General features: G+C 49.9%; 1 protein-coding gene across 2 annotated transcripts; it reads left to right on the top strand.

Annotated features, from left to right (window-relative positions):
- The first annotated feature begins 14733 nt into the window (after nucleotides 1-14733).
- Nucleotides 14734-42698, top strand: LOC140192592 (V-type proton ATPase catalytic subunit A-like). 2 transcript variants are annotated; one of them, XM_072250150.1, is made up of 14 exons: nucleotides 14734-14830; nucleotides 15396-15524; nucleotides 17231-17445; nucleotides 17651-17788; nucleotides 18191-18342; nucleotides 19003-19165; nucleotides 19587-19695; nucleotides 20863-20985; nucleotides 21986-22100; nucleotides 26049-26112; nucleotides 38222-38425; nucleotides 40293-40387; nucleotides 41280-41451; nucleotides 41782-42698. In XM_072250150.1, exons 1-14 carry the CDS (start codon nucleotides 14749-14751, stop codon nucleotides 41872-41874), a joined length of 1854 nt encoding a protein of 617 aa, XP_072106251.1. In that variant the 5' UTR covers nucleotides 14734-14748; the 3' UTR covers nucleotides 41875-42698. The 2 variants fall into 2 exon arrangements, with proteins under 2 accessions (XP_072106251.1, XP_072106252.1); XM_072250151.1 differs by lacking the exon at nucleotides 41280-41451.
- The last annotated feature ends 29391 nt before the right edge of the window (nucleotides 42699-72089 follow it).

The following is a 72089-nucleotide window of genomic DNA, read 5'->3' as shown; positions in this document are numbered from 1 at the left end:
GCATTACTACCTCACCAACATCATTTTTCATTGGTCCAATATCAACTCTTACCTCCCTTTTACTCTTTATATAACTGAGAAAAACTTTTGGTGTCCTGCTTTATATTATTGACTAGTTTGCCCTCATATTTAATCTTTTCCTTCTCATAGCTTTTTTAGTTGCTTTTGTTGTGTTACAAAAGCTTCCCAATCATCCAACTTCCCATTCACTTTTGCAGTCCTTAATTTCCCTTGTCAGCCACAGCTGCCTACCCCTGCAATTTGAGAACTACTTCTTCTGTGGGACATACCTTCCTGCACCTTGTGAACTATCCCCTGAAACTTCAACCATCCCTGTTCTGTCGACATCCCCACCAGTATCCCCCCTCCAATCCATCTGGGAAAAGCTCCTCTCTCATGCCTCTGTAATTCCCTGTATTCCATTGCAATACTGAGACATGTGACTTATACTTCTTCCTTTCAAACTGCAGTATGAATTCAGTCATATTATGATCACTACCTCCGAAGGGTTTCTTTACATTAAACTCCCTAATAAAATCTGGGTTATTACACAACACCCAATCTAAAACGGCCTTTCCCCGAGTCGGCTCAAGCACAAGCTGCTCTAAAAAGCCACCTCGTTGGCATTCAACAAATTCCCTCTCATGTGATCTGACACCAACCTGATTTTCCCAATGCCCTTGCATATTGAAGTCCCCAATTACAATTGTGTCATTACCCTTAATACATGCCTTTTCCAGCTCCCTTTGCAATCTCAACCCCACATCCTGGCTACTATTTGGAGGCCTATATATGATTCCCATAATGTTTTTTTTTACCATTGCAATTTTTTAACTCCACCCAGAAAGATTCAACATTCTCGACCCTATGTCAGCTCTTTCTAAAGATGTAATTCCATATCTTACTAACAGAGCCACACCACCGCCTTTGCCTTCCCGCCTGTCCTTTCGATACAAGGTATATTCTTCGATGTTTAGCTCCCAACTATGGCCTTTCAGCCACGACTCAGTGATGCCCACAACATCATACCAACAAATTTCTAATTGTGCCACAAGTCCGTCCATCTTATTCTGACTGCTTTGCACATTTAAAAACAGCACTTCAGTCTTACATTCTTCAGCCTTATGAATTTTGCCTCTGTGGTACAATTTAACTCTTTGCTCTATCTGCATTTCTGCCCAATCATTGGCTTGCCCTTCCTTACATTCATATTACATATTACGTTATCTACTTGTAAACCTGCTGCCTCATCCTCAGCTCTATCGTCCCCATCCCCATCCCCCTGCCATATTAGCTTAAACCACTCCCCAATAGCTCAAGTAAACCTGCCCACAAGAATATTGGTCCCTCTCGGATTCAAGTGCAATCAGTCCCTTTTGTACAGATCACACCTGCCCTATAAGAGGTCCCAATTATCCAGAAATCTGAATCCCTGCCCCATGCTCCAATTCTGCAGCCATGCATTTATCTGTCGTCTCATTCTATTCCTATCCTCACTGTCGCGTGGCACAGGCAGCAATCCCGAGATTACTACTCTTGAGATCCTGCTTCTCAGCTTCCTTCCTAACCCCCTGCATTCTCTTTCAGGACCTCCTCCATTTCCTACCGCTGTCGTTGGTACCAATATGTACCGCAACTTCTGGTTGCTCACTGGATATTGTGGACACGTTCAGAAACGTTGCGGACCCTGTCACCTGGGAGGCAAACTACCATCCACGTTTCCTTTTCGCGTCCACAGAATCACCTATCTGTACCCTGACTATAGAGCCCCCTATTACTGCTGCTACCCTCTTGTGTTCCCTACCCTTCTGAGCAACAGGGCCAGACTCAGTGCCAGAGGCACGGCCACTGTTGCTTCCCCAGGTAGGTCTCCCCCCACCCCCCGCCTCCAACTGTTGAGCAACTCTATTGGGTCTTTAGCTGCACTCTCCTCATCCTTGTCTGTGCTTTGTGACAGCCTATCAGGATTACAATGCTACTGGCACTAAACCTCAGAACTGGTCAATGATGTGAAGACATCACACTCCTTGCTCCAGTTTATTAGGTCTATGGCTATTGTTTCACATGCTAGTGGTTTGGCCTGAGGGTCTCAATTGTGTTCAGAAGCCTAAGATCTCGGAGCTCTGGAGACGAGCGGATTGAGGGTTGGTGTCACGGCCGGAGACTCATGTGTCATCAGGGAGGCTGGAAAATCTTGCACTGTGAGCCCGAAGACCTGAGGTCTTTGCGATCTTCAGACACAGAGCTTGAAAAAAGCAATGAAACAGATTTTTAAGATCGTAAACCAGCAGGTTGTTGTTATGTCTCCAGCTCGCTGTGCAAATGGGGGACACCTCCCTCTCCCTCGCCAGGAAGGGAGAGAACCTGTGGTTTGTTGAATGTCGGATGAAATGTGAAGCCTTTGGAGTAACTTTGGTTTGTGCCTTTGCTACCGTTTAGCACACGCTTGGGCTTGGTGATTGTACCGATGCGAGCTTTTTTTTTGCTGGTGGGGGGAGGGGGATAATTGCTTACTGCTGCTTACATGGGGGAGGGGGAGCTGGGGGGGGACTTTGGGGTTCTCATGTTTAATTGTCGTTCATTCTTTAGGGCACTTCTCTGTTTTCGTGGATGTTTGCGAAGAAAAAGCATTTCAGGATGTATATTGTATACATTGCTCTGACATTAAATTTGACCTTTGAACTTTTGACTTGGGCTTTCCAAGCTTTTGGCATGTCTCACAGCTGTCAATTATGTGCTTTAGAATGGAAAAATAATCTGCATCTTTGTTTCCGGAACTCCTGAGCAGTTTCTGAAATCGATCAATTGAAGTGTGTCCAAACTGCTTGTGAAGTTTGAGCAACACTTTGCGTTTCTCATCTGGGATCATGTTCTCTGTGACAGTTGGTGCTTCATTCTCTCATTGGTTCTCAGTAATGTCTTTATCTAGAATGTTCTCACAGTAACGTCCAGAGCTGGGATCATCTGGGATCATGTTCTCTGTGACAGCTGGTGCTTCATTCCCTCATTGGTTTTCAGTAATGTCTTTATCTAGAATGTTCTCAACAGTAACGTCCGGAGCCGGCGAGCTCATGATGCACCGGCTGATGAAACATCATTGCTTGGTCAATCTCCGTATCCAGTACTGCTCCTGCTTTCTTCAGGGAAGTTTTATTTAAGAAAAATAGAAAGTTCACTGCTATCACCTGCATTTCAATGTAACATTTTGTCTATCCTATTTTTGTAGGAATTTTCACTCTTTTGGTTGAATGTACAATCTTTCCATCTCCAAATTTGAATGCTTTGTTACTAGGTGTATCTGTGTTCACCAGTTTCTGCACGTCATTCTAGCTTTGGTCACTTACATAGCTTTCAAGCTGTTTTTCTCCACACACTGTGTGTATGCATGCTGTATCAATAATGTTAGATCCTACGGATTCTATCATCAAAATCTCTGCCTCTTCATTAGTAGGTATTTAACTTTACAAACAATGTTATATGGTACTCTTCTACATCTTCAGATTTGTTATTTTTTCAGTTAGCTTAATTTGTTTGGTGAATTAGAGAGATTTTTTCTCAGTGGGACGTACTCTGACAAACAGCATTTCAGTCTCTGACCTACTGTACTTGTCTAGTGGATTTGTGCCAGGTAATGGTGCCCTCGTCTGGTCACTCTAGGGCTTACGCTTGTTAGTCTCTCGTTTTTGCTCAGTGAAGTGCTGTATGCCGTTAGCTGACTCAAACTAATTCCAACTATTATCTTGGAGGCCTTTTCTCCAAAAATCCCCCTCAGTGCCGATTTCATAGATGCAATTCTAAGTTAATGCTACAATGTGCAGTATCCAACAATTTGAAAGCTAATATTGCATCAGAAAGTTCAATTTTGTATTTATGTGTGTGACTCTACTTTTGTTCAAAATCAGTAATATAATCAGCCAAATTTGTAGAACTATCTGTAATTTTTATCAAAGTCTCAATATCCCTCATAAATCCGATCTTTATCTTCCTTCAGAAAAACTGAGTCAAGTGAATTTATTAGTGTTTTCATACCATCATCTTTGTTAAAGTCTTCCACTGATACTCCTATTGGGATCTCTCTCACTCATCCCAAAAGCGACAGTACAACCAGAAGGGCCTGCTTCTTCTTCTCAAACTCTGCAACCTGAGTCCAGAATCGGGTTCATTATCACCGCCATGTGTCGTGAAACGTGTTAACAGCAGCAATTCAATGTAATACATGGTAACACAGAAAGGAAACATAAAGTAAATCAATTACAGTAAGTAAATACAGTGCCTATAAAAAGTATTACCCCCCACCCTGGAAGTTTTCATGTTTTATAGCATTGAATCACAATGGATTTAATTTGGCTTCTTTTGACACTAATCAACAAAAAAATACTTTTTCGCATCAAAATGAAAACAGATCTCTGCGAAATAATCTAAATTAATTACCTATATAAAACACATTAGATTAGATTCAACTTTATTGTCATTGTGCTGAGTACAGATCTGTTGTTCGTCCATCGCTGGCGTCGATGAGGACCTCGACACCATAATGATGGTGTTGAGACTAGCACGTGATTTGGATTTAAGTGAGGGAGAGTTGCGCAGCGTCAGCTTCACTCTCTCTTCCCAATTCCCATCTGGGTCCAGTAGCAAGACAGAGTCGTGACGGCTGGAAATGGGACTAGGCGCAGTGGATGACCAGGACGTCTTCTGTGTCTTGTCCTGCTCTACACGTTCCACGACGCTTGCAGAGACCACCTTCTTGACCGTTGGACCTTCCATTGGTCTGGTCCACTCAATCCGCCGGAGTCTGCCTTCACATGCTGGGATAGACAACTCCCTATCTCACCGAGGGTTTGAGACCCGTCGGCTACCTTCACCTGGTTTAGCCGGCTAGTCGAAGCCGTTGCCCGGGGTGTGGCCGCTGTCGCATGCAAACAGCTACGGGGAGCCACAGGTGAGAGCTGAGTGCCAGGGTGGGGACCAAAGGTGGACTAACCGCCCTGAAAAGGACGCGACATGTTTCCCCCAGCAGAGGTGCTACCCCTCCCTGACACCTCATATACCCCCCTTTGTACAGATACAAAGTCAATGAAATGCAGTTAGCATCTGACCAGAAATGCAAGCAGAGCTCGTTGACTTTATTAACTTTGCCTCCAACTGTCACCCTGCCCTCAAGTTTACCTGGTCCATTTCCGACACCTCCCTCCCCTTTCTAGATCTTTCTGTCTCTACCTCTGGAGACAGCTCATCTACTGATGTCTACTATTAGCCCTACTGACTCTCACAGCTATCTGAACTACTCCTCTTCTCACCCTGTCTCTTGCAAAAACGCCATCCCCTTCTCACAATTCCTCTGGCTCCGCCGCCTCTGCTCTCAGGATGAAGCTTTTCATTCCAGGACGAGGGAGATGTCTTCCTTTTTTAAGAAAGGGGCTTCCCTTCCTCCACTATCAACTCTGCTCTCAAACGCATCTCCCCATTTCACGCACATCTGCTCTCACTCCATCCTCCTGCCACCCCACTAGGAATAGGGTTCCCCTGGTCCTCACCTACCATCCCACCAGCCTCCAGGTCCAACATATTATTCTCCGTAACTTCTGCCACCTCCAACGGGATCCCACCACTAAGCACATCTTTCCCTCCCCCCCCCCCCCCAGGTTTCTGTAAGGATCACTCCTACGCGACTCCCTTGTCCATTCGTCCCCCCCCCCCGTCCCTCCCCTCCTGGCACTTATCCTTGTAAGCGGAACAAGTGCTACACATGCCCTTACACTTCCTCCCTTACCACCATTCAGGGCCCCAGACCCAACGCAAACCTGGAGATCGTTTTGCTGAACACCTATGCTCTGTCCGCCAGAGAAAGCAGGATCTCCCAGTAGCCACACATTTTAATTCCACATCCCGTTCCCATTCTGACATGTCTATCCATGGCCCCCTCTACTGTAAAGATGAAGCCACATTCAAGTTGGAGGAACAACACCTTATATTCCGTCTGGGTAACCTTCAACCTGATGGCATGAACATTGACTTCTCTAACTTCCGCTAATGCCCCACATCCCCCTCGTACCCCAGCCGTTATTTATTTATATGCACACATTCTTTCTCTCTCTCTCTCCTTTTTCTCCCTCTGTCCCTCTGACTATACCCCTTGCCCATCCTCTGGGCTTTCCCCCCACCTCCCCCTTTTCCTTCTTCCTGGGCCTGCTGTCCCATGATCCCCTCATAACCCTTTTGCCAATCACCTGTCCAGCTCTTGGCTCCATCCCCTCCCCCTCCTGTCTTCTCCTATCATTTTGGATCTCCCCCTCCCCCTCCCACTTTCAAATCTCTTACTAGCTCTTCTTTCAGTTAGTCCTGATGAAGGGTCTTGGCCCGAAACGTCGACTGTACCTCTTCCTAGAGATGCTGCCTGGCCTGCTGCGTTGACCAGCAACTTTGATGTGTGTTGAATGCAAAGAATAGTGTTATTTATAAAATAACTGTGAATAAAAAGTAAGTGCTACAGCACACAAATATAAAAGTACTGAGACAGTCCAATATGAATGCAATACTGCTTAGCACTGTGATGTGAGGTTCAGCAGAAGCTCTTCCTGTGCCTGTTGGTGCGGAGAGGAGGCTCCTGCAGCGCCTACTGGATGGGAGGAGAGTAAAAAGTCCATGGTTAGGGTGAGATGCATCCTTTTCGCCCTGCCCAGGCAGCGTTTATGGTAGATGTTCTCAATGGTGGGCAATTGGGTGCCGATAATCTGCTGGGCAGTTTTCACCACACGCTGGAGTGCTTTGACTACATATTTGAACACATATTGATTGATTGCATAAGTATTCACCCTCCCCCCCCCCACCTTCAATACAACACACCAAATCATCCCTGGTGCAGCCAATTAGTTTTAGAAGTCACATAATTAGTTAAATGGAGATCTGTTTTTTGGAGACCTGTGTACAGTCAAGGTGTTTCAATTAATTGTAGTAAAAATACACCTATATCTGGAAGGTTTAACTGCTGGTGAGGCAGTCTTCTGTAAAAAACTACAACATGAAGGCAAAAGAACACAAGCAACTCTGTGAAAATGTTATTGAAAGGCACAAGTCAGGAGATGGATACAACAAAATTTCCAAGTCACTCAATATCTCTTGGGGTACAGTTAAGTCAATCATCAAGAAATGGAAAATATATGGCACAGCTGTAAATTATGCCTAGGGCAGGCTGTCCTCGAAAACTGAGTGAAGTCGTGCAAGAAGGGGGACACCTCGAGACCTATGACAACTCAGGAGGAATTACAAGCTTCAGTGGCAGCATACATCAACTGTTACCCCGGGAGCTTCACCAGTTGCGGCTTTGTGGGAGAATGGCAAAGAGAAAGCCACTGTTGAAAGAAGCTCACATGAAATCTCGGCTAGAGTTTGCCAGAAGGGGGAGACTCTGAAGTCAGCTGGAAGAAGATTCTATGGTCTGATGAAACCAAAATTGAGCTTTTTGGCCATCAGTCTAAACACTATGTTTGGCATAATCCAAACACCGCACATCACCAAAAACACACCATCATTACCGCGAAGCATGGTGGTGCTGCATCATGCTGTGGGGATGCTTCACTGCAGCAGGGCCCTGGAAGGCTTGCGAAGGTAGAGGGTGAAATGAATGCAGCAAAATACAGGGAAATCCTGGAGGAAAACCTGATGCAGTCTGCAAGAGAACTGCCATTTGGGAGAAGATTCGTTTTCCAGCAAGACAAGGACCCAAGCATAAAGTCACAGCTACCAGGAATGGCTTATCAACAACAAAGTTAATGTCCTGGAGTGGCCGAGTCCGAATCCAGATGTCAAGCCAATTGAGAATTTGTGGCTGGACTGGAAAAGAGCTGATCCCCATGCATTCTGACAGAGCTTGATCAATTGTGTGAAGAAGAAGAATAGGGAAAAATTGATGTCCAGATGTGCAAAGTTGATAGAGACCTAGCCACACAAACTCAAGGCTGTAATTGCTACCGAAGGCGCATCTACTAAATACTGACTTGAAGGGGTGAGTAATTATACAATCAATTATTTTTGTTTCATAATTGTAATAAATTTAGACCAATTTGTAGAAATTTATTTTCACAAAAGAATCTTTCTATTGATCAGTGTCAAAAAAGTAAATTAAATCTATTCTGATTCAATGTCGTAAAACAATAAAACATGAAAACTTCTAAGGGTGGGGTGAATACTTTTTATAAGTATATTGAATAGATTAAAAATAGTGAAAAAACAGAGATAATATAAGTGAGTTGGTGTTCATGGGTTCAATGTCCATTCAGGAATCTGATGGCAGAGGGGAAGAAGCTGTTCCTGAATCGCTGAGTGTGTGCCTTCAGGCTTCTGTACCTCCTACCTGATGGTAACAGTGAGACGAGGACATGCCCTGGGTGATGGGGGTCCTCAATAATGGACGTAGCCTTCCTGAGGCAACCGCTCCTTGAAGGTGTCTTGGGTACTATGGAGGCTAATACCCAAGATGGAGCTGAGTAGTTTTACAATTCTCTATAGGTTCTTTCAGTCCTGTGCAGTAGCTGCCCCCGCCCACACACCAGATAGTGATGCAGCCTGTCAGAATGCTACCTATAGAAGTTTTCAAGTGTTTTATTTGACATTCTAGTCATGACTAACCTTTCAAAGCATTTCATCACCGTGATGTGAGTGCTACTGGGTGATAGTCATTAAGGCAGCTATCACTACTCTTCTTAGACACTGGTACAATTGTTGCCAGGCCATATTCCAATTTCATTTTTCCAGCGTTCGTAATGCTTGCTCTCATCAAATGCTGGCAGGATCCGTTAATTGAGAGCCATCCTCTGCTACTACTCATAACGGTCAAACAACAAAGATTTTCTTTCATTTTAACAACTTTACTTTCTCCATTCACATTTAATACACCAGCTGCTATCTTCTTCCCCAGCCTCTCTCATGTACATATCTATAACAGGGAAAATGCACAAGCCCAAATGAACAGAACTCAACAGAGCGCATCTGCCAGCTGGTTGGCACAGTTTTTCAGAGCCCTACCAACTGCTCCAGCAGGGCCTGTCACCCTCTTGAAAGACAGCCTGACGTAGGCCTCCAAGACAGAGATCACAGGGTCACTGTGTGCTGCAGGAATAATCATTGCTGTGGTTTTGTTCTCCCTTTCAAAGCACGCATAAAAGGTGTGGAGTTCATCTGGCAGTAAAGCATTATTGCCATTCGTAAGGTTAGGTTTCACTTTATAGAAAACCTACAGCGCAGTACATACAGCAAACTTTATAGGAAGTAAATAAAACTGCAAACCCTGCCAGAGGATGTGCATCCTATTCCTCCTCCAACCTCGTTCAAATATGTTCCTCTGCTCTTGAGATAGCCCTCCGTAAGTCAGAGCTGGTTCACCAGATTTGAATTCCACATATCTATCCCTCAGCAGACTACAAACCTCTTGGTCCATTAATGGCTTTTGATTTGGGTATATACAGAATGTTCTCAAAGGCACACGCTCACATAGGTTTTAATGAAGTCAGTGATGACTGTGGCATACTCATTCAGACTGAAAGGCAAATCCCTGAATGCAGACTAGTTCACCAATTCAAAACAGTCCTGTAAGTGCTCCTGTGTTTCCCTTGTCCAAACTTTCTTGGACCTCACTCCAATGTTGCGGTCTTCAGTCCCTGCCTATACTCAGGGATTAGAAGTACAACCAGGTGATCAGACTTTCCAAAGTGCGGGTGTAGGATAACATGGTAAGCACTCTTGATGGTGGTGTTACAGTGGTCTGGTGTGTTGATTCCTCTAGTGATATGTTGGTAATAATTATTGAGAGACTTTTTCAAGCTGGCCTAGTTAATAGTGTGGAATGCATCAGGGTGTGCTGTTTCATGCCTGTTCGTTACATCGCTCAGCTCGTCCAAAGCCTGTTTGACACTAGGCTGAGGTGGGACGTACACCATTAACAAGATGATGTCTGAAAACATGACAGATAAAACGGACGACACTTAATCACAAGATGTTTCAGGTCAGGTGGGCAGGACTGTGACAGCACCACCAGGTTTGCACACGACAGCAGCCATGATCACAAAACGTTCTCCACCTCCTCTACCTTTGAAAGACTCAGCTGTCCTATCTTGCCATTTCTATTATGATTTCTATTGGCGCTTCTTGGATTTACTAAGGTATGCCAGCAAGAAAATGAATGTCAGGGTTGTATATGGTGACATATGGAGAGCATACTCACCAACTGCATCTCAGTGTGGTACGGCAATTGTCCCGTATCGGACCACAAAACACTCCAGCGTGTGGTGAAAACTGCCCAGCGGATTATCGGCACCCAATTGCCCACCATTGAGAACATCTACCATAAACGCTGCCTGGGCAGGACGAAAGACATTATCAAGGATGCATCTCACCCTAACCATGGACTTTTTACTCTCCTCCCATCCGGTAGGCGCTACAGGAGCCTCCACTCCTGGACCAGCAGGCGCAGGAAGAGCTTCTTCCCTGAGGTGCCACAGGAGCCTCCACTCCTGGACCAGCAGGCGCAGGAAGAGCTTCTTCCCTGAGGCTGTGACCCTGCTGAATCTCACATCACAGCGCTAAGCAGTATTGCACCCATATTGTACTGTCTCAGTACTTTTATATTTGTGTGCTGTAGCACTTTCTTTTTATTCACAGTTATATTGTAAATAATACTATTCTTTTGCATTTCTGGTCAGATGCTAATTGCATTTCATTGGCTTTGTATCTGTACTCAGCACAATGACAATAAAGTTGAATCTAATCTAATCTAAACTGTGTATTTTGTTAATAAATTTACTTTGAACTCTGAACTGATTCTACAACCTACACACCTGCATTCAAGGACTCTACACTCATGTTCTCGGTATTTTTCTTTTGTTTGAACAATTTGTCATCTTTTGCACATTGGTTGTTTGTCAGACTTATGTGTAGTTTTTAAAATTCTATTGTATTTTTAAAAATTTTTTCTACAAATGCCTGCAAGAAAATGAATCTCAAGGTCATATATGGTAACATATATGTATTTTAATAATAAAATTGACTTTGAGGTAGTGCAGAATGTTTTAAGATGTATGCTGGCCTATAATTTCCTTTCTTCTGCTTATTTTCTTTGAAGAGTGGAGTAACATTTTCAATTTTCCAGTCTTCCTACCATTTCAGAATCTCGTGATTCTTGAAAGATCATTTCTAATGCCTCCACAATCTCTTCAGCCACCTCTTTCAGCTCACTGGGGTGTACACCATCTGATCTAGGTGATTTATCTACCTTCAGACCTGTCAATTTCCCAATAACCTTCTCTCTAGTAATGGTAACTTCACTCACTTCAGACCACTGGCACCTGGAGCTTCCACCATACTGCTAGTGTCTTCCACAATGAAGACTGATGCAAAATGCTTACTCAGTTTGTCCGCCATTACTACCTCTCCAGTATCATTTTCCAGCCGTCCAATATCTATCTCACCTCTCATTTACACTTTATGCATCTGAAGAAATTTTTGGTATCCTTTTTAATATTATTGGTTAGCTTACTTTCGTATTCTGGTAGCCCCCCCCCCGCAGCTGTAATAGCGTGGCGCTAACCATTACACGCCACCGTGGTACCATGTATAGAGTTTGAGAGATTAGATTAGATTAGATTATGAGGACACGCAGTCCTCTTTTATTGTCATTTAGTAATGCATGCATTAAGAAATGATACAGTATTCCTCCGGTGTGATATCACAGAAACACAGGACAGACCAAGACTGAAAAACTAACAAAAACCACACAATTATAACATATAGTTACAACAGTGCAAACAATACCGCAACTTGATGAAGAACAGGCCATGGCACAGTAAAAAAGTTCAAAGTCTCTCGAAAGTTCCACATCTCACGCAGACGGGAGACGGAAGAAAACTCTCCCTGCCATGCCCGACCACAGTCCGACTCTGAGTTGTCCGAAAACTTTGAGCCTCCGATCAGCTCTCTGACACTGAGCACCGAGCACCGTCTCTATCTGAACGCTTCGACCTCAGCAGCAGGCAAAGCCGGGGATTTTGGGGCCTACCCTCTGGAGATTCTCGATCGCACAGTAGCAGCGGGCAGCGAACCGGGCATTTCAGAAATTTCTCCAGATGTTCCTCTGTGCTTTCACGTCTGTCTCCATCAAATCAGAATTGTCCACGGCCCCTATTTAACAGATACGATACCATTTCACCGGAGAGCTGCGCGCGCTGCCATCTTCTCCACGTACACGACATTGGTGAAGCTTCACTTGGAGCATTGTTTAGTTTTGGTCAGCCTATTATGAGAAAAGTAGAAAAGTACAACACAGTGTCTGTGCTGAGCATGATGCCAAATTAAGCATCTTCTTCCTGCACTAGATCCATATCTCTCTATTCCCTGTGCATCCATGTGTCTGTCTAAAAGCCTCTGGAATGTTGCTGTTGTTGTATCCACCAGTCCAGGCAGCCATTCCAAGCCCCCACTACTCTGTGTAGATAAAAAAATCTTGCCCCACGCATGACTTTTAAACCTCTCATCAATAATGGATGTCCTCCCGCGTTTAAATTTCTACACTGGGATAAATATTCTGTCAACTGTAGCATTGTCTTTCATAATTTTACAAACCTCTCTTGGGTCTTCCACTCACCACCAGCATCCAGCACTCCAGAGAAAACAACCCAGGTTTGTCCAACCTTGTTAAAGATACTGATGGTCCATGATTAGCGGCTGCCCGAGGAGGAAGGCCACACTCTCACTCCAATGTTTCTCATGATTCACTTGGATTCTCAGTGAATAATGCCCCCACATTTTGATCAGCTGTCACCATCTCCTCAATGCCCACTCACTCAATAAACAAAAAGATTTTCAATCACCTCAGTCTTATCCTCTCCTCTCCAGAGTCAATAGTTTCAGCCTGCTCTCTGTGTTATTAAACTGGGAAAAAAGGCAGAAAAGATTTACACAGATGTTGAGGGATTCGAGAGGAGAGGTTTGAATGGTCCTATCCTTGGAAGGTAGGAGAGTGAGACATGTATAAAGTCACAAGGGATGTAGATAGGGTGAATGCATGCCATCCTTGTTCCAGGACTGAGGAATCAAAGAGATTCAATCTGAGTTTCAAACATTCTGTAAAAACGTTTTCTTTTACAGAAGCTGGGCCTATACAAGATGAGTTGCCTAAGGAAGTATTAGATGGGTAAACATGGTTCATGGATAGTACATGTTTGCAGGGATATGGGTTCATAAGACGAGCTTAGATGGAAATATTAGTCAGCATGGACCAGATGAACTGAAGAGCAGAGCCTGTATGACTTCCTGTTAGTGAGCAGGTGCCTGGTGTGTGTCGATGGGGAAGGGGCTGAGAGGGTTAATCCCCACTGATAGGGGATGGGTTGTCTTGTATGTGTGTTGTGAGATAAACTCTCCTTTCAGTTTGAACCTGTTTGTAATGTTGGTTTAAGCTGCCCAGCTCGGTGATCTCCACCAGTTGCTGGTTGAAACTAGCTGGGAGGTGTGTATAGTCCTTTGTCAGGGTGTGAGGTCTTTATTCGGACACTGGTCTCCAGAGAGAGTGACTGTTACAGGTAAGGTGAGTGTGTGGGGTGAGGGTGTCAGATCTACTGAGAGCCAAGGACAAGGGAGAGAGTGAGAGAGGAGATGCAGAGAGATGAGAGGAGAGAGGATTAGAGGCAGGGAGAGACTAGATTTAGGAGAGAGCTGAGACAGATTAGAGATAATTAGGGAGAGCTCAACACCAGCAAAATCAGGCAGTCAGACGGAGCATTAACAGGGGAAAGGACCCAATTTAGACAGAAGTAAAAGGGAGACAAATAATTGAATTGACTTTATTTCTTACATCCTTCACATACATGAGGAGTAAAAATTCTTACGTTACGTCTCCGTCTTAAAGTGCAATGTGCAATTTATAGTAATTTGTGATAAATAGTATGTACAACAGTACAGGCAATATTGCATAGAAATACAATTGTATCTGCATGAATTAATCAGTCTGATGGCCTGGTGGAAGAAGCTGTCCCGGAGCCTGTTGGCCCAGGCTTTTATGCTGCGGTACCGTCTCCCAGACGGTAGTAACTAGAACAGTTTGTGGTTGAGGTAGCTCAAGTCCCCAATCATCCTTCGGGCCCTTTTTACACACCTGTCTTTGTAAATGTCCTGAATCGTGGGAAGTTCACAAGCTGGGCTGTCCACACCACTCTGTGCAGAGTCCTGCGATTGAGGGAAGTACAGTTCCCACACCGGGCAGTGATGCAGCCAAAGTCAGACAAGCAGGAAGAGAGGGATATGTTGTGGCTCATTTGGAGATGGTGAATGATAACTTCAGGCAGCTCACGGGTGAGGCAGTCTTTCATCCGGATCGGTTCCAGACTCACTCCCAACCCAATACCCTCCTCCGCCACTCCAACCCCTGGTTCCCTCCTCAACCACCCTCCCCCCACCTCCGGTTCCCTCCACAGTCGCCCTCCCCAGTTCCTTCCTCAGACATCCTCCCCCCACCCCTAACAGTTCCCACCTCAGCCATTGGGAATAGGCTGTGGAGAAGTAACCGGGCATTGAGATGGACAGTGAGCCCTTGTAGATGGGGTGAGGGTCAGTAACCAGGCACCGGAGGTACAGGGAGTGACTCCTTTATTTGTCGGATGTGCCTAACAGCTTTCATTATTCAACCCACTTGTCTCTGACTCCTACATCCTCCCAACCCATCTCCAACCCTTCATCAACCACAGGACATCAGCAGACACCATGGACTTTCAAACACTTCCGAAGATCAGGGACGAAGAGCGTGAGAGCAGCGTGGGATATGTCCATGGAGTCTCAGGTCCAGGTAACTGTGTGAGGGTGGTTTGTGTGGGGCAGAGACACCAGTTAGTGTACAGATATCCCCTGAGAGAGAGGGACTGAGAGACACTGGTCAGTGTACAGATATCCCCTGAGAGAGAGGGACTGAGAGACACCGGTCAGTGTACAGATATCCCCTGAGAGAGAGGGACTGAGAGACACCAGTCAGTGTACAGATATCCCCTGAGAGGGAGGAACTGAGAGACACCGGTCAGTGTACAGATATCCCCTGAGAGGGAGGGACTGAGAGACACCGGTCAGTGTACAGATATCCCCTGAGAGAGAGGGACTGAGAGACACCGGTCAGTGTACAGATATCCCCCTGAGAGAGAGACTGAGAGACACCGGTCAGTGTACAGATATCCCCTGAGAGGGAGGGACTGAGAGACACCGGTCAGTGTACAGATATCCCCTGAGAGAGAGGGACTGAGAGACACCGGTCAGTGTACAGATATCCCCTGAGAGGGAGGGACTGAGAGACACCGGTCAGTGTACAGATATCCCCTGAGAGGGACACTGTCAGTGAACTCTGTTTCTCTGTTCGGTCTCAGTTGTTGTGGCTTCCAACATGTCGGGTGCAGCAATGTACGAGCTGGTACGTGTCGGCCATGATGAACTGGTGGGGGAGATTATCCGTTTAGAGGGGGAGTTGGCCACGGTTCAAGTCTACGAAGAAACATGTATCCTTCTGCCATGCACTTTGGATCAGGGTTTCCCCCTCCACTTGGTGCTGAGGCCCACCAAGGAGCCAGGGCAGACCTTGCAGGCCACCTGGGACCTCTGACCTTGGCTTTGACCTGAGAGGGCTCCCCATGGCGGGGGGGGGGGGGGTCGATGTTTCAGTAGAGCAGTGGGAGGGTGCTGCTGGATGGGTTAGTCCACCTCCGGGACACCACTGGTTGGTTCCATTGTGCATATATCCTGTAACAACTCTGGGATCTTCCCCTGCCTGTCAATGTGCTGTCTCTGGCCTTCACCAACTCTTGAGGGGGGCAGACATTGCCTCCTGTCCTCCTGCATCCACCTCAGTGTGCAGGAGCTCGGTACATCTCACTGGGATCGTTCAACCCCTGGGTCATCCATGTTTTGTTTTATTAGTGTCAAATGTACCACTATATATTGAAAGCTTGGTCTTGCACACTGATCAAAGAGATCAGATCGTTACAGAGTGCATGGAGGTAGAACAAGGCAAAGCAGTAACTGCAGAATAAAGTGTAACAGCTACAGAGAGAGTGCAGTGCAGGTAATACGGTGCAAGATCAAAATGAGGTAGATTGTGAGGCCGAGAGTCTATCTTATTGTACAAGGAAGCCTTGAATTAATCAATTAATTTATTTATCGATCGTCATTATCATCATTATGTGTTGTGTTGTATGACGTCAGCGATCGTGGTCTTTCCGGGACCGTGACTGTCCTTGTCAAATTTTTTCTACAGAAGTGGACTGCCATTGCTTTTTCTGGGCAGTGTCTTTACAAGATGGGTGAGCCCAGCCATTATCAATTTTGTTCAGAGATTGTCTGCCTGGCGTCAATGGTCGCGTAACCAGGACTTGTGACATGGACCGGCTTCTCATACGACCATCCACCGCCTGCTCCCATGGCTTCCCTTGACCCTGACCGGGGGGGGGCTAAGCGGAACTACACTTTGCTGAGGGGGAGGAGCACCTTACACCTCCCTTCAGCCCTTCGAGCTGTGACGCCCCAGCAATCCCCCACAGCCCCAGTTTAACCACAGGATGATTTACAGTAACCAATGTACCCGGTACATCGGTGGATTGTGGGAGGAAACTGTAGTCCCTGGGGAAAAGCGTAGCATTTCACGGGGAGGACGTGCAGAGAGTGCCGGATTGAACTCCAAACTCTGACGCCCCGAGCTGTAATAGCATCATGCTAACTGTTACCCTACTGTGAATAATCTGATAACGGTGGAGTGGAAACTGTCCTTTGGTTTGGTCGTACGTGATTCCAGGCTTTTGTGTCTCTTACCCTACCCAATGGAGAGGGGAGAATAAGACCATGTGATAGAGGAGCAGAATTAGGCCATTTGGCCCATCGAGTCTGCTCCAACATTCCATCATGGTTGATCCATCCAATCTCCTGCTTTCTCTCCATATTCCTTCATGCCCATTCTAATCAAGAATTCATCAACCTCTGCCTTAAATACATCCAAAGACTTGGCAAAGAATTCCACAGATTCGGCACTCTCTGCCTAAAGAAATTCCACTTTATCCGGGGATGTGCCTGTGATCTTGCTCAGCAAAAGGGTTGGGCTCCAGGCTTTGGGGTGGGATTCTAGCGATTGGCAAGCTCTGTGTAGGCCCAGTGCGAGGCCTGGGGCGGGTGAAGACTGAACCTGCTTGCAGCCATGCTCCTGAGCAAGACCCAGCTGGCGTGTCTGTTGGAGATCCAGTCCTGAGGACGGGTAAGCCCCTCTCGGTGGAACTGGGCCCCGGCATCATGGGTGCCATCTTTGACGGCATCCAGCGGCCCCTGAGTGACATCAGCCTGGAAACAGGAAGCATCTACATCCCCAGGGGCATAAACGTCCGGGCCCTCAGCACAGAGAAGATGTGGGAGTTCACCCCTGCACACGGACTCCGGGTTAGTGCGGGAGAGAATGGGAGGGGGGAGTGGGGGCAGTAATGGGTAGGATGGTGATGGGACAGAGAGGGAGGGGGAGAGGTGTGGGGAGGGTGGGTAAATGGGAAGGGAGGGTGATGATCTGGGTGGGTGGGATGAATGGACCAGCTAGGGTTGAGGGCTGGTTTCGAGGTGCCGACTCACTGAAGCCCCCCCCCCCCCGTAGGTGGGCAGTCATGTCACCGGGGGAGACGTCTTTGGCACTGTTGTGGAGAACTCCTTGATTCAGCATCGCATCCTGGTCCCCCCACCCACCCGAGGCACCGTCAGCTTCATCGCCCCACCTGGAAACTACTCCGCCAAGGTGAGGGGGGGCAGGTGGGCAGGGGGAGGGGGAGTGGGAGGTGGAAAGGTGAGAGGGGTGTTAGAGAGTGAGGTGGTTGGAGAGGGTACTGGGAAAGGGGAGAGGGTAGGCTGGTGAGGTGAGGGGGGAAGCGTGAGGGTGAATGGGTGAAGGGTGAGGTGGAATGGGGAGGGTATTAGAGAGTGAGGTGGTTAGAGGGGGTAGTGGGAAAGGGGAGAGGGTTGGGGATGAGGTGAGGGGGAAGCGTGAGGGTGAATGGATGAAGGGCGAGGTGGAATGGGGAGGGTTGCGTGTTGGGACACGTGCTGGGTTGGTGTGTTTTGGGGACCCAGAGGAAGGGCGCTGACCCCCCCCTGTCTCACCCCCCGCCCTGCCCCGTCCTGTCCCATCCCGTCTCCTCAGGACGTGGTGATGGAGCTGGAGTTCGAGGGGCAGAAGGAGCCGCTGACTTTGGTCCACCTGTGGCCCGTGCGCCAGGTCCGGCCCGCCGCTGAGAAGCTGCCCAGTTCACAGCCTCTGCTGACTGGGCAGAGGGTGCTGGACGCCCTCTTCCCGTGAGTCTGCAAACCGTTCTGGCACAGTGGCTGGGGCAGATGGGCAGGGGGGGCTGGGAGAGGGTAAAGGGGAAGGGGGAGTTGGACAGGGAGGGAGAGGGGGTGGTGTCTAGGGGAGTGGGAGGTGGGAGGTGTAGGTAGGAGAGAGGGACCAGAGGAGAGAGAGTCCGGGAGGAAAGGGCTGAGGTGGGGAGACGGGACATTGAGGTGGGGGGAGGACAGGGTTCTGGGGCTCGGGGTGGGTGGGGTTGGAGGGGGAACAAGGACCCTGGAAGTCATAGAGAACACAACGACATAGAAACAGACTGTAAGGACCATCGGATCCATGAAGGGAGGTGAGGGAGAACAGTGACCTGGGAAGGGAGGGGGAGAATAGGGATCCGGGAAGGGAGGGGGGGAGAACAGGGAGCAGGGATGGGAGGGGATCGAACGGGGGACAGGGGCCCAGGAAGGGAGGGGATCGAACAGGGATCCGGGAAGGGAGGGGGGAGACCATGGACTGGGAAGGGGGAGTGGTAGAGGACAGGGACCTGGAGGAATGGGGAGGACGCAGGCCGGGTTGGTAGAGCAGGATTCGGTTGCGGGAGATGCCGTACAAATAGCCAGAGTCTGTGATGGTGACCTTCCTGCCCCCGTTTGGCACCCACTTCCCTCCTGCAGGTGTGTGCTCGGGGGCACCACAGCCATCCCTGGCGCCTTTGGCTGTGGGAAGACGGTCATTGCCCAGTCCCTCTCCAAGTTCTCCAACAGTGACATCATCGTCTACGTGGGCTGTGGGGAGCGCGGCAATGAGATGGCTGAGGTCCTGCGTGACTTCCCCGAGGTACGCCCTCTGTAATCGGAGATGGGCAGGGGGCAAGGGTCAGGGGTCAGGGGTGCTCAGTGCCTGTGACTTGGGGTGGGGGCAGTCCAACTTGGACAGGGGTATCTGGGTCAAGTCGGGTGGTGGGAAGTGGCAGGCAGCCAGAGCTCGCGTCTGTGTTGGGCGATCTCGGATGGCACCCTAGGGTGCGGGACGGGGTGTGGGGGAGACGGGCTTGTGGGTGGGAGGTTCTACATTCGCATGGTGTGTCTTCACAGACAGAGGCCGATGTACCGCGATTGCAGGTCAGGGGCGATTTCGCACCATGGTCTTTTCGAAGGGGTGGGGGTTGTCTGGGGGGTGAAGGTGAAGGGATGAGTCTCTGGCCCCATGGTCTCCCTGCTTACCCTCTCTTCTCCCCACCCCCCACACCTCCCTGAAGCTGACTCTGGAGGTGGAGGGGAAGTTGGAGACCATCATGAAGAGGACCACACTCATTGCCAACACCTCCAACATGCCCGTGGCTGCCCGTGAGGCCTCTATCTACACCGGTCAGTGTCTTCCTCACCCCCTCTCTCCCCACCCTGATCTTCCCACCGTCTGACACCCCACCACTTCTTTCCGTCACCCCTCCCCAGCACTGATCCCCCCTTCACCTCACCTCCCACCTTCACTCCTGATCACCCCGACCTCTACCCCCACCCCGACTGCATGACCACCTCACCCATCATCCCATCATCACCACTGTCTGACACCCACTCTCCACCCCATCACCCCCACTGGCTGACCCTCATCCCCACTGTCTGACCCCCACCCCCACACCATCATCCCCACTGTCTGACCCCCACCCCATCACACCCACTGTCTGACCCCCACCCCGAACCCCATCATCCCCACCGTCTGACCCTCACCCTCCTCCCCATCATCCCCACTGTCTGACCCTCAACCCCACCCCATCACCCCCCCTTTCTCCGGCTGCCCACCTACTCCCTCCCCCTCCCCTGGCTGCCCCCCTACCCCTGCCCCTTCCCCCGGCTACCCCCCTACCCCTGACCCTTCCCCCGGCTGCCCACCTACTCCTGCCCCTTCCTCCGGCTGCCCCCCTACCCCTGCCCCTTCCCCCGGCTGCCCACCTACCCCTGCCCCTTCCCCCGGCTGCCCACCTACTCCTGCCCCTTCCTCCGGCTGCCCCCCTACCCCTGCCCCTGGCTACCCACCTACCCCTGCCCCTTCGCCCCGGCTGCCCACCTACCCCTGCCCCTTCCCCCGGCTGCCAACCTACTTCTGCCCCTTCCCCCGGCTGTATGACCCCAAAACTCTACCTTGTCCCACAACCCTCCAACTTGGCCCCTCCTGCCCTCCCCTCCAATGTCCCTTGCCTCCTGTCCTCCCATGCTCTCTCACACTGTCCCAACGAGCCTGATGCCAAATGCCTGCTGATCTCCCCCTCCCTCATTCTGTGCTCCCCACACCTCTATATCTATACCCCTTCTCATCTCTCTCACCCATCTTGAGTCTTGCCCATCCCCTGCCCCACAATCTCTCTACTTCCCCTGCTCTAATTGTCCCGATTCCATCACTCCCCAATCCCCACCCTCTCCACATGCAAAACCCCCTCTCACTTCACATCCTCCCCACTCACTCCTCTCTCACCCCCTCCCACCCTATGCTCTCCCCACTGCCTCTGCCCGATGCCCCCTTCACCCCTCCGTCTGCAGGTATAACCATCTCGGAGTATTTCCGTGACATGGGTTACAACGTCAGTATGATGGCGGACTCCACCTCCCGCTGGGCTGAAGCTCTCCGTGAAATCTCTGGTCGCCTCGCTGAGATGCCTGCAGGTAAGTAACGAAGGTTAGGAGGGGCCAGACCAAAACCATCTAATCTTCCCAGGGCACGGGTCAGACACAGAGTGAGACTCCCACTACACTATCCCATCACACACTCCCAGGACACGGGTCAGACACAGAGTGAAGCTCCCTCTACACTGTCCCATCACACACTCCCAGGACACGGGTCAGAGTGAAGCTCCCTCTACACTGTCCCATCACACACTCCCATGACACAGGTCAGACACAGAGTGAAGCTCCCTCTACACTGTCCCATCACACACTCCCAGGGCCCGGGTCAGACACAGAGTGAAGCTCCCTCTACACTATCCCATCACACACTCCCAGGACACGGGTCAGACACAGAGTGAAGCTCCCTCTACACTGTCCCATCACACACTCCCAGGACACGGGTCAGAGTGAAGCTCCCTCTACACTATCCCATCACACACTCCCATGACACAGGTCAGACACAGAGTGAAGCTCCCTCTACACTGTCCCATCACACGCTCCCAGGGCCCGGGTCAGACACAGAGTGAAGCACCCTCTACACTGTCCCATCACACACTCCCAGGACTTGGGTCAGACACAGAGTGAAGCTCCCTCTACACTGTCCCATCACACACTCCCAGGACACGGGTCAGACACAGAGTGAAGCTCTCTCTACACTGTCCCATCACACACTCCCAGGACACAGGTCAGACACAGAGTGAAGCTCCCTCTACACTGTCCCATCACACACTCACAGGTCAGACACAGAGTGAACTTCCTTCTACACTGTTTTTTAATCCCCCTCTCCCTCCCTCTCTGACGCACTCTGGGTTAAGGATAGACGCAGAGGAAAGCTGCTCTACACATTCCCAGGACAGGGGAAGCTCCTTTTACACTGCACTCTCCCTCTCTGACACATTCTCTCTCTCTCTCTCTCTCTCTCACACACACACACACACACACACACACAGTTCCTCTCCCCTCTCACTCACACACTCTCTCTGTCTCGCTCTCTCCACAGACAGTGGGTACCCGGCCTATCTTGGTGCCCGTCTCGCCTCTTTCTATGAGCGGGCAGGACGGGTGAGATGCCTGGGCTGTCCGGAGAGAGAGGGAAGCGTCAGCATTGTCGGAGCGTAAGTGTGGATTGACGGGACGTGTGTGTGGGTGATAATGGGTGGGGGAAGGGGTGCGGACGAAGGGAGACTCAGAGGTGGTGTGGTGGGAGCTGGTGTTGATGCAGAGTAGATCAGGTGAGGGAGGAGGGAGGGGGTAATGGGGAGTGGGGAGGTCGTTGATTCTCTCTTCCCCTCTCTCCCATTGGACAAAGGTACAAGAGCCAGAAAGCACATCCCGCCACGCCCGGGCAGCTTCCTGTTGTCATTGGGTCTCTGGCACAATAAGACGGTCTAGAACTAGAGGTCGTGGGTTGAGGGTGAAAGTGAGGTTAAGAGGAACGAGGGGAAACTTCACTCAGAGCGGTGTGAGAGTGTGGAACAAGCTGCCAGCAAAAGTGGTGCATGTGATTTCAATTTCATTGTTTAAGGGAAGTTTGGATGGGTACCTGGATGGTGAGGGTATGGAGGGCCATTGTCCTGGGACTAGGCAGTTCAGCACGGAGTAGATGGGCTGAATAGCCTGTTTCTGTGCTGTAGTTTTAAGACCATAAGACATTGTAGCAGAATTAGGCCAGTCGGCCTATCGGGTCTGCTTCACCATTTCACCAAGGCTCAACACCAATCTCTTGCCTTCAGGGAGTAATCTTTCACTCCCTGACTTACCAAAAATATATCAACATCCGCCTTAAATGCACCCAGGGACCTGGCCTCCACAACTGCCCTTGGGAATGAATTCCACAGATTCACCAACATCCACTAGAGAAATTCCACTTCATGTCTGTTGTAAACAGAAATCCCTCTACTCTGAGGCTGTGCCTTCTGGTCTGAGACTCCCCCACTAAAGGAAACATCCTCTCCACATCCACTCTATCTCGGCCTTTCAACATTCAAGAGGCTTCAATGAGATCCCCCCCCACCCCCATTTTTCTAAATGCCTTCCATCGCTGCTCATATGATAACCCTCTCATTCCCAGAATCATTCTCGTGAACCTTCTCTGAACCCTCTCCAACGTCAGCACATCCCTTCTTCAATAAGGGCCCAAAACTGCTCACAATACTCCAAGTGAGGCCTCACCAGTGCTTTATAAAGTCTCAGCATTACATCCTTGCTCTTATCTTCTAGTCCTCTTGAAATGAATGCTAACATTGCATCTGCCTTCCTCACCACAGACTCAACCTGCAAATTAACCTTTAGGAAATCCTGCACGAGGACTCCCAAATCCCTTTGCATCTCGGATATTGGAATTTTCTCCCTGCTTAGATAATAGTCTATGCGACTATTCCCTCTACCTAAGAGCATGACCATACACTTCCCTACACTGTATTCCATCTGCCAATTCACTGCCCATTTCCTCATCTGTCTAAGTCCTTCTGTAGCCTCTCTACTTCCTCAAAACTACCTGTGCCTCCACCTATCTTCGTATCATAGAAACATAGAAACATAGAAAATAGGTGCAGGAGTAGGCCATTCGGCCCTTTGAGCCTGCACCGCCATTTATTATGATCATGGCTGATCATCCAACTCAGAACACCGCCTCAGCCTTCCCTCCATACCCCCTGACCCCCGTAGCCACAAGGGCCATATCTAACTCCCTCTTAAATATAGCCAATGAACTGGCCTCAACTGTTTCCTGTGGCAGAGAATTCCACAGATTCACCACTCTCTGTGTGAAGAAGTTTTTCCTAATCTCGGTCCTAAAAGGCTTCCCCTTTATCCTCAAACTGTGACCCCTCGTTCTGGACTTCCCCAATATCGGGAACAATCTTCCTGCATCTAGCCTGTCCAATCCCTTTAGGATCTTATAGGTTTCAATCAGATCCCCCCTCAATCTTCTAAATTCCAACGAGTACAAGCCCAGTTCATCCATTCTTTCTTCATATGAAAGTCCTGCCATCCCAGGAATCAATCTGGTGAACCTTCTCTGTACTCCCTCTATGGCAAGGATGTCTTTCCTCAGATTAGGGGACCAAAACTGCACACAATACTCCAGGTGTGGTCTCACCAAGGCCTTGTACAACTGCAGTAGTACCTCCCTGCTCCTGTACTCAAATCCTCTCGCTATAAATGCCAGCATACCATTCGCCTTTTTCACCGCCTGTAATCATCTGTAATCTTTGTAACAAAGTCATCAATTCCATCATCCAAATCATTGATAAAAAACATAAAAAGAATCGGTCCCAATACAGATCCCTGTGGTACATAAGTAGTCACTGGCATCCAACCAGAAAAGGCTCATTTTATTCCCACTCTTTGTCACTGCTTTATAGTCATAGTCATACTTTATTGATCCCGGGGGAAATTGGTTCTCATTACAGTTGCACCATAAATAATTAAATAGTAATAAAACCATAAATAGTTAAATAGTAATATGTAAATTATGCCAGGAAATAAGTCCAGGACCAGCCTATTGGCTCAGGGTGTCTGACCCTCCAAGGGAGGAGTTGTAAAGTTTGATGGCCACAGGCAGAAATGACTTCCTATGATGCTCAGTGTTGCATCTTTATCCATGCTAGAATCTTTTCTGTAATACCATGGGATCATAGCTTGTTAAGCAGCCTCATGTGTGGCACCTTGTCAAAGGCCTTCTGAAAATCCAACTACACAATGTTCTCCTTTGTCTATCCTGCTTGTTATTTCCGTAGCCTATTTTATCATGTGCCTCCAAGTACCCTGAGATCTCATCCTTAATAATCGACTCCAACATCTTCCCAGCCACTGAGGTCAGACTAACTAGTCCATAATTTCCTTTCTACTGCCTCTCTCCCTTCTTGAAGAGTGGAGTGACATTTGAAATTTTCCAGTCTTCCAGAACTATTCCAGAACCTAGTGATTCTTGAAAGATCATTACTTAATGCCTCCACAATCTCTTCAGCCACCTCTTTCAGAAATCTGGAGTGTTCACCATCTGGTCCAGGTGACTTATCTACCTTCAGATCTTAAAGTTTCCCAAGAACCTTTTCTCTAGTTATGCTTCACACACTTTAGACTCCTGACACCTGGAACTTCCGCCATACTCTGAGTGTCTTCAACAGTGAAGACTGACGCAAAATAGTTATTCAGTTTGTCTGCCGTTTTGTTGACTCCCATTATTGTCTCTCCTAGTTTTCCAGCAGTCCAACATCTTTACCTTCTTAATGACTTTTTTAGTTGCCTTCAGTTGGCGTTTAAAAGCTTTCCAATCCTCGAACTTCCCACTAATTATTGCTCTATGCCCACTCTTTGTTTCTTATGTTGGCTTTTACTTCTTTTAGCCATGAGCCGTATGCCATGTAACAAGTTTTACCTTGTTGTGCCATCTTTCCTTTAGAATACGTCTTCCTCTTTGGGATGTATATATCCTGTGACTTCTGAATTGCTTCCAGAAATTGTGGCACTCTTCACCTTTCAATTTACCTCATTATCATCTTGCACTTTATTGTTAGCTGCACTGCACTGCACTCTCTCTGTAGCTGTTGCACTTTATTCTGCACGAAGATGAGAAAACCTGCAGATGCTAGATATCCAAGCAATACAGGCAAAATGCTCAGCAGGCAGGCAGCATCAAGGAAAAGCATAAACAGTCGATGTTTCAGGCCAACATCCTTCATCAGACGGAAAATAACAGATGAGAAGTTAGAGCTCCACCTGTTTACTCTTTCCGTAGATGCTGCCTGGCCTGCTGAGTTTCTCCAGCATATTGTGTGTGTTACTTTATTCTGCATTGTTGTTGTCTGATCTCACTGTTCCGTGTAATGATGTGATCTGCATGAAGGGATGACAGGAAGCAGAGTGGCAGGGTTTCATGGGACATCGAGGGGGCAAGGTGCAGCGGGGGGTGGATGGAGTGGGCATTGAGTTCAGAGAGGAGACGCAAAAGGTGGGTAAGGACCAGTAACGGTGTGGGAAGAGGGAAGGAGAGGGTAAGGCTGAGAGTGAGCCAAGGGGAACTGTCCCTCTGTGACCCTTTATTTACCCTCCCTTCACAGAGTGTCACCCCCAGGGGGGGATTTCTCGGACCCAGTCACCGCTGCCACCCTCGGCATCGTCCAGGTGAGCAATTCCTCACTCTTCACTGTTTCCAGCCCCTACACCCCTCCCTGTCTCTATAACCCCCCCCAGCCCCTACACCCCTCCCTGTCTCTGTAACCCCCTCCAGCCCCTACACCCCTCCCTGTCTCTGTAAACCCCTCCAGCCCCTACACCCCTCCCTGTCTCTGTAACCCCCTCCAGCCCCTACACCCCTCCCTGTCTCTGTAACCCCCTCCGGCCCCTACAGCCCTCCCTGTCTCTGTAACCCCCTCCAGCCCCTACACCCATCCCTGTCTCTGTAACCCCCACCGGCCCCTACACCCCTCCCTGTCTCTATAACCCCCTCCAGCCCCTACACCCCTCCCTGTCTATGTAACCCCTTCCAGCCCCTACACCCCTCCCTGTCTCTGTAACCCCCTACACCCCTCCCTGTCTCTGTAACCCCCTTCAGTCCCTACACCCCTCCCTGTCTCTGGAACCCCCTCCAGCCCCTACACCCCTCCCTGTCTCTATAACCCCCTCCAGCCCCTACACCCCTCCCTGTCTCTGTTACCCCCTCCGGCCCCTACACCCCTCCCTGTCTCTATAACCCCGTCCAGCCCCTACACCCATCCCTGTCTCTGTAACCCCCACCGGCCCCTACACCCCTCCCTGTCTCTATAACCCCCTCCAGCCCCTACACCCCTCCCTGTCTATGTAACCCCTTCCAGCCCCTACACCCCTCCCTGTCTCTGTAACCCCCTCCGGCCCCTACACCCCTCCCTGTCTCTGTAACACCCTACACCCCTCCCTGTCTCTGTAACCCCCTTCAGTCCCTACACCCCTCCCTGTCTCTGTAACCCCCTCCAGCCCCTACACCCCTCCCTGTCTCTATAACCCCCTCCAGCCCCTACACCCCTCCCTGTCTCTGTAAGCCCCTCCGGCCCCTACACCCCTCCCTGTCTCTATAACCCCCTCCAGCCCCTACACCCATCCCTGTCTCTGTAACCCCCACCGGCCCCTACACCTCTCCCTGTCTCTATAACCCCCTCCAGCCCCTACACCCCTCCCTGTCTATGTAACCCCTTCCAGCCCCTACACCCCTCCCTGTCTCTGTAACCCCCTCCGGCCCCTACACCCCTCCCTGTCTCTGTAACCCCCTACACCCCTCCCTGTCTATGTAACCCCTTGCAGCCCCTACACCCCTCCCTGTCTCTGTAACCCCCTCCGGCCCCTACACTCCTCCCTGTCTCTGTAACACCCTACACCCCTCCCTGTCTCTGTAACCCCCTTCAGTCCCTACACCCCTCCCTGTCTCTGTAACCCCCTCCAGCCCCTACACCCCTCCCTGTCTCTATAACCCCCTCCAGCCCCTACACCCCTCCCTGTCTCTGTAAGCCCCTCCGGCCCCTACACCCCTCCCTGTCTCTATAACCCCCTCCAGCCCCTACACCCATCCCTGTCTCTGTAACCCCCACCGGCCCCTACACCTCTCCCTGTCTCTATAACCCCCTCCAGCCCCTACACCCCTCCCTGTCTATGTAACCCCTTCCAGCCCCTACACCCCTCCCTGTCTCTGTAACCCCCTCCGGCCCCTACACCCCTCCCTGTCTCTGTAACCCCCTCCGGACCCTACACCCCTCCCTGTCTCTGTAACCCCCTCCGGCCCCTACACCCCTCCCTGTCTCTGTAACCCCCTCCGGCCCTACACCCCTCCCTGTCTCTTTAATCCCCTCCAACCCCTACACCCCTCCCTGTCTCTGTAACCCCCTCTGATACCTACACCCTTCCCTGTCTCTGTAACCCCCTCTGATACCTACACCCCTCCCTGTCTCTGTAACCCCTTCGATACCTACACCCCTCCCTGTCTCTGTAACCCCCTCCGGCCCCTACACCATTCCCTGTCTCTGTAACCCCCTCTGGCCCCTACACCACTCCCTGTCTCTGTAACCCCCTCCGCACCTACACCCCTCCCTGTCTCTGTAACCCCCTCCGCACCTACACCCCTCCCTGTCTCTGTAACCCCCTCTGGCCCCTACACCCCTCCCTGACTCTGTAACCCCCTCTGATCCCTACACCCCTCCCTGTCTCTGTTACCCCCTCCAGTCCCAAAACTGTGCCCTGTCTCTGTAACCCCCTCTGATACCTACACCCCTCACTGTCTCTGTAACCCCCTCCGGACCCTACACCCTTCCCTGTCTCTGTAACCCCCTCCGGCCCCTACACCCCTCCCTGTCTCTGTAACCCCCTCCGCACCTACACCCCTCCCTGTCTCTGTAACCCCCTCTGATACCTACACCCCTCCCTGTTCTGTAACCCCCTCTGATACCTACACCCCTCCCTGTCTCTATTACCCCCTCCGGCACCTACACCCCTCCCTGTCTCTGTAACCCCCTCCGGCCCCTACACCCCTCCCTGTCTCTGTAAACCCCTCCGGCCCCTACACCCCTCCCTGTCTCTGTAACCCCCACTGGCCCCTACACCCCTCCCTGTCTCAGTAACCCCCTCCGCCCCTACAACCCTCCCTGTCTCTGTAACCCCCTCCGGCCCCTACACACCTCCCTGTCTCTATTACCCCCTCCGGCCCCTACACCCCTCCTTGTCTCTGTAACACCCTCTGATAGCTACTCCCCTCTCTGTCTGTGTAAACCCCTCTGGCCCCTACACCCCTCCCTGACTCTGTAACCCCCTCCGGCCCCTATACCCCTCCCTGTCTCTGTAACCCCCTCTGATACCTACACCCCTCCCTGTCTCTGTAACCCCCACCGGCCTTTACACCCCTCCCTGTCTCTGTAACCCCCTCCGGCCCCTACACCCCTCCCTGTCTCTGTAACCCCCTCCGGCCCCTACACCCCTCCCTGTCTCTGTAACCCCCTCCAGCCCCTACACCCCTCCCTGTCTCTGTAACCCCCTCTGGCCAATACACCCCTCCCTGTCTCTGTAACCTCCTCCGATCCCAACACCCCTCCCTGTCTCTGTAACTTCCACCAGCCCCTACACCCCTCCCTGTCTCTGTAACCCCCTCCGGCCCCTACATCCCTCCCTGTCTCTGTAAACCCCACCGGCCCCTTCACCCCTCCCTGTCTCTGTAACCCCCTCCGGCCCCTACACCCCTCCCTGTCTCTGTAACCCCCTCTGGCCAATACACCCCTCCCTGTCTCTGTAACCTCCTCCGATCCGAACACCCCTCCCTGTCTCTGTAACTTCCACCAGCCCCTACACCCCTCCCTGTCTCTGTAACCCCCTCCGGCCCCTACACCCCTCCTTGTCTCTATAACCCCCTCCGGCGCTACACCCCTCCCTGTCTCTGTAACCCCCTCTGATACCTACACCCCTCCCTGTCTGTGTAAAACCCTCTGGCCCCTACACCCCTCCCTGTCTCTGTAACCCCCTCTGATACCTACACCCCTCCCTGTCTCTGTAACCCCCTCCGGACTCTACACCCCTCCCTGTCTCTATAACCCCCTCCAGCCCCTAAAGCACTCCCTGTCTCTGTAACCCCCTCTGGCCCCTACACCCCTCCCTGTCTCTGTAACCTCCTCCAGCCCCTACACCCCTCCCTGTCTCTGTAAACCCCTCCGGCCCCTACACCCCTCCCTGTCTCTGTAACCCCCTCCGGCCCCTACACCCATCCCTGTCTCTGTAACCCCCTCCGGCCCTACACCCCTCCCTGTCTCTGTAACCCCCTCCGGCCCTTACACCCCTCCCTGTCTCTGTAACCCCCTCCAGCCCCTACACCCCTCCCTGTCTCTGTATCCCCCTCTGATACCTACACCCCTCCCTGTCTATGTAACCCCCTCCGATAACTACACCCCTCCCTGTCTCTGTAACCCCCCTCCGGCCCCAACACCATTCCCTGTCTCTGTAACCCCCTCCGGCCCCTACACCCCTCCCTGTCTCTGTAACCCCCTCCGCACCAACACCCCTCCCTGTCTCTGTAACCCCGTCCGCACCTACACCCTCCCTGTCTCTGTAACCCCCTCCGCACCTACACCCCTCCCTGTCTCTGTAACCCCCTCTGATACCTATTCCCCTCCCTGTCTCTGTAACCCCCTCTGATACCTACACCCTCTCCCAGTCTCTGTAACCCCGTCCGGGCCCTACACCCCTCCCTGTCTCTGTAACCCCCTCTGATACCTACAACCCTCCCTGTCTATGTAACCCCCTCCGATACCTACACCCCTCCCTGTCTCTGCAAACCCTACTGGCCCCTACACCCCTCCCTATCTCTGTAACCCCTCCGGCCCCTACACCCCTCCCTGTCTCTGTAACCCCCTCTGATACCTACACCCCTCCCTGTCTGTATAAACCCCTCTGGCCCCTACATTCCTTCCTGACTTTGTAACCCCCTCCGGCCCCTATACGCCTCCCTGTCTCTGTAACCCCCTCTGATACCTACACTCCTCCCTGTCTCTGTAACCTCCTCTGGCCCCTACACCCTTCCCTGACTCTGTAACCCCCTCCGGCCCCTACACCCCTCCCTGTCTCTATAACCCCCTCCGGCCCTACACCCCTCCCTGTCTCTGTAACCCCCTCCGGCCCCTACACCCCTCTCTGTCTCGTAACCCCCTCCGGCCCCAACACCCCTCCCTGTCTCTGTAACCCCCTCCGGACCCTACACCCCTCCCTGTCTCTGCAACCCCCTCCGGCCCCTACACCCCTCTCTGTCTCGTAACCCCCTCCGGCCCCTACACCCCTCCCTGTCTCTGTAACCCCCTCTGGACCCTACACCCCTCCCTGTCTCTGTAACCCCCTCCGGCCCCTACACCCCTCCCTGTCTCTGTAACCCCCTCCGGCCCTACACCCCTCCCTGTCTCTTTAATCCCCTCCAACCCCTACACCCCTCCCTGTCTCTGTAACCCCCTCTGATACCTACACCCTTCCCTGTCTCTGTAACCCCCTCTGATACCTACACCCCTCCCTGTCTCTGTAACCCCTTCGATACCTACACCCCTCCCTGTCTCTGTAACCCCCTCCGGCCCCTACACCATTCCCTGTCTCTGTAACCCCCTCTGGCCCCTACACCCCTCCCTGTCTCTGTAACCCCCTCCGCACCTACACCCCTCCCTGTCTCTGTAACCCCCTCCGCACCTACACCCCTCCCTGTCTCTGTAACCCCCTCTGGCCCCTACACCCCTCCCTGACTCTGTAACCCCCTCTGATCCCTACACCCCTCCCTGTCTCTGTTACCCCCTCCAGTCCCAAAACTGTGCCCTGTCTCTGTAACCCCCTCTGATACCTACACCCCTCACTGTCTCTGTAACCCCCTCCGGACCCTACACCCTTCCCTGTCTCTGTAACCCCCTCCGGCCCCTACACCCCTCCCTGTCTCTGTAACCCCCTCCGCACCTACACCCCTCCCTGTCTCTGTAACCCCCTCTGATACCTACACCCCTCCCTGTTCTGTAACCCCCTCTGATACCTACACCCCTCCCTGTCTCTATTACCCCCTCCGGCACCTACACCCCTCCCTGTCTCTGTAACCCCCTCCGGCCCCTACACCCCTCCCTGTCTCTGTAAACCCCTCCGGCCCCTACACCCCTCCCTGTCTCTGTAACCCCCACTGGCCCCTACACCCCTCCCTGTCTCTGTAACCCCCTCCGCCCCTACAACCCTCCCTGTCTCTGTAACCCCCTCCGGCCCCTACACCCCTCCCTGTCTCTATTACCCCCTCCGGCCCCTACACCCCTCCTTGTCTCTGTAACACCCTCTGATAGCTACTCCCCTCTCTGTCTGTGTAAACCCCTCTGGCCCCTACACCCCTCCCTGACTCTGTAACCCCCTCCGGCCCCTATACCCCTCCCTGTCTCTGTAACCCCCTCTGATACCTACACCCCTCCCTGTCTCTGTAACCCCCACCGGCCTTTACACCCCTCCCTGTCTCTGTAACCCCCTCCGGCCCCTACACCCCTCCCTGTCTCTGTAACCCCCTCCGGCCCCTACACCCCTCCCTGTCTCTGTAACCCCCTCCAGCCCCTACACCCCTCCCTGTCTCTGTAACCCCCTCTGGCCAATACACCCCTCCCTGTCTCTGTAACCTCCTCCGATCCCAACACCCCTCCCTGTCTCTGTAACTTCCACCAGCCCCTACACCCCTCCCTGTCTCTGTAACCCCCTCCGGCCCCTACATCCCTCCCTGTCTCTGTAAACCCCACCGGCCCCTTCACCCCTCCCTGTCTCTGTAACCCCCTCCGGCCCCTACACCCCTCCCTGTCTCTGTAACCCCCTCTGGCCAATACACCCCTCCCTGTCTCTGTAACCTCCTCCGATCCGAACACCCCTCCCTGTCTCTGTAACTTCCACCAGCCCCTACACCCCTCCCTGTCTCTGTAACCCCCTCCGGCCCCTACATCCCTCCCTGTCTCTGTAACCCCCACCGGCCCCTTCACCCCTCCCTGTCTCTGTAACCCCCTCCGGCCCCTACACCCCTCCTTGTCTCTATAACCCCCTCCGGCGCTACACCCCTCCCTGTCTCTGTAACCCCCTCTGATACCTACACCCCTCCCTGTCTGTGTAAAACCCTCTGGCCCCTACACCCCTCCCTGTCTCTGTAACCCCCTCTGATACCTACACCCCTCCCTGTCTCTGTAACCCCCACCGGCCCCTACACCCCTCCCTGTCTCTGTAACCCCCTCTGATACCTACACCCCTCTCTGTCTCGTATCCCCCTCCGGCCCCTACACCCCTCCCTGTCTCTGTAACTCCCTCCGGCCCCTACACCCCTCCCTGTCTCTGTAACCCCCTCCGGCCCCTACACCCCTCCCTGTCTGTAACCCCCTCCGGCCCTACACCCCTCCCTGTCTCTGTAACCCCCTCCGGCCCCTACACCCCTCCCTGTCTCTGTAACCCCCTCCGGCCCCGACACCCCTCCCTGTCTCTGTAACCCCCTCTGATACCTACACCCCTCCCTGTCTCTGTAACCCCCTCTGATACCTACACCCCTCCCTGTCTCTGTAACCCCCTCCGGCCCCTACACCCCTCCCTGTCTCTTTAATCCCCTCCAACCCCTACACCCCTCCCTGTCTCTGTAACCCCATCTGATACCTACACCCTTCCCTGTCTCTGTAACCCCCTCTGATACCTACACCCCTCCCTGTCTATGTAACCCCCTTCGATACCTACACCCCTCCCTGTCTCTGTAACCCCCTCCGGCCCCAACACCATTCCCTGTCTCTGTAACCCCGTCCGGCCCCTACACCCCTCCCTGTCTCTGTAACCCCCTCCGCACCTACACCCCTCCCTGTCTCTGTAACCCCCTCCGCACCTACACCCCTCCCTGTCTCTGTAACCGCCTCTGGCCCCTACACCTCTCCCTGACTCTGTAACCCCCTCTGATCCCTACACCCCTCCCTGTCTCTGTTACCCCCTCCTGTCCCTAAACTGTGCCCTGTCTCTGTAACCCCCTCTGATACCTACACCCCTCTCTGTCTCTGTAACCTCCTCCGGACCCTACACCCTTCCCTGTCTCTGTAACCCCCTCCGGCCCCTACACCCCTCCCTGTTCTGTAACCCCCTCTGATACCTACACCCCTCCCTGTCTCTATTACCCCCTCCGGCACCTACACCCCTCCCTGTCTCTGTAACCCCCTCCGGCCCCTACACCCCTCCCTGTCTCTGTAAACCCCTCCGGCCCCTACACCCCTCCCTGTCTCTGTAACCCCCACTGGCCCCTACACCCCTCCCTGTCTCTGTAACCCCCTCCGCCCCTACAACCCTCCCTGTCTCTGTAACCCCCTCCGGCCCCTACACCCCTCCCTGTCTCTATTACCCCCTCCGGCCCCTACACCCCTCCTTGTCTCTGTAACACCCTCTGATAGCTACTCCCCTCTCTGTCTGTGTAAACCCCTCTGGCCCCTACACCCCTCCCTGACTCTGTAACCCCCTCCGGCCCCTATACCCCTCCCTGTCTCTGTAACCCCCTCTGATACCTACACCCCTCCCTGTCTCTGTAACCCCCACCGGCCTTTACACCCCTCCCCGTCTCTGTAACCCCCTCCGGCCCCTACACCCCTCCCTGTCTCTGTAACCCCCTCCGGCCCCTACACCCCTCCCTGTCTCTGTAACCCCCTCCAGCCCCTACACCCCTCCCTGTCTCTGTAACCCCCTCTGGCCAATACACCCCTCCCTGTCTCTGTAACCTCCTCCGATCCCAACACCCCTCCCTGTCTCTGTAACTTCCACCAGCCCCTACACCCCTCCCTGTCTCTGTAACCCCCTCCGGCCCCTACATCCCTCCCTGTCTCTGTAAACCCCACCGGCCCCTTCACCCCTCCCTGTCTCTGTAACCCCCTCCGGCCCCTACACCCCTCCCTGTCTCTGTAACCCCCTCTGGCCAATACACCCCTCCCTGTCTCTGTAACCTCCTCCGATCCGAACACCCCTCCCTGTCTCTGTAACTTCCACCAGCCCCTACACCCCTCCCTGTCTCTGTAACCCCCTCCGGCCCCTACATCCCTCCCTGTCTCTGTAACCCCCACCGGCCCCTTCACCCCTTCCTGTCTCTGTAACCCCCTCCGGCCCCTACACCCCTCCTTGTCTCTATAACCCCCTCCGGCGCTACACCCCTCCCTGTCTCTGTAACCCCCTCTGATACCTACACCCCTCCCTGTCTGTGTAAAACCCTCTGGCCCCTACACCCCTCCCTGTCTCTGTAACCCCCTCTGATACCTACACCCCTCCCTGTCTCTGTAACCCCCACCGGCCCCTACACCCCTCCCTGTCTCTGTAACCCCCTCTGATACCTACACCCCTCTCTGTCTCGTATCCCCCTCCGGCCCCTACACCCCTCCCTGTCTCTGTAACTCCCTCCGGCCCCTACACCCCTCCCTGTCTCTGTAACCCCCTCCGGCCCCTACACCCCTCCCTGTCTGTAACCCCCTCCGGCCCTACACCCCTCCCTGTCTCTGTAACCCCCTCCGGCCCCTACACCCCTCCCTGTCTCTGTAACCCCCTCCGGCCCCGACACCCCTCCCTGTCTCTGTAACCCCCTCTGATACCTACACCCCTCCCTGTCTCTGTAACCCCCTCTGATACCTACACCCCTCCCTGTCTCTGTAACCCCCTCCGGCCCCTACACCCCTCCCTGTCTCTTTAATCCCCTCCAACCCCTACACCCCTCCCTGTCTCTGTAACCCCATCTGATACCTACACCCTTCCCTGTCTCTGTAACCCCCTCTGATACCTACACCCCTCCCTGTCTATGTAACCCCCTTCGATACCTACACCCCTCCCTGTCTCTGTAACCCCCTCCGGCCCCAACACCATTCCCTGTCTCTGTAACCCCGTCCGGCCCCTACACCCCTCCCTGTCTCTGTAACCCCCTCCGCACCTACACCCCTCCCTGTCTCTGTAACCCCCTCCGCACCTACACCCCTCCCTGTCTCTGTAACCGCCTCTGGCCCCTACACCTCTCCCTGACTCTGTAACCCCCTCTGATCCCTACACCCCTCCCTGTCTCTGTTACCCCCTCCTGTCCCTAAACTGTGCCCTGTCTCTGTAACCCCCTCTGATACCTACACCCCTCTCTGTCTCTGTAACCTCCTCCGGACCCTACACCCTTCCCTGTCTCTGTAACCCCCTCCGGCCCCTACACCCCTCCCTGTCTCTGTAACCACCTCCGATCCCGACACCCCTCCCTCTCTCTGTAACCCTCTCCGGCCCCTACAACCCTCCCTGTCTCTGTAACCCCCTCCGCACCTACACCCCTCCCTGTCTCTGTAACCCCCTCCGGCCCCTACACCCCTCCCTGTCTCTGTAACCCCCTCCGGCCCCTACACCCCTCCCTGTCTCTGTAACCCCCACTGGCCCCTACACCCCTCCCTGTCTCTGTAACCCCCTCCGCCCCTACAACCCTCCCTGTCTCTGTAACCCCCTCCGGCCCCTACACCCCTCCCTGTCTCTGTAACCCCCTCTGGCCAATACACCCCTCCCTGTCTCGTAACCCCCTCCAATCCCTACACCCCTCCCTGTGTCTGTAACCCCCTCTGGCCCCTACACCCCTCCCTGTCTCTGTAACCCCCTCTGGCCAATGCACCCCTCCCTGTCTCTGTAACCCCCTCCAGTCCGTACACCCCTCCCTGTCTCTGTAACCCCCTCCAATCCCTACACCCCTCCCTGTCTCTGTAACCCCCTCCGGCCCCTACACCCCTCCCTGTCTCTGTAACTCCCTCCAGTCCCTACACCCCTCCCTGTCTCTGTAACCCCCTCCGGCCCCTACACCCCTCCCTGTCTCTGTAACCCCCTCCGGCCACTACACACCTCCCTGTCTCTGTAACACCCTCCGGCTCCTACACCCCTCCCTGTATCTGTAACCCCCTCCAGCCCCTACACCCCTCCCTGTCTCTGTAACCCCCTCCTGTCCCTACACCCCTCCCTGTCTCTGTAACCCCCTCCGGCCCCTACACCCCTCCCTGTCTCTGTAACCCCCTCCGGCTCCTACACCCCTCCCTGTATCTGTAACCCCCTCTGGCCAATACACCCCTCCCTGTCTCTGTAACCCCCTCCGGCCCCTACACCCCTCCCTGTCTCTGTAACCCCCTCTGGCCAATACACCCCTCCCTGTCTCGTAACCCCCTCCAATCCCTACACCCCTCCCTGTGTCTGTAACCCCCTCTGGCCCCTACACCCCTCCCTGTCTCTGTAACCCCCTCTGGCCAATGCACCCCTCCCTGTCTCTGTAACCCCCTCCAGTCCGTACACCCCTCCCTGTCTCTGTAACCCCCTCCAATCCCTACACCCCTCCCTGTCTCTGTAACCCCCTCCGGCCCCTACACCCCTCCCTGTCTCTGTAACTCCCTCCAGTCCCTACACCCCTCCCTGTCTCTGTAACCCCCTGCGGCCCCTACACCCCTCCCTGTCTCTGTAACCCCCTCCGGCCACTACACACCTCCCTGTCTCTGTAACACCCTCCGGCTCCTACACCCCTCCCTGTATCTGTAACCCCCTCTGGCCAATACACCCCTCCCTGTCTCTGTATCCCCCTCCAGTCCCTACACCCCTCCCTGTCTCTGTAACCCCCTCCAGTCCCTACACCCCTCCCTGTCTCTGTAACCCCCTCCAGTCACTACACCCCTCCCTGTCTCTGTAACTCCCTCCAGTCCCTACACCCCTCCCTGTCTCTGTAACCCCTCCCTCCCCTACACCACCCCTATCTCTGTACCCTTCTTGTGCCCCCTCACTGTCACTCAGTGATACCCTCACTGCTCTTGACACTCTGTTTTGTTGTACTGCTCCCCCGCTCTCTCTGACCCTGAGCTCTGTGTTCCTGTCATTTCCCATGTGCAGACAGACGGGCAGAGACTCCTGCCTGACAGACTCTGCATTGTTGTCTACAGCCCTGTCTCCATTCCGGGTTGAGATTGGATTTTCAACCCTTGGGCGTCGAAACTACAATTTGTGGTGAAGCTCTAAGTGGCTGTTTACTTCATCCAGCTGTCCCACCCCGTCCCGTCCCGTCCCGTCCCGTCAGTTCCCGACTCGCCCAGTACCATCCCATCCCATTAACACTATCAGGATCCCGGGCCGGTCCCTCACTGAGGGCTGAGGGAGGAACTGTGAGGGAATGCCTCTTTGTGGTAGGGGAGGTGAGATATCCTTACACTGAGAAGGAGGTGGTGAGGGAACACTGCACTGTGGGTGTGACGGAGGGTGGGGTTGGGGAGGGAGCTTCACACTGTGGCATGGGACGTGAGTAAGTGCTCTGCTTGTGCTGGGGCGGTGAGGGATCTGTGCATGGGCAGTGAGGGAGCACCTTGCTGAGGGAGTGTTGGGAGGTGATAGGAGAGGTTCATTATGTGGGAAGAGGCTGTCCGAGCCCCTTTGAGTTTGCCTGTACACTTCCCACTGTGTGGGGGGCGGGGGTGAGGGAGCTCCCCATGGTAGGAGGAGTGACGAGTGGTGCCTGCACTGTGGAAGGGTCAGTGATGAAGCTCCACTGTCCTCCCATTGTGGGAGGTGATGAGGGAGCTCCCCACTGTGCTGGGAGAAGTGAAGGATCTCCCCACTGTGGGAGGAGTGGTGAGGGAGCTTCCTGCTGTGAGAGGAGAGATGAGGGAGCTGCCCTCTTCGGGAGTGGCATAGGAAGCTCCCCGCTGTGTGCACCCGTGCAAGCCTGTGTAGGGCTCACATTTCTGGCCCTCTGCACTGCCCGTAGGTGTTCTGGGGACTGGACAAGAAGCTCGCCCAGCGGAAACACTTCCCCTCTGTCAACTGGCTGGTGAGCTACAGCAAGTACAGCCGGCTGCTTGACGATTACTACGAGAAACACTTCCCCGAGTTTGTCACTCTCCGGAACCGCGCCAAGGAGATCCTGCAGGAGGAGGAGGACCTGGCGGAGATTGTGCAGCTGGTCGGCAAGGTGAGGCGGCAGAGGGCAGGTAGGGTGGGGGGGAGGCGTGTGAGCGGGGTTAGGGAGATAGATAGTTCAGCCCATCGCATCCGTGCTGACCTTCTACCCTTACCTCGATGGTCAGGTGCAGAATCAGAACGACGTGTAGTTGCTATGTGTCACTACAGGTCTCCCCCAGCCTTCTTTGCTCCAAGGAGAACAGGCCCAGTTTCTCCTCGTAATTGAAACTCAGTCCCAGACCGCAGACCGGAGGAACTCCTCTGTACCCTGTCGAGTGCAATCGTCCTGGAGAACTCGCCACAATACTCCCAGTCTGCCCTAAACAGTGTCTGATAAAGTTGTAACGTGATGCTGCAGGTCCTTTGCTCTATCAGGTGAACATCCCTTCTGCCCTCTTCACACCTGTGCTACCTCCTGCTGGGATCCTCAGACTTGTGCACCGAGGTATCTCTGTTTTCCAACACTCCCAGGACCGACCTGTTCACGGGCTCTGCCCACCCCTTCATGCTCTCGGCTCACCTGCCTCGACTACCTTTCACTGTCCACAGACTCTGGCTGTGTGTCAGCCCCATCCTCACCTGTATCCACCCTTCACCTCCCAACACCCAACTCAACCCCTCTTCACCTGGTCACTCTCACCTTTCCACTTCCAGTCCTGATGCAGGGCCCAGACCCAAACCACTGACCATCGCCCTGCCACCACAGATGCTGCTCGAACTGCTCACTTCCTCCCACCATTCGTTTGTTTATCCAGGTCCCAGGTCTGCAATCTCCATATCGCTGTGCCCTTCCCTTAATTACATAGAAACATAGAAAACCTACAGCACAATACCACCCTTGTAATTCTCCCAGAATTCTTCATCTCCCACATCAAGATTAAATTCCACTCATCATTGCCCTGGCCAATTTATCACTGTCTAATATCAAACTACCCTCACCTTCACTGTCATGTACAGATTCTTCGATCCGCAGCATTAATAGTGTGTCTGTTTTGTGTGTGAATGTGTGTGTGTGTGTGAGGTGTTTGTGTCTGTGTCTCACTGTGTGTGTGTGTGTGTGTGTTTGTGTGTGTCTGTGTGTCTCACTGTGTGTGTGTGATGTGTGTGTCTCACTCTGTGTGTGTGTGCGCCTGTGTCTGTGTCTGTGTGTCTCACTCTGTGTGTGTGTCTGTGTCTGTGTGTGTGTGTGTGTGAGATGTGTTTGTGTCTCACTGTGTGTGTGTGTGTGTGTGTGAGATGTGTCTGTGTGTCTCACTCTGTGTGTGTGATGTGTGTGTGTGCACCTGTGTCTGTGTCTGTGTGTCTCACTCTGTGTGTGTGTCTGTGTCTGTGTGTGTGTGTGTGTGTGTGTGAGATGTGTTTGTGTCTCACTGTGTGTGTGTGTGTGTGTGAGATGTGTCTGTGTGTCTCACTCTGTGTGTGTGTGTGTGATGTGTCTGTGTGTCTCACTCTGTGTGTGTGAGATGTGTTTGTCTGTGTCTGTGTGTCTCTCTGTGTGTCTGCTCCACTTACAGTGATGCCGGGATTTGTGTCTGTGGACTCTCTTTCATTCTGAATAATATCTGTTTACTTTTATTGTTTGCATGATTTTTTCTGCACGTTGAGTGTTTAGATTAGATTAGATTATAGATTATATCTGACGGTCTTATTAATAGGTTTCTTTGTTTTGTGACCGTAAGGAAAGGAATCTCAGGCTTGTATAAAGTGTACACTAAGAAATGTACTTTGAACTTTCACTGTAAGTCTCAGTCTGTGCTTGGTGTGTCTCTGTCTCACTGTGTGTGTGCACACGTGTGAGGGAACGTTCCTTTAGAGGTGTATTTTGTCTGTGAGTGTAATTTCCTCTCCCACTCACTGACACTGTCCCACTACCCCAGGCATCCTTGGCTGAACTGGACAAGATAACTCTGGAGGTGGCCAAGTTGCTCAAGGATGACTTCCTGCAACAAAACGGACACACCTCGTACGACAGGTGGGGGCTCGACTCGTACGACAGGTGGGGGGGTCGACTCGTACGACAGGTGGGGGGGGTCGACTCGTACGACAGGTGGGGGGGTCGACTCGTACGACAGGTGGGGGGGTCGACTCGTACGACAGGTGGGAGGTCGACTCGTACGACAGGTGGGGGGGTCGACTCGTACGACAGGTGGGGGGCTCGACTCGTACGACAGGTGGGGGGGTCGAACTGTGTCACAGATCAATAGAACAGACACATCTCATATGACAGGTGGGGAGGTCGACTCGTACGACAGGTGGGGGCTCGACTCGTACAACAGGTGGGGGATCTGGTGGAGGACAGGGGAGGGGCTGATCAAACAGTGCCACAGATCAATGACGAACATCACAGTCAATCTGTCGCTCTTTTAAGTGACTCTTAGACTCTTAGAGGGTCAGGAGACCATTCAGCCCCTCTCCCTCAGTCTGTCACACAGGGTCAGGAGACCATTCAGCCCCTCTCCCTCAGCCTGTCACAAATGACAGGAGACCATTCAGCCTCTCTCCCTCAGCCTGTCACAAATGACAGGAGACCATTCAGCCCCTCTCCCTCAGCCTGTCACACAAGGATAGGAGACTATTCAGCCCCTCTCCCTCAGCCTGCCACATGGGGACAGGAGTCCATTCAATCCCTCTCCCTCAGCCTGTCACATGGGGACAGGAGACCATTCAGTCCCTCTCCCTCAACCTGTCACATGGGGTCAGGAGATCATTCAGCCCCTCTCTCTCAGTCTGTCACACGGGGATAGGAGACCATTCAGCCCCTCTCCCTCAGCCTGTCACACGGGGACAGGAGACCATTCAGCCCCTCTCCCTCAGCCTGTCACAAGGGGATAAGAGACTTCAGCCCCTCTCCGTCTGCCCTGCAGGTACTGCCCTTTGTACAAGACGGTGGGGATGCTGAAGAATATCATCGCCTTCTACGACCTGGCCTGTCACTCAGTGGAGACCACGGCCCACTCCGACAACCGCCTCACCTGGTCCCTCATCCGGGACAATATGGGTGATGTCCTGTACAAACTGAGTGCCATGAAGTTCAAGGTCAGACCCCAGTGAGGGGGGAGGGGGAAAGGGGGAGGTTGGGGGAAGGGGAAAGGGGAGAGTGGGGAGATGAGGGGGAGCAGAGGTGAGGAAGAGAGGGGGTAATGGGTGGCAGAAAGGAGGGGAGGTGGGGAGAGAGGGATGGGAAAAGGAGGAGTGTTGAGGGATGAAGGGGCAGAGGGGTGGGAAGGGGAGGGAGTGGAAAATGAGGCGTTATTAGGGAGAGGGTGGATGAAGTAGGGAGTTGGTGGGGTTGGTTTGGGAGAGGAGAGGGGTGGGGAGGGAAATGATTGCTGTGGTCTCACTCTCTGCCCACTGCTCACACCTCAGGACCCAGTCAAGGACGGGGAGGTAAAGATCAAGTCAGACTACACCCTCCTCCTGGAAGAAATGCAAAACGCCTTTCACAACCTGGAAGACTAACAGCAGTACAGGGCAGCGGCTCTGCTAGGATCGGGGCCCCCACCTCACAAACCCCCTGCTGGGATTGGGGCCCCCTCCTCATTAACCCCCTGCTGGGATTGAACTGCCACCTCACAAACCCCCTGCTGGGATTGAAGTCCCCACCTCACAAACCCCCTGCTGGGATCAGAGTCCCCACCTCACAAATCCCCTGCTGGGATCAGGGCCCCCACCTCACAAATCCCCTGCTGGAATCAAAGTCCCCACCTCACAAACCCCCTGCTGGGATCAGGGCCCCCACCTCACAAACCCCCTGCTGGGATCGGGGCTCCCACCTCACAAACCCCCTGCTGGGATCGGGGCCCCCACCTCACAAATCCCCTGCTAGGATCAAAGTCTCCACCTCACAAACCCCCTGCTGGGATCAGGGCCCCCACCTCACAAACCCCCTGCTGGGATCGGGGCCCCCACCTCGCAAACCCCCTGCTGGGATCGGAGCCCCCACCTCACAAACCCCCTGCTGGGATCGGGGCCCCCACCTCACAAATCCCCTGCTGGGATCAAAGTCCCCACCTCACAAACCCCCTGCTGGGATCAGGGCCCCCACCTCACAAACTCCCTGCTGGGATCGGGGCCCCCACCTCGCAAACCCCCTGCTGGGATCGGAGCCCCCACCTCACAAACCCCCTGCTGGGATCAAAGTCCCCACCTCACAAACCCCCTGCTGGGATCAGGGCCCCCACCTCACAAATCCCCTGCTCGGATCGGGGCCCCCACCTCACAAAGCCCCTGCTGGAAGCAGGGCCGAAAACTTGCAAACCTGCTGGATAAATAAAAGCAATGCTTCCTGACTCAATGGACACTGATTAATGTCTTTCAAAATCTGTCCATGGGGAAGAGAGGGTTAATTCCCTCTGGGAGGGGGGTGGGTGGATGACCGATCAGGATACAGTGGCAGCAACAAGGCCAGTGGCTCTGTGGCTGGCAGTGAGGTTCTGCTGGGAAAGGTAAAGCCAGGCAGAGCCACAGTGACAGGAGATTCGATTGTGAGGGGGGACGGACAGGGGATTCTGTGGCCTGTGTGCTGTGTGGCCGGGGTGGTGTGTTGCCTCTCAGATACAAGGGTCCAGGATGCCTCAGGGAAGGTGAGATGCCAGAGGCTGCGTTGCACATTGGTACAGACAGGGAGGGAAGAGGTCCTGCGGAGTGTCCATGCGGAGTTAGAAACGAGACCGAATTAGAATCACCAGCTTGTGTTCTGAAATTTGTTGCTTTGTGGCAGCACCAAGGGCTTCTGGAACCACCTGATGAAATAAAGCTAGAAAATTTTCATTTTAACAAAGACAAAGGAAAGTAAGAACTGGATTTCGATTATAAGCAAGGTGAGACAGTGGAAACCTGAGTGGATAAGGACTAGCCAATCAGGAGGGACGAATGACAGGTATAAATGCATCCGGACTAGACATGCCCAGGCATCATCCCTGATGAAGATGGCAGAGTTTGTCATTGAAGCATCGTTAGAATCGATACTTGAACCCAGCTGGAAGCCTGAGAGGAGTTTATTTGTCACATACGCCGAGATAGCATTAGATCCTTTATCAATATCTACAGGTCTGCATACATCAATTACCTTTGTCAGGCTCTGCACAAAGCCATGCTGACTGTCCTTAATTAGGCCCAGATATTCCAAATGCTCATAAATCCTGCTCTCAACAATCCGCTCCAATAGTTTTTCTAACACTAACACGAGACTCTCCATAGTATCCAGGATTATCTCTGTTTCCCTTCCTGTATAACGAACAACGTTAGCAGCAGTTGCATTCACCAGCAACTTTGATGTGTGTTGCTTGAATTTCCTGCATCTGCAGAATTCCTGTTGTTAAACTTAGCCACTTGTTAGTTTACCAGGTATTGACATGAACATACCACCCTCATCCACGTCTGCTCTGCTTGCTGGATGTGGGAATTACCAGTATTGCCACACAAGTGTCTGGCAGTGAATCAGACCCGGGTATACTATTACTGACGTGTTGTGAAATTTGTGGTTTTGCAGCAATGCAAGATGTTGTCATCTACAATAAGAAAAATACATAAATAGGTCGTGCAGGAGGAAAGCAAGAATGGTGGGGGTGGTGTTCGTGGGTTCATTGTCCATTCGAGTGTCTGGTGGCAGAGGGGCAGAGGCTGGTTCTGGAATGTTCCGTGTGTGTTTTCGGGCTCCTGTGTCACCACTCTGGTGGTGGTATTCGGAAGAGGGCATGCCCTGGGTGATGGATGGCACCTTTTGAAGGTGTCCTCAGCGGTGGGGAGGCCGGAGCCCACGATGGAGGTGGCTGGGATTGCAGCTCTCCGCGGCTTCTTCCCCGATCCTGCGCAGCGGCCCCGTCATACCAGCCAGTGAGAATGCTCTTCATCGTACATCTACAGAGATGTGCTAGCGTCATAGGTGACATACCAAATCTCCTCAAACTCCTAATGAAATATAGCTGCCTTCTTCGTAATTGGATCAATATGTTGGGCACAAGACAGATGTTCAGAAATGTTGACTCCCAGGAACATGAAACCTCTCAGCTTTTCCACTGTTAACCCCTCAGTGACTATTGGTGTGTGTTCCCGCGACTTCCCCTTCCTGGTCCACGTTCAACGCCTCGGTCTTACTGACACTGAGTGCAAGATTGTTGTTGCAAGACCACTCAACCAGCTGATCTGTCTCACCCCTCGTCACCATCTGAGATTCTGCCGAGAACAGCTGTGTCATCAGATTTATCGTTGGTGTCCATGCTGTGCTGAGTGGTGGGTGTAGAGAGAATGGTGCAGCCAGCTGAGCACGCATCCTTGAGGCACACCAGTGTTGAATCCTCAACAGGGAGATGTTATTTCCCATCCACACTGACTCTGGTCTTCTGATTACGAAGTCGGGGATTGAGCTGCAGATGGTACAGAGGCTCAAATTTTGTAGCATATTGATTAGTAGAGAGGGTATGACGGTGTATGTAATCAATAAACAGCAGTAGCCAGCATTGACATGACAAATGGGAGATTGAAGCCCGTCCTCCATATATCAAATGGCATAGCCATGTTACATTGCCCACTGTCTACAATTGTTAGCTGGATTAACCGTGTAAAAGCTATAACAGGAAAAGTACCCAGAGGCTGGGTGTTCCACGGCAAATGGGTCATCCGACAACGCACTCTCTCCACCATCTGCGAGGCACACACAGGAGCACGGTGGAATACTCTCCATCTGCCAGAGAAAGTGCTCGGAGCCAGCCGCCAACCGAAACAAAGCAACCTGCTTGACTGGCTCTCCGTACACTAACAGTGCGACTGCAGTTAGTGACAACAAGGTGCATTGGAGCAACTTGCCAAGGCTGCTTCTTCAACAGCATCTTCCATAGCATCAATGTATCATCTCGAAAGCTGAAAGCAGCGGGCATATAGAAACCTGTCGCTGCTGCTTCATTATCACTGGGACAAGATATTTTTGGAACTCATAACACAACTGCACTTTGGCAGCAGCATCACCTCAGGCACAGCTAAGAATTGGCAAAGACTAATGGACTTGTGGTTCCATATTCCAGGGCTGAGTAAACAAAATAATGGAAATGAAAATGCACCAATTTCAGTGAAAATGTGAGTGATACTTTGCAGATTTTCTTTCCATTGCTTCTTGCCTAAATGTAAGATGCCATGGCATCTGTATTCTCTGTAAACAATAGCTTTCAAGTTCACAATCCCAGAAGCTGTCAGTACTGATTATCATCTGCCTGGTGGCAGAAGATTGAGTGAGCGGTGTGCAAGGTAAATATGGTATTTTCTGCCTTTGAGCTAGTTTGTAATTGCTGTGCTCTGCTTTTGAGTTTCTTGTTAAATCAATTCCACTCATCAGTTTTTACAAAGGAGAGCAATGTGCAGTTCAGCTCAATTAGAATAAGTGATTCAGCTCAGTCAAATATTCCTTGTTCAAGAAATGAAAACTAGTAAAAAGAAACAATTGGTTATTTGATCCTAGGGAGAAGCAAATATGTTGGAGTCCTTCATGAATTTATGAAGAAATTTGTAATCAGAAAGGTGTTGAGCATAAGACTGATAATGACAGAGCAATTAGCATAACATCTACGGGATTAAATGCTTTAAGGACCCTCCATAAAATGCTATCAATGAACATTTAAAGTGCTTTGGCATTATGAGGAGTAAGCACTGTGATCTTGGGTATAAGTAGATCATTGGCTTGCAACTTTGTCATTTTAAGTAATTATCTGTTGATTATGTCAGTTCCAGACATCCCACCTCTCCCGGGAGTTCCGGGGGTCTCCCGCATATCGACGGCGGCTCCCTGATGCCCGCAAGTTATATGCAATATCCCGGAAATAGATTTTTTAGAGAGGGAGAGGGAGAGGGAAAAAAAGGAAGAAAGAAAATGAATGAATCCTGCTTGATCTCTCTTTGTGCTAAGTAGACCTAAGAGTTTTCTCTGTGGGCAGGCTTTACAGTCGACCTCTCCCTCTCTTCCATATTCCACCAGTTCAGTTACTGCTGTTTGTAATGACGTGGAAATCATTCGGACAACTGTCGGTGATGAAGTACGAAAGCCTGGTGAAGAAATTCCCAAGGCTGGCGGTGACAACCTGACTACGGGCGGGGCGCATTGGCGTCTTAAAGGGCATTAGAGCGGGGTTTAACTTGGAGCGAAATTCCAAAATCGTCCGCTAAGACATCTTTAAAAAACACGTCGCAGCAGGCAAATTCTTCGGGTTTTTTTTTCCCTGAAACACTTCCACTTACAGGTACATCGAAGCCCGCGATGGGCTGGGTTTAAGCGCAGCTGTTTTCAGAAGAAAAACCGATTTTAATAAATACCCTGCCCCCACCGAGGTCTCGTCATTAGGACAGCGAACTCTTCACCTGTGCTGCGCACTTTATCTGCATTTTGAATTACACTTTATTAAATGATATGGTAATATATTGTTTTATGTGGTGTGCGTGATATATGTATTGTAGCTACACTGTGGTCCGGACAGAGGTTGTTTCGTTTGTGGACAATCAGCCAGGTGACAATAAACTTAAACTTGAAGATACAGAACTTCTGAATCACTCATTTAAAATCCCCCATTTCGATGTAAAACAGTAAGTTCTGATCCCGACTGTTCCTCGTCGTCGTGGCTATGCCTCGAGGTCGAGGATGATGGTCTTCATTCTGAAGAAGTGGCCCACAGAGTGAAGCCGCCTGTGCGTGTATTTGTTTAACGTGTACTTGATGTTGCACTCCAAGAAGCACACCATACCTCACAAATCAACCAACTGATTCCAATGGCGTGGAAACCACGACGATTGGAGCTGATGGATTTGTTGCAGCCTTCATCCGCCTTCACAGCCGTTGAGTTCGAAGTAACTTCGTCCGCCTGTTCCACTGTTGGGGTCTTGGGTGGATTGTTCTTTGTCAGGGACCTCACCCTCGACGTTACCGCCATGGGTGACCCTACCAGGAGCAGAGCTCCAGACCGCATCGCTCTCGGGATCACAGGACCACACAAGCTTCTCCACCGCGACAAGGTGACAATCCACGGAGAAGTCCCGACTCTGTGTGTGTGTGTGTGTGTGTGTGTGTGTGAGACTACGGACGTATATGCGATCGGACGTTGTCCAAATGGACGTTAAGCGGCGCACACCAGTAATAAGGATACACCTTACGTTTTTATTTCTTTAAGGAACCACAACATATTAGGGAGGCTAAGCGCAGGGAAGGCTGTTCAAGTTTTTCACAGTTTTTTTTCAGCAGAAACCCAAAGTCTGACAGAGAAGGTCACTAGAGCTGAGGTGTACTTTACATCTTTCATTGTTGAGCATAACCTGCCATTCCAGGTGTGTAAGCACACAGGCAAGCTATTCAGGAAAACGTTTCCTGATTCAGAAATAACAAAAAACCATGTCTGCTCATCAACCAAGATGGCAGCTATTGTGAACACGGCACAGCAAGACAGAATTCAGAAGTCAGCTGTCTCACAAAACACTTGTGAATCTGATGTCTTGCAAAATTAACAAATTCATTGACACAGACTGCTGTGAGGTTGAGAGTTCCGGTTGAGACCTCCCTGAAATGAGTTTTTGCAGGGTGGGATGTCTGCAGTTCGGTGAATGCTAGGCCAACCGTTGTACAAAATTCAGCATCACTTTGGAACAAACAGCTGAACTGCGGCATTGGGCACCTGCATTAGGCGTGTGTGTTTTACCCAGGTTCAGCAATGGGAACCCTGCTGTGATGCAGCTTGCTTCCTATACTGACTGCAGCACAAAGCATGTACAGAAGCCTCTGCCAACAATATTTCAAAACCTGAGGTGCTCTGGCTGATTTCCAGAGCCTCTCGGTGAAACAAGATCGAGCACGTTCTCAGCCAGGCAGCGTCTCTAGGAAGAGGTGCAGTCGACGTTTCAGGCCGAGACCCTTCGTCAGGACTAACTGAAGGAAGAGTGAGTAAGGGATCACCGACTTTATCCGCTCAGGGGATCTCCCATCCACTGCTACCAACCTTATAGTTCCCACACCCCACACTTCCTGTTTCTACCTCCTACTCAAGATCCACAAACTTGCCTGTCCTGGCAGACCTATTGTCTCAGCTTGCTCCTGCCCCACCGAACTCATTTCTGCATACCTCGACACGGTTTTATCCTCCCTTGTTCAATCCCTTCCAACCTACGTTCGTAACACTTCTCACGCTCTTAAACTTTTCAATGATTTTAAGTTCCCTGGCCCCCACCGCTTTATTTTCACCATGGATGTCCAGTCCTTATATACTTCCATCCCCCATCAGGAAGGTCTCAAAGCTCTATGCTTCTTTTTGGATTCCAGACCTAATCAGTTCCCCTCTACCACCACTCTGCTCCGTCTAGTGGAATTAGTCCTTACTCTTAATAATTTCTCCTTTGGCTCCTCCCACTTCCTCCAAACTAAAGGTGTAGCTATGGGCACCCGTATGGGTCCTAGCTATGCCTGCCTTTTTGTTGGGTTTGTGGAACAATCTATGTTCCATGCCTATTCTGGTAGCTATGGGCACCCGTATGGGTCCTAGCTATGCCTGCCTTTTTGTTGGGTTTGTGGAACAATCTATGTTCCGTGCCTATTCTGGTATCTGTCCCCCACTTTTCCTTCACTACATTGACGACTGCACTGGCGCTGCTTCCTCCACGCATGCAGAGCTCGTTGACTTTATTAACTTTGCCTCCAACTTTCACCCTGCCCTCAAGTTTACCTGGTCCATTTCCGACACCTCCCTCCCCATTCTAGATCTTTCTGTCTCTGTCTCTGGAGACAGCTTATCCACTGATGTCTACTATAAGCCTACTGACTCTCACAGCTATCTGAACTATTCCTCTTCTCACCCTGTCTCTTGCAAAAACGCCATCCCCTTCTCGCAATTCCTCCGTCTCCACCGCATCTGCTCTCAGGATGAGGCTTTTCATTCTAGAACGAGGGAGATGTCTTCCTTTTTTAAAGAAAGGGGCTTCCCTTCCTCCACTACCAACTCTGCTCTTAAACACATCTCACCCATTTCACATACATCTGCTCTCACTCCATCCTCCCGCCACCCCACTAGGAATAGGGTTCCCCTGGTCCTCACCTACCACCCCACCAGCCTCCAGGTCCAACATATTATTCTTCGTAACTTCCGCCACCTCCAACGGGATCCCACCACTAAGCACATCTTTCCCTCCTCCCCCCCAGCATTCCGCAGGGATCGCTCCCTACACGACTCCCTTGTCCATTCGTCCCCCCCATCCATCCCCACTGATTTCCCTCCTGGCACTTATCCGTGTAAGCAGAACAAGTGCTACACATGCCCTTACACTTCCTCCCTTACCACCATTCAGGGCCCCAAACGGTCCTTCCAGGTGAGGCAACACTTCACCTGTGAGTCGGCTGGGGTGATATACTGCGTCCGGTGCTCCCGATGTGGCCTTTTATATATTGGCGAGACCCGACGCAGACTGGGGGACCGCTTTGCTGAACACCTACGCTCTGTCCGCCAGAGAAAGCAGGATCTCCCAGTGGCCACACATTTTAATTCCACATCCCATTCCCATTCTGACATGTCTATCCACGGCCTCCTCCACTGTAAAGATGAAGCCACACTCAGGTTGGAGGAACAACACCTTATATTCCGTCTGGGTAGCCTCCAACCTGATGGCATGAACATCGACTTCTCTAACTTCCGCTAATGCCCCACCTCCCCCTCGTACCCCATCTGTTACTTATTTTTATACACGCATTCTTTCTCTCACTCTCCTTTTTCTCCCTCTGTCCCTCTGAATATACCCCTTGCCGATCCTCTGGGTCCCCCCCCACCTTGTCTTTCTCCCCGGACCTCCTGTCCCATGATCCTCTCATATCCCTTTTGCCAATCACCTGTCCAGCTCTTGGCTCCATCCCTCCCCCTCCTGTCTTCTCCTATCATTTTGGATCTCCCCCTTCCCCTCCAACTTTCAAACTTCTTACTCACTCTTCCTTCAGTTAGTCCTGACGAAGGGTCTCGGCCTGAAACGTCGACTGCACCTCTTCCTAGAGATGCTGCCTGGCCTGCTGCGTTCACCAGCAACTTTGATGTGTGTTGCTTGAATTTCCAGCATCTGCAGAATTCCTGTTGAGCACGTTCTCTCTTACTGCAGTTGCAACACTCATAAATTATTCATGTAGTTTACATTCTAGACACAATGTGGGATTTTGAGTAAGTCTTGCTACTTTCCAGATAACATTGCTGGTTACTAGTTCTGGTGAGTGCTACTACTTTCCAGATAAACATTGCTGGTTACTAGTTCTGGTGAGTGCTACTACTTTCCAGATAAACATTGCTGGTTACTAGTTCTGGTGAGTGCTACTACTTTCCAGATAAACATTGCTGGTTACTAGTTCTGGTGAGTGCTACTACTTTCCAGATAAACATTGCTGGTTACTAGTTCTGGTGAGTGCTACTACTTTCTAGATAAACATTGCTGGTTACTAGTTCTGGTGAGTGCTCCTCAAGTGAATGTAGTGTTAGAATGTTTACAATATCTCCAGTTCTGAATATTAGACAATCGACATGCATTGTCAGGGTAATTCACTGTATGTTGTAGATGTTGAATATGGAGCAAGAAAAGTTATATGTACAATTATGTCTAATTTTTAAAACCTATGTTGCTTGCTTTAGAATTACTCAATCTCAGGGCAGGGCAAGAGAAGCAAACGTGCAGCAGTATACATGATGACTGAAAGGCAAAGGGGGGTAATGTGCCTTAGATGAAAACAATGAAGAGCTTTAAAAAATTCAAGCCGTCTTCCTAATTTAAATATCTTGAGCAGATTTTTTTCAACTCTAAGTAGAGGTCCATTCTTTCTTTAGAAAGAAATTATAAGTATTAGGCTGAGACCCTTCATCAGGACTAACTGAAAGAAGAGCTAGTAAGAGATTTGAAAGTGGGAGGGGGAGGAGGAGATCCAAAATGATAGGAGAAGACAGGAGGGGGAGGGATGGAGCCAAGAGCTCTCCCTCCGCCCCCCACTTTCAAATCTCTTACTAGCTCTTCTTTCAGTTAGTCCTGACGAAGGGTCTCAGCCCAAAATGTCAACTGTACCTCTTCCTAGAGATGCTGCCTGGCCTGCTGCGTTCACCAGCAACTTTGATCTGTGTTGCTTGAATATCCAGCATCTGCAGAGTTCCTCGTGTATAAGTATTATTAGATTTGTTTGTAAATCAAATGTAAGTTGAAGTTTGGCACTTTATCTTAAAACTTCATTTTTGAGATGCGGATGTTGGAATAAATATTTTTTGCCAAAATCTAGTTGTCTGTGAGCAGCTGTCCAGAATCCCTGGAGTGTAGGAGAATGAGTGATTTTATACAGGTTTCCCCTGAGGATGGGTGAGACCAGATAGGTCATAGTTTAACGGTGAAAGGCAAAATATTTAAGGGGACTCTGAGGAGCAACTTCTTCACTCAGAGGGTGGTGCGAGTGTGGGATTGAGCTGCCAACAAAGGTGGTGGATACCAGTTCAACTGCAGCATTTTAAGAGAACTTTGGATGGGTGCATGGATGAGAAGGGAATAGTCCGGATGCAGGTAAATGGGACTCACAGAAAAACAGGTTGGGGCGGACTGGGTGAGTTGAAGGGCCTGTTTCTGCACTGTAGTATTCTGACCTATTTGTGATGAAGGTGGTTGCATAGAGCTGTTAGGTTTGAAACCTTCTACCAATTGCAAAAGTAGAAGGTGTGATATATTTCAAATTTGGAATGGTCTGTGAATTGGAGGGTGTGCAAGTCATTGTGTCTTGGACATGATGGCGATGAAGGGGTGTCCAGGTACTCTGGATAAACTTCACTCTTTACTCCTTTCCATGGAAACACTTATTCATCACTTGTATTTTGTGCAACTACAATGTATTTGTACAATGGAGCAAGATCTTCCATTGAGAGTGGGGGAGATTCAAACAAGAGGACATGAGTTGAGAGTTAAAGGGCAAAAGTTTAGGGGTAACATGAGGGGGAACTTCTTTATTCAGAGAGTGGTAGCTGTGTGGAACGAGCCTCCAGCAGAAGTGGTTGAGGCAGGTTCGATGTTGTCGTTTAAAGTTAAATTGGATAGGTATATGGACAGGAAAGGAATGGAGGGTTATGGGCTGAGTGCAGGTTGGTGGGACTAGGTGAGAGTAAGAGTTCGGCATGGACTAGAAGGGCTGAGATGGCCTGTTTCCGTGCTGTAATTGTTATATGGTTACATCCACGCTCACCCCATCTTCTCTCCACCTTAATATGGATAGAGTTACTTTTGTCCTCACCTACCACCCCATTAGCATCCACGTCCAACTCATTCTCCGCAATTTCCCGTCTTCAGAGGGAATCCTACCACCAAATACATCTTTACCTCCTCCCCCCGCCACTCTCCGCTTTCCATGGGGATTGCTCCCTCTATGATTCCCTTGTCCATTCACCCTCCCTCCTGTCACACACCCCTGCAAGTGACCAAAATGCTACACTTGCCCATTTACTTCCTCCCTTACCTCCATTCAGAGCTCCAAACAGAAAAGGCAACGCTTCACCTGCAAATCTGTAGGAGTTGTCTATTGTATCTGGTGCCTCCAACCTGATGGCATGAACATCAATTCCTTCTTCCCTCTCCTTCTATTCCACACTCTAGCCTCTTATCTCTTCTCCCCTCCTGCCTATCACCTTCCCTGGTGCCCCTCCTTCTTCCCCTTCTCCCATGGTCTACTCTCCTCTCCTATCACATCCCTTCTCCAGCCCTTTACCTTTCCCACCCATCTGGCTTCACACATCATCTTCCAGTTAGTCTTCCTCTCCCCTCCCCCCACCTTTTTATTCTGGCGTCTTTCTCCTTCCTTTCCAATCTTCAAGACGGGTCTCAGCCTGAAACGTCAACCGTTTATTCATTTCCATCGATGCTGCCTGACCTGCTGAGTTCCTCCAGCATTTTGTGTCTATTGCCATGAATATGCAATTTTCCTATCGCCACAATAGGACTACAGCAGATGCAATCTCAATGGTTGTTCACACGGCCTTAGATCACCTGGACGACACAAACACCTATCTCGGGATGCTGTTCATTGATTCTAGCTCAGCGTTTAACACCTCATTCCCACAGTCTTGATCAATAAGCGACAGAACCTGGGCCTCTGTACCTCCCTGTGCAATTAGATCTTTGACTTCCGAACCAGAAGACCATAATCTGTGTGGATTGGTAATAATACCTCTTCCTTGCTGACAATCCACACTGGCCCACCTCAGGGGTGTGTGCTTAACCCACTGCTCTACTCTACCCACTCTATACCCATGACTGTGTGGCTAGGCATAGCTCAAATACCATCTACAAATTTTCTGATGATACAACCATTTTTGGCAGGATCTCAGAAGGCGATGGAGGGCGTGGAGGAGTGAGATATGCAAACTAGTGGAATGGTGCCACAGCAAAAACCTGGCACTCAACGTCAGTAAGATCAAAGAGTTGATTGTGGACTTCAGGAAGGGTAGAACCAATCCTCAAAGAGGGATCAGAAGTGAAGAGAATGAGCAATTTCAAGTTCCTGGGTGTCAAAATCTCTGAGGATCTAACCTCGTCCCAACATATTGATGCAACTATAAAGGAGGCAAGACAGCGGCTATATTTCATTAGGAATTTGAGGAGATTTGGTTTGTCACCTCAGACACTGAAAAACTTCTCCAGATGTACTGTGGGGAACATTCTGACAGGCTGCATCGCTGTCTGGTATGGGTACAGCTACCGCACAAGATCAAAAGAAGCTACAGGAAGTTGTGGAAATAGTCAGCTCCATCTTGGGTATTTGCCTCCGTGGTATCCAAGGCAACTTCTAGGAGCGATGCTCCAGAAAGGCAGTGTCCATCATTAAGGACCTCCATGACCCTCTTCTCACTGTTACCATCAGGTGGGAGGTACAGGAGTCTGAAGGCACACACTCAGCAATTCAGGAACAGCTTCTTCCCCTCTGCCGTCCGATTCCTAAATGGACATTGAACCCATGAATACTGCCTCATTTTTATTATTTCTGTTTTTGCACTATTTTTAATCTAACTATTTAATATACACACTTATATAAGACCATAAGACCATAAGACAAAGGAGCAGAAGTAGGCCATTCGGCCCATCGAGTCTGCTTTGTCATTTTATCATGAGCTGATCCATTTTATCCTATTTAGTCCCACTGCCCCGCCTTCTCACCATAACCTTTGATGCCCTGGCTACTCAGATACCTATCAATCTCTGCCTTAAATACACCCAATGACTTGGCCTCCACTGCTGCCCATGGCAACAAATTCCATAGATTCACCACCCTCTGACTAAAAAAATTTCTTCGCCTTTCTGTTCTGAAAGGACGCCCTTCAATCCTGAAGTCATGCCCTCTCGTACTAGACTCCCCCATCATGGGAAACAACTTTGCCACATCTACTCTGTCCATGCCTTTTAACATTCGAAATGTTTCTATGAGGTCTCCCCTCATTCTTCTAAACTCCAAGGAATACGGTCCAAGAGCGGACAAACGTTCCTCATATGTTAACCTTCTCATTCCCGGAATCATTCTCGTGAATCTTCTCTGTACCCTCTCCAATGTCAGCACATCCTTTCTTAAATAAGGAGACCAAAACTGCCCACAGTACTCCAAGTGAGGTCTCACCAGCGCCTTATAGAGCCTCAACATCATATCCCTGCTCCTATACTCTATTCCTGTAGAGATGAATGCCAACATTGCATTCGCGTTCTTCACTACTGACTCAACCTGGAGGTTAACTTTAAGGGAATCCTGTACGAGGATTCCAAGTTCCGTTGCATCTCAGAACTTTGAATTCTTTCCCCATTTAAATAATAGTCTGCCCATTTATTTTTTCTGCCAAAGTGCATAACCATACACTTTCCAACATTGTACTTCATTTGCCACTTCTCTGCCCATTCTTCCAATCTATCCAAGTCTCTCTGCAGACTCTCCGTTTCCTCAGCACTACCGGCCACTCCACCTATCTTCGTATCGTCAGCAAACTTAGCCACAATGCCATCTATTCCATAATCCAGATCGTTGATGTACAATGTAAAAAGAAGCGGCCCCAACACTGATCCCTGTGGAACACCACTGGTAACCGGCAGCCAACCAGAATAGGATCCCTTTATTCCCACTCTTTGTTTCCTGTCAATCAGCCAACGCTCTATCCACGTATGTAACTTTCCCGTAATTCCAAGGGCTCTTATCTTGTTAAGTAGCCTCATGTGTGGCACCTTGTCAAAGGCCTTCTGAAAATCCAAATATACAACATCCACTGCATCTCCCTTGTCTAGCCTACTGGTAATTTCCTCAAAAAATTGTAATAGGTTTGTCAGGCAGGATTTTCCTTTAAGGAATCCACGCTGAGTTCTGCCTATCTTGTCATATGCCTCCAGGTACTCTGTAACCTCTTCCTTCACAATCGACTCCAACAACCTCCCAACCACCGACGTCAAGCTAACAGGTCTATAATTTCCTTTTTGCTTCCTTGCCCCCTTCTTAAATAGCAGAGTGACATTTGCAATTTTCCAGTCCTCCGGAACCATGCCAGAATCTATTGACTTTTGAAAGATCATCGCTAATGCCTCTGCATTATATATACAGTGACTCCGCATATATATATATATACTGTAAATCAATTTACTTATTTATTTTCTCTATATTATCATGTATTGCACCATACTTCTGTCCCCAAGTTAACAAATTGCATAAAATAGCTGGTGATATTAAACCTGATTCAGATTCTGAGTTCGTCATATCTTCAAAATTTCATCTCTTGCCTCTCTAAATAATATCCCATCAGGCCCTGGGGATGTCCACCTTAACAATCTTTAAGAGACCTCCGTTACCTTGAACACTCCACACTGCACTCCCTATCCTTTGTCCTCCTTGGTTAATACTATGCCAAGTAATCGTTTTGGACGTTCCCCCACATCATCTGCCTCTAGGCACACATTCCCTCCTTTATCCTTGAGCAGTCCTACCCTCTCCCCATATCTTCTTGCTCTTGATATAAGTATAGAATATTTTGAGATTTTCTTTAAATCCCACTTGCCATGGACTTTTCATGATGGTTGAGTACAGGAGACTGCAAACATATGAGGGGGGAGCTGGGCAAAATTGATTGGAAGGGGACACTAGCAGGGACGAAGGCAGAGCAGCAATGACTGGAGATTCTGGGGGCATTGGAAGATGTAGCTTCATCCCCAAGACAAAAGGGGGGATGAGGCAACTGTGGCTGAGAAGGGAAGTCAAGGACAGCGTAAAGGAAAAAGAGAGGGTATAGAATAGAGCAAAAATTACTGGGAACCTAGATGATTGGCAAGCTTTTAACAACCAAAAGAAGGCAACTAAAAAGCAATATAGAGAGAAAAGATGAAATATGAAGGTAAGCCAACCAATAATATAAAAGAGGATACCAGTGACTAGTAGTGTTCCACAGGGGTCGGTGTTGGGACTGCTTTTTATGCTGTATATCTATGCTATAGATGATGGAATAGATGGCTTTGTTGCCAAGTTTGCAGATGGTACAAAGAAGAAACAGGAGAATACAGAAGGACAGATTCAGAGAATGGACAAGAAAGTGGCAAATGAAATACAATGTTGGAAACTACATGGTCATGCACTTTGGTAGTAGAGATAAATGTGCGAACTATTTTGTAAACGGGGAGAAAATCCAAAAATCTGAGGTGCAAAGGGACTTGGGAGTCCTTGTGCAGAACCCAGTAAAGGTTAACTTGCAGGTGGAGTTGGTAGTGAGGAAGGGAAATATAATGTCAGCATTCATTTCAAGAGGTCCAGAATACAAGAGCAGGGATATGATGCTGAAGTTTTATAAGATACTGGTGAGGCTTCACCTTGAGTACTGTGAATCATTTTGGGCCCCTCATCTTAGGAAAGATGTGCTGGCATTGAGAGGGTTCAGAGGAGGTCCACAAGGATGATTCTGGGAATGAAAGAGTTATCATGTGAGAAGCATTTGATGGCTCAGGACCCGTACTCGCTTGAATTTAGAAGGATGAGCGGGGATCTCATTGAAATGTCGAAAGGACTAGACAGAGTCGATATGGAAGAATGTTTCTCATGGTGGGGGAGTCAAGGACAAGAGGGCACAGCCTCAGGATAGAGGAAGGTCCATTTAAAACAGAATTTGTGGAATTTTTTTTTTACCACAGGCAGCTGTGAAGGCCAGGTCATTGAGTGTATTTAAGGCAGAACTTGATCGGTTCTTGATTGGTCATGGCATCGAAGGTTACGGGGAGGAGGCCAGGAACTGGGGCTGAGGAGGAGAAAAAAGGATTAGCCATGATTAAATGGAGCAGACTCAATGGCCCAAATGGCCTAATTCTATGTCGTGGTCTTGTGGTCTAAGTGATCTAAATTAATTTCAAATATAAAACACAAACAACTGATTGCATAAGTATTCACTCCCTTCCAGTCAGTACTTAGTAGATGCACCTTTGGCAGCAATTACAGCATTGAGTCTGTGTGGATGGGTCTCTATCAACTTTGCACATCTGGACACTGCAATTTTTCCCCATTTTTCTTTACAAAACTGCTCAAGCTTTGTCAGATTGCATGGGGATCCTGAGTGAACAGCCCTTTTCAAGTCCAGTCACAGATTCTCAATGGATTGGGGTCTGGACTCTGATTTGGCCACTCCAGGACATTAACTTTGTTGTTTTTAAGCCATTCCTGTGTAGCTTTGACTTTATGCTTGGGATCATTGTCTTGTTGGAAAACAAATCTTCTCCCAAGTCGCAGTTCTCTTGCAGATTGCATCAGATTTTCCTCCAGGATCTCTCTGTGTTTTGCTGCATTCACTTTACCCTCTATCTTCACAAGCCTTCCAGGGCCTGCTGCAGTGAAGCATCCCCACAGCGTGATGCAGCCATCACCATGCTTCATGATTGGGATGGAGTGTTTTTGATGATGTGACAAAGCATTTAGTTTGATAGTCAAAGGCTCAATTTTGGTTTCATCAGACCATAGAATCTTCTTTAAGCTGACTTCAGAGTCTTCCACATGCCATCTGGCAAACTCTAGCTGAGATTTCATGTGAGTTTTTTTCAACAGTGGCTTTCTCTTTGCCACTCTTCCATAAAGCTGCAACTGGTGAAGCACACGGACAACAGTCGTTGTCTGTGCAGTCTCTCCATCTCAGCCACTGAAGCTTGTAACCCCCCCAGAGTTGTGATAGGTCCCTTTGTGGCCTCCTTTACTAGTCTCTTCTTGCACAGTCACTCAGTTTTTGAGGACGGCCTGCTCTGGGCAGATTTACAGCTGTGCCATATTCTTTCCATTTCTGGATGACTGACTGAACTGTACCCTAGGGGATATTCAGTGACTTGGAAATTTTGTTGTGTCCGTCTCCTGACTTGTGCCTTTCAAAAACCTTCTTGTGGAATTGTTTGGAGTGTTCCTTTGTCTTAACGGTGTAGTTTTTATCAGGGTGTATTTTTACTACGATCAACTGAAATACCTTGACTGCACACAAGGCTCCAAAAACAGTTCTCCATTTAACTAATTATGTGACTTCTAAAACCAGTTGTCTGCACCAGGGATGATCACAATCACAATCAGAATCAGGTTTATTATCACCGGCATGTGATGTGAAATTTGTTAACTTAGCAGCAGCAGTTCAATGCAATACATAATCTAGGAGAGAGAGAGAAAATAAATAATAAATAAAATAAACATAAAAATAAATAAACAAGTTAATCAATTAAGTATATTGAATAGATTTTTAAAAATGTGCAAAAACAGAAATACTGTATATTAAAAAAGTGAGGTAGTGTCCAAAGATTCAATGTCCATTTAGGAATCGGATGGCAGAGGGGAAGAAGCTGTTCCTGAATCGCTGAGTGTGTGTCTTCAGGCTCCTGTACCTCCCCCCTGATGGTAGCAATGAGAAGAGGGCATGTCCTGGGTGCTGGAGGTCCTTAATAATGGACACTGTCTTTCTGAGACACTGCTCCCTGAAGATGTCCTGGGTACTTTGTACCCAAGATGGAGCTGACTAGATTTACAACCTTCTGCAGCTTCTTTCGGTCCTGTGCAGTAACCCCTCCATACCAGACAGTGATGCAGTCTGTCAGAATGCTCTCCACAGTACAACTATAGAAGTTTTTGAGTGTATTTGTTGACGTGCCAAATCTCTTCAAACTCCTAATGAAGTATAGTCGCTGTCTTGCCTTCTTTATGTCTACATTGATATGTTGGGACCATGTTAGATCCTCAGAGATCTTGACGCGGAGGATCTTGAAGCTGCTCACTCTCTCCACTTCTGATCCCTCTGTGGGGTGTGTCAAATTAAAATGGGGGGGGCAGGGTGAATAATTATACAATCAATTATTTTGTTTTTTATTTGTAATTAATTTGGATTACTTTGTTTTCACCTTAACATGAAAGTTTTTTCTTTTGCTCAGTGTCAAAAAGCTAAATTAAATCCACTGTGATTGAATGTTGTAAAACAATAAAAACTTCCAAGGGAGATGAATACCTTTTATAGGTGCAGTATTGATAGAAACAGAAACAGAGAGAACCTACAGCACAATAGATTAGATTAGATTCGATTCAACTTTATTGTCATTGTGCTGAGTACAGATACAAAGCCAGTGAAATGCAGTTAGCATCTGACCAGAAATGCAAAGAATAGTGTTATTTACAAAATAACTGTGAATAAAAAAAGTGCTACAGCACACAAATATAAAAGTACTGAGACAGTACAATATGGGTGCAATACTGCTTAGCGCTGTGATGTGAGGTTCAGCAGGGTCACAGCCTCAGGGAAGAAGCTCTTCCTGTGCCTGCTGGTGCAGGAGCGGAGGCTCCTGTAGCGCCTACCGGATGGGAGGAGAGTAAAAAGTCCATGTTTAGGGTGAGATGCATTCTTGATAATGTCTTTCATCCTGCCCAGGCAGCGTTTATGGTAGATGTTCTCAATGGTGGGCAATTGGGTGCCGATAATCCACTGGGCAGTTTTCACCACACGCTGGAGTGCTTTGCGGTCCAATGCAGGACAATTGCCATACCACACTGAGATGCAGTTGGTGAGTATGCTCTCAATGGTACAGCGGTAAAAGTCCGTCAGTATACAGGCCCTTGTGCCGAACATGTCCTTACCTTTGATCTGGATGAAAATGTAGATGAGTGGCTTAGTATGTTCAAAGATGATTAAAAGATTGGTGGTGTTGTGGATAGTGGAGAAGGCTGGCAAAGGATAGAGAACAGGGTACAGATCAGTTGTAGATATGTATAGCAAAATGGCAGATGGTGTTTAACCCAGTCAAATGTGAAGTCTTGCACTTTGGCAGATCAAATGTAAGGAAACTGTACACTGGTACAGCAAGATCTTTAACACTGCTGAGGCACGGAGGGATCTTAGAGTCCAGGTCTGTAGCTCCCTGAAAGTGGCCACACAGGTTGATAGGGTGCTAAAGATGACTTGCTTATATTAGTTGAGGAATTTAAGGTGAAAAGTTATATTGCAGCTTTATAAAACTCGAGTTAGACTGCATCTGGAGTATTGCGTACAGTCCTGGTCACCTCATTGTAGGAAGGAGGTGGAGCCTCTGGAGAGGGGGGAACAAGGTTTACCAGGAGGAGACACCATGTGCTATAACTCGAGGTTGGATAAACTTCAGTTGTTTTCTCTGGAGTGGCAGAAGCTGAGGGGAGATCTGATAGAGGTTCAGAAGATTACAAGAGGCTTGGAGTAGACAGCTGATATCTCTTTCCCAGAGGGCATGCATTTAAGGTGAGAGGGATAAATTGAAAGGAGATGGGCAGAGCAGGGTTTTTGACACGGAGCGTGGTGCCCACAATGCTCTGCTTGGATGGCGAATACAATAGAGATGTTCTTAGCTCGGCACATGAATGTCCAGGAACTGGGCATTGTGAGGGCAGGAGGGCATTTAATTACTAATTAGTTAGCTAAATTAGAGCATTGTTGCATTGCCATCTGGTACGGAGGTCCCACTGCACAAGATTGGAAAAAAGATGCAGAAAGTTGTAAACTCAGCCTGTTCCCTCGGCACTAGTCTCTCCCAGACTCCAGGACATCTTCAAAAGGCGATGCCTCAAAAGGGCATCATCCATCATTAAGGACCCCCACCACCCAGGACATGCCCCCCTCTCCTTGCTATCATTAGTGGGGAGGTACAGAAGCCTTGAAAACACACTTTTGTCACGTACCCCATGATGGGAATAAAGAACCAGCAGAAATAGAAAACACTTTGGAGTCCAGTATTGCTATTAGCTAATATTATTTATTAGTAACTTCACAATACAGTGATATAAATGTAGATAAATCAAACAGGTTAGCAATGATTATATATAAGTAAGTAAATCATTAAGTGTGGAAATATATGTGAAAAACCAAGCTTCTTAAAGTCTAGGGGTAAAAAGATACAGTCTTACGATGATGAGTAAAGTTCAGTTCAGTCTGTGATATTGAGTTGAGTAGTGATGGAGAGAGAGAGATATCTTAGCCTTCAGGTGAGCTGACGCCGTCGATCTTCTCTTTGTCCTCCGAAATCCTTTAAAAGTCACTGACTGTGACCACAACAAAGGGGACCATTCTTCTGTGGTGGAATTATCAACCCAGGCATGGTTTGGCCACATGAACAACTCCACACCGATCACTTCCTTTTCACACTGCAAGAGCCACTGATCAATCCGCCTGATTGATCCTCCAAAACCCACCTTTTCTGTGGGCTCAACAAAGCTCATTCAGTGTCCAAACCCATGTGACTGAGGTCTATCATCTTACCTTATATTTATCTCCCTGTACTGAGTACCAACTGTCATTCAAACAGCTCCTCCCTTCTCTGTCTGTGTAAGAATGTACAAGCAGGCGATGACCTTGGAGAAAGTATAAACAACCTGTGAACAGTCTTCATCTCTCTCTCTCTCTCTCTTTCTAAAACAACATGTTGGTGTTAAATAACTCTCTCTCTCTTTTCAAAAGCACAGTTCATAGGGGTAAACGAGCACAGTTTATAGGGGTAATTCAGGACCCCATCACACCCCCTTTCTTCAGAGAAAAAACATTATTGATGAAGGCGAAATTTTTTTTTAGTCTAAATGTAAATTACAGAGTTTGAAACAATACATGTATGATCATTAGATGACCCAGCAAAAATGTGTACAATTTCCAACTTAACAACTGGATAAGCAATCAGCTATAATATTGTCAGTATCTTTCACATGTTTGATTGTCAGATCAAATTCTTGCAATATCAGACTCCAATTTAACAACCTTCCATTCTTATCCTTCATTTTAGTTAGAAACACCAATGGATTATGATCCGTGTAAACCACGAGTGGTCTCTGGGCAGGACAAATATAGACCTCAAAATGTTCTAAGGCCAGAATAAGTGCTAGTAATTCCTTTTCAACAGTTGAATAATTTTTCTGGTGCACATTAAATTTCTTCAAGAAGTAAGCTACTGTTATCCTCTCCCTTCTGTAACAGTACTGCCCCAGCAGCTTCGTCACTAGCGTCTGTTGCTATCGAAAATAGTTTTGAAAAATCAGGTGTTTTGAGCACAGGATGATAACACAGGATGGTTTCCAGATGTCCAAATGCCTCCTGGCAAAAGTCATTCCATACAAATCTTTCACTCTTCACTAGGAGTTTTGTTAGGGGGAGAGTGATGTCAGCAAAATTCTTACAAAACTTACAATAATACCTAACCATTCCTAAACACCTTCTCAAAGCTTTCTTTGCTGGTCAGAACGGGAACCTCAGCAACAGTTTGATCCTTGGCCTGTACGGGAGCCAGTTGGCCTTGGCCAACCACATAGCCAAGGTAAATAAGTGTGGCATGAACAAACTCACTTTTAGTGAGGTTCACAGTAAGATTGGCCTTGGAAAGTCTGTCAAACAGTTTTTCTACCGCTGCAATATGCTCTTCCCACGTGTCATTCCAGACCACTAAATCATTGATATAAGCCCCTGTGCTCTCTAACCCTCCAATCACAGAATTGATCATTCTTTGAAATGTCCCAAATGCTGATATCTCTTTAGCCCTCCATTAAAGGAACACTCCAGTATCCTTTTAACAAGTCAATCTTTGTAAGGTATTTAGCCTTCCCCGCTCTATCAATACAGTCATCCACTCTCTTTCCTTGTTCCTTCTTGTTTCTAATTTCTTGTTCAACCATTTTACTTTTCTCAAAGTCCATTCTGTGAAGATGCCGTTTCATGGGCTGGGCTGAATTTATAATGACATGATGCACTGCACCTGTACACGGCTTCAAAATGTCAATTAGTCCTTCCACTTGTTTTTGCGGTGTAGGGTCCAACTGATGGACCTTATCAGTAATATTTTTCAAAACAATGGAATTCTGACATCTTGGTGAGACTAGATTCAGTGGGTAAACATGTTTTTCCACTCCATTATCAGATTCCACGACTCCATTTTGTAATATAACATTTCTCCCAGCTGCAATTCTAGCAAACAAGCATTTTATTTTAATTAGACCATTTTGTAAACTGTCCTTTGCAAGGACACAAATCTTATTAAATCCCTTCCAGAGTTCTAAAACATAATTAAGCACACTGACACGTTTCCAAATCAGACCATAGTTCTCTGAATAGGGTCAAAGTCCTTTTGGCCTGTAACTGAACACAGGTTCCAACAAACTACCCTCCAATGCCTTCTGAATTGAATCTCCAACAATAAATAAGAGGAGGGGAACCCTCCCCCTCAGCCCAATTTTTCCCATTTCTCACTCAATATGTTTTAATCATGGTCTTTAGAGTGGAGTTGAACCATTCCAAGGCTCCCTTGGACTCTGTGTGATATGCAGATGACACCATGTGCTTAGCTTTCAATTCTCTAACTATCCCCTGGAATGTTCTCGAAGTAAAGTTACCGCCCTGGTCAGATTGAATTTCTTTGGGCAGACCTACCAGTGTGTAAAACTTACTGAATGCTGTTACCACAGTCTTGGCGTCGATATTTTCAAAAGACACTCCTTCAGGGGACCTAGACACAGCACACACAATTGTTAACACATACTGATAACCAGCTGCCGTCTTTGGCAATGGGCCCACACAATCCACTATGACCCTACAAAAAGATTCACCAAAAGCAGGTATTGGTTTAAGTGGTGCTACCTGAATATCCTGATTAGATTTCCCCTCAACTTGACAGGTATTGCAAGTCCTGTAAAAATTCACAACATCCTCTCTTAAACTAGGCCAGTAAAATTCCTTGATAATCCTGTTCACTGTCTTTCTCACTCCATAATGTTCACCTAAAGGCATACTGTGAGCCATGTTTAAAATTTCAGCCCTGTAAACTTTTGGAACCACCACGTAATGTTCAATAACCCAATTCTCAGTTGCAAGCACAGTGGCTGGTCGCCACTTCCTCATTAACACCCCATCTTAAAGGTAATATCCCACTGACTCTCTCTGAACCTCCTCTCCTGTGAGAGCTATCTCCTTTAAAGCCACCATTTCAGAATCTCGCTTCTGTTCCTCTGTAAATTCCTTCCTCAATAAAGACAAACCTTTCTCATACACCTTACTCTTATCAGCTTTACTATCCTCTAAGTCCTGCAGAAATCTGGAAGTAGTAAAGTCTGCCACACATCTGGTCTTGCTACCATAGGCCTCAGCCGCAGCCACAGCCTTTCTCATCAGCTGAATTGCTGAAACACTCTTATCTTGGAGAGCTGTCAACCTCCCAACATTGTTTACCAAACTTAGCACCATCACCAGGCTTATAAGAACCATGTAGACATTATGGAAGAGGCCAAACTGCCCTCTCCAATATCCTATACCAAGAAACCCTTCTAAACCTCCAATCTAGCAAGATCAAGATCAACAACACCCCGGCGAAGCTATTGACCCAGCTGGAGACCACCGCACCAGAATTGCTTCTTAAACACCGGACCGCACCAGGACCCAACCAGCGAGGCCCACCACGTTCCCAGAGACCCGCGGTCTGCTACCGTGCCGGAGCGCTTGGAGACATGGCCCATTCCGACCAGCACCTCTCCGGAGCAGACGACCACACAGAAGTGACTTCGGGGACCTCAAGGTGACCCAGACACTTCCCCGGAGTGACCACCGTAAAGCCCCGTTGGTGGCCATCCACAGCTGCCGGAAGTGAGGCCTCCGCCGCCAACCTCGGAAGTCAAGCCTGAGGCTCGGCTGGAGCAGAGGCCTCCGCAACAGTGACTCGGTTTACAGACTTGTTTCAGCCAGGAGCCCGGCCCTCCGGGATTAAGTGTCGGCTTCGGGGTCCGACCCAATTGACAGCCCGGGCCCCCGGCAGCGGAGCTCCCCTCCCCCCACCCACGTCACTCGGCCCGACCCGGAGTGCCCAACGATGTGACTTGCCGATCGATCCCCGCGGGACGCGTCCACCAACCTCAAAGAGCTGACAACAACACACTGCATCGATGGAAACCTGGAAAGATGCACTACTTACCGAGGAAGTGTGGGAAAAGAGCTGGGCTGCTGGTCAGATTGAAGCTGAGGGGCTTCAGGGTCCCTGTGCCCACTATCCTACTAGCTAATGTGAAAGCCATAGAGAACAAGGTGGATGATCTTAAAGGGAGACTCACCTACTGCAGGGAAATGCAGAACTGTTGTGTATTCTGTTTCACCGAGACCTGGCTCTCCCCTGCCACCCCCGACTGTGCCATCCGACCGGAGGGATTTTCAATCCATCGGATGGACCGCACGGCGTCTTCGGGCAAGACAAGGGGAGGTGGTGTCTGCCTACTGATCAACACTGCGTGGTGCTCGGACACAGTGGCACTGACAAGCTCCTGCAGCCCGGACCTGGAACACCTGTCGGTGAAGTGTCGTCCCTACTATCTGCCACAGGAATTCACCTCGGTCATACTGACAGCAGTCTACATTCCCCCCCCAGGCGGAGGTGGAGTGTGCTCTGAACATACTGTATGCCAACATCAGTGAACTTGAGACCAGATATCCAGAGGCTTTGCTCATTACAGCCGGGGAATTTAACCAGGCCAACATCAGAAAGGCGCTGCCAAAGTTATACCAACATGTCTCCTGCCCCACTGGAGGCCCGAATATACTTGACCACTGCTACACAGCAGTCAAGGGTGCCTACTGTTCCGTCCCACGGCCTCACTTCGGAAAATCAGACCATCAGGCCGTACTCCTCCTCCCAGCTTACAAACAGAAACTGAAGCAGGAGGTCACGGTGTCAAAAGTGGTGTCGCGTTGGACGGAGGAAACGGATGAGGTCCTCCGTGACTGCTTTGAATCGGTGGACTGGTTAGTATTCAAGGACTCGGCAGCTAACCTCGATGAGTATGCCTCAGCTGTCACGGACTTTATTTAGAAATGCACAGAGGACTGTGTGTCTCGCAAGACGATCCGGGTATTCCCCAACCGGAAACCTTGGACGAATTATGAGGTCAAGTCCCTTTTTAAGACTAGAGCTGTGGCTTTTAGGTCCGGGGATACCAGTCGTGACACGGAATCCAGGCGTGAACTCCGGAAAGCCATTAAGGGCGCCAAGAAGCAATATCGAGCCAAGTTTTAGATTATGAAGACACGCAGTCCTCTCTTATTGTCACTTAGTAATGCATGCATTAAGAAATGATACAATATTTCCTCCGGTGTGATATCACAAAAACAGGACAGACCAAGACTGAAAAAAACTAACAAAACCACATAATTATAACATATAGTTACAACAGTGCAACAATACCATAACTTGATGAAGAAGTCCATGAGCACAGTAAAAGTTCAAAGTCTCGCAAATGTCCCACATCTCACGCAGATGGAGAGAAGGAAGAAAAACTCTCCCTGCCATGCCCGACCACAGTCCGACTCTGAGTCATCCAAAAACTTCGAGCTCTGATCAGCTCTCCGACACCGAGTACTGAGTGCCATCTCTGTCCGAACGATTCGACCTCCTTCTCGGTCGCCAAATGCAGGCAAGGCCGGGGATTTTGAGGCCTACCCTCCGAAACATTCCCGACCACGTAGTAACGACAGCAGTGAATGAGCTTTTCAGAAATTTCTCCAGATGTTCCTCTGTGCTTTCATGTCCGTCTCCATCAAATCAGAATTGTCCACGGCGCCTATTTAACAGATACAATATCATTTTCCATCGGAGGGCTGCGCACACGCAGGCGCGTCGCCATCTTCTCCTCCCTTCGATTGGAAGCTCAGGTTAACCAAAAGGATGCCAGTAGACTCTGGCAAGGTCTAAATGAGATCACTGGGCGCAAAGAAAAGGCTGGAAATATCAATAACTGTGGCGCTTCTCTTCCTGACGAACTTAACGTATTCTACGCAAGATTTGAACAGAAGAGGAGCGTCCCGTTCCCTCCGGATGAACCGGACCTGGTGGCATCGAGATTCATCATCACCGAGGAGGATGTTAGAAGGGCCTTCCTGAAGATAAATCCAAGGAAGGCGACGGGCCCAGATGGCGTCCCGGGACGGGTTCTCCGGGCCTGTGCAAGCGAGCTAGCTGGAGCGTTTTCTGACATCTTCAGCTGCTCCTTGCTTCAGTCTAAGATCCCCTCGTGTTTTAAGAAGGCAACAATAATCCCAGTGCTGAAGAAGAGCAAGGTGGCATGCCTGAATGACTATCGACCTGTGGCTCTGACATCAATTGCTATGAAGTGCTTCGAGAGATTGGTTATGGCACACATCAACCACAGCCTACTGGTCAACCTCGTCCCTTCGCAATTCGCCTACCGGAGCAACAGGTCAACGGCAGATGCCATCTCTCTGGCCCTACATTCCTCCTTAGAACACCTGGAGAATAAAGACACATACGTAAGGCTCCTTTTCATTGACTACAGCTCTGCCTTTAATACCATCATTCCAAATAAACTGATTCCTAAGCTCCAGAACCTGGGCCTTAGCACTCAGATCTGCAGCTGGATCTTCAACTTCCTCACAGACAGGACCCAGGCTGTAAAAATAGGGGACAAGCTCTCCTCTACAATCACTCTGAGCACCGGTGCCCCACAAGACTGTGTACTCAGCCCCCTGCTGTACTCACTGTACACCCATGATTGTGTAGCCAAGTTTCCATCAAACTCAATATATAAGTTTGCCGATGACACAACAATTGTAGGCCCTATCTCGGGTAATGACGTGTTTGAGTACAGAGAGGAAATTAAGAACCTGGTGGCATGGTGTGAAGACAATAACCTAGCCCTCAACGTCAGCAAGACGAAGGAATTGGTTGTTGACTTCAGAAGGAGTAGCGGACCGCACGACCCAATTTACATTGGTGGTGCGCAAGTGGAACAGGTCAAAAGCTTTGAGTTCCTTGGGGTCAATATCCTAAATGACCTGACTTGGTCCAGCCAAGCAGAGTTCACTGCCAAGAAGGCCCACCAGCGCCTTTACTTCCGGAGAAAACTAAAGAAATTTGGCCTGTCCCCTAAAACCCTCACTAATTTTTATAGACGCACCGTAGAAAGCATTCTTCTAGGGTGTATCACAACCTGGTATGGAAGTTGTCCTGTCCAAGATCGAAAGAAGCTGCAGAAGATCGTGAACACGGAGCAGCACATCACACAAACCAACCTTCCGTCCGTGGACTCACTTTACACCGCACGCTGTCGGAGCAGTGCTGCCAAGATAATCAAGGACACGACCCACCCAGACAACACACTTTTCGTCCCTCTTCCCTCCGGAAGAAGGCTCAGGAGCTTGAAGACTCGTATGGCCAGATTTGGGAACAGCTTCTTTCCAACTGTGATAAGACTGCTGAACGGATCCTGACCCAGATCTGGGCCGTACCCTCCAAATATCCCGACCTGCCTCTTGGCTTTTTTGCACTACCTTACTTTCCATTTTTCTATTTTCTATTTATGATTTATAAGTTAAATTTTTAATATTTACTAATTTTTACTATTTTTAAGTATTTTTAATATTTAATATTTGTAATCCAGGGAGCGGGAAGCACAGAATCAAATATCATGATGATTGTACGTTCTAGTATCAATTGTTTGGCGACAATAAAGTAAAGTAAAGTAAACAATCCATTTATCAAATTCCTCCGACCTTCACTTCGACTTACTTCCATAACATTACACTGAATAACATCATGATGACTTTGCAGGTGCTGACTTCCAAATGTCCAAACAAAATTCAACAGAGTAGCACACTTTCCTCAGCAGGCCTTTGTCCTGCAAGCAGGGTCAAAGGTCACACAACCAATCCAACCTTTTCCAGCACTTTACCCAAAAGCCCAGGAACAACACTTTTCCCATTACTTTTATTACACTTACCTCACCAATTTTCACCTCATCACTAACTTTTAGCTCACTGTCTAATACAAGTGACTGAGAATCCTCACATTCCACTGGTACCAAGGTTAACCCCTTATTCACTGAACCAAGATCATCTGACACAAAAAAACTGCATTCCTTTTCAACCAAGTCAGACACCTCAGACTTTAACTGAGCTTCAACACAAGGTTCAGAACCCTGTGAATCCACAGGTACCTCAACAACCTGAACACAGGCAATTGGGACAGCTGCCTCTTCTGGGCTGTCATCACTTGTCCCAGTTTCAAATTCAATGTCACCCCAAACCTCCCAGGTATTCTCTGGCAAACTCTCATCTGGAGTAATCTCAACCTTGTGGGCTGAAACCTCTTCATCTGCTTCCTTAACAGGGTGGCGGCATCCTCTGTATCCAGGTATGCCCTTACATCATCAGGAGCACAACTTTTAAATTCATCACACAAAACAAGCTGTAAAAATCATCGGGGTCCGACACTAAACCTCTCAGCTGCCACATCTCCCTTTTAAACTGTCTCTGTCTTTCTGCCTCTTCTCTCTGTTTGTCCGCCTCTCTAGTCTCACGGACCCTCCTCTTTTCTGCTTCAACAGCCTCGAGCTGTTTTAATTTCAATTGCAGTTTCAACTGAACCTCAGCCTCTGTAGGTTTCCTTCCAACAAACAACTCTAATGCCTCCTCATCAAACGTTCCCTTATCTATATAATGCTGGGCTATTATCGTCTGCATCTGAGCTTTCCTCATTATAGTGGCCACCTCTAATCTAACTTTTGATCAATTCGCAACAGCACAACCCTCGTAGCATCATCCAACGCTTCCGAGGTTGGTTCCAACATAACCTCCTCAACACTAACGTCCATTCCTGCTGTATTTCCACACAACCAAATCAAAAGTGAATTTCCTCCAAGCAATTCAAAGAAGCCTCCCACAATTTGTTCATATCGCAGACGCAGGCCCCAATTTTGTGAGGGACCCGGGACAGGAATAAAGAACCAGCAGAGATGGAAAGCACTTTGGAGTCCAGTATTGCTATAAACTAATAATATTTATTAGTAACTACGCAGATACAGTAATATAAATGTACATAGATCAAACACGTTAGCAATGATTATGTATAAGTAAGTATATCAGTAAGTGTGGAAATATATGTATGAAAAACCAAGCTTCTTTAAGTCTAGTGGTAAAAAGATACAGTCTTACGATGGTGAGTAAAGTTCAGTTCAGTTCGTGGTGTTGAGTTGAGTAGTGATGGAGAGAGAGAGATTTGAGTCTTCAGGTGAGTTGACGCCATCGATCTTCTCGTCGTCCGCCGAAATCCTCTAAAAAGTCACCGACTGTAACCACAGCAAAGGGGACCCGGTTTCTGTGGTGGAGCTATCAGCCAGGCAAGGGTGGACACATGGACAACTCCCACCGGTCACTACCTTTTCTTTTCACTGCAAGAGCCACTGATTGATCCGCCTGATCGATCCTCCAAAAACCCACTTTTTCTGTGGACACAACAAAGCTCATTCAGTGTCCAAAACATGTGTCTGAGGTCTATCATCGGACCTTCTGTTTTATCTTCCCGTGCTGAGCACCGACTGTCTCTCAAATAACTCCTCCTTCCCTTGTCTGTGTAAGAATGTACAAGCAGGCCATGTCCTTGAAGAAAGTGTAAACAACCTGTGAGCAGTCTTCATCTCTGTCTCTCTTTTCAAAACAAAGTGTCAGTGTTAAATACCTCTCTCTCTCCTTTCAAAAGCATAGTTCATGGGGGTAATTCAGGACCCCGTCATACTTCCAATGTTTCAGGAACAGCTTCTTCCCCCACTATCAGACTTCTGAATGGACAATGAACCCATGTACACTACCTCACTACCTTCTGCACTATTTAGAGTCATAGAAACAGAAACAGGCCCTTCAGCCCATCTAGTAGATACCAATCCATTTAATCTGCCTACTCCCATCAACCCAAACTACAAAGTTTGTATTACTTATTAATTTTCATACATATTTCTTATTGTAATTTATATTTTTATATGATTATGCATTACATTGTACTGCTGCTGCAAGACAACAAATTTTGTGAAACATGCAGGTGATATTAAACCTGATTCTGATTCTGTGGGCTGAAGGTTCTGTTCATGTGCTGGACTGTTCTATGCCAGGGGACTGCGTGTAGATGAGGGGAGGTGGGGAAGAGAGGGTTAATTCTCTACACTGTGGTTGTCTTCCTGTGTACTCATTGCAACTGCTGACATACCTTTCTCTGGCCCGTTACCAAGGAATCCAGGAACTAGTGCTGCCTTACAGGAGTAGGTGTAACATGTGACTGACACTGTTCACCCTCAGTACCTCTCTAAGAGTAGGTGCTGTTCCTTGTCCTCTGCGCATATCTCTCTGTCTGCCTTCCTCTCTACCTCACCCCCGTCTTCATACCTC

This window comes from Mobula birostris, unplaced genomic scaffold (genome assembly GCF_030028105.1).
Source record: "Mobula birostris isolate sMobBir1 unplaced genomic scaffold, sMobBir1.hap1 scaffold_1807, whole genome shotgun sequence".
Lineage (NCBI taxonomy): Eukaryota > Metazoa > Chordata > Chondrichthyes > Myliobatiformes > Myliobatidae > Mobula > Mobula birostris.
Note: the sequence above shows the minus strand (reverse complement) of the source record. Positions and strands in the feature narration are given on the sequence as shown.

What these genes read in the sequence shown, in the direction of transcription:
- LOC140192592 (XM_072250150.1), top strand. Translation starts at nt 14,749, where the DNA reads ATGGACTTTCAAACACTTCCGAAGATCAGGGACGAAGAGCGTGAGAGC. An exon ending in CTGGAAACTACTCCGCCAAG is followed by an intron (nt 17,789 to 18,190) that starts GTGAGGGGGGGC and finishes CCGTCTCCTCAG; the next exon opens with GACGTGGTGATGGAGCTGGA. An exon ending in AGCGTCAGCATTGTCGGAGC is followed by an intron (nt 22,101 to 26,048) that starts GTAAGTGTGGAT and finishes CTCCCTTCACAG; the next exon opens with AGTGTCACCCCCAGGGGGGG.